Below are 69,679 nucleotides of genomic sequence, written 5' to 3' on the forward strand. Positions count from 1 at the left end.
TTTAAAAAAAAAATCTCCTTGGAGAGTGGCTGATTAAAGGTAAGAGATGAGGAATATATAAAGAACCTGGAAAGGCTTCTTGTATCAGGAAATAGGGCAGTTACCAAAAATCACTGGAGTCATGTCAAAAAGACAGCTTTGGGGATTTTAAAGCCCAACTTTAAAAGGCTCTCACTAACTTTAGTAGGCTGTATAATGGCCTCCAGTGATATCAAATATTAAACATTGGAATATGTGTTTCCTTATACAGAGAAGATTTCACAAATGTGATTAAGGATTTTGAGATGGGGAGAATATAGGATAGAGTATGTCCTAAATGCAATACTATATACTCTTCTAAGAGAAATGTCTAAGATTTGACAGAAGAGAAAGCCATGTGACCATGGAGGTTGAGATTCGTGTGATGTGGCTATAAGCCGAGGACTGCTGGCAGCTACCAGAATGTAGAAGAGGCAAGGGACAGGCTCTCCCCTATGGCCTTCAAAGGGAGCATAGCCTTCCCAACCCCTTGATTTTTAGCCCAGCGAAACTGATTTTGGGTTTCTGGCCTCCAGGACTGTGAAACAATAAATTTTCTGTTGTTTTAAGCTACCAAATTTGTGATATTTTGGTACAGTAACCATATTAAAATAATGGCCAAAGATGGAACATTTTGAGCATCATCAAAATAATTGCAGTAAATCACAGTATATAAGTTACATTTTTAAGCCATGAATTCAAAATAATACCAATACCCTCTGGGGTACTGGGGTGGTTCAGTCAGTTAAGCATCTGACTCTTGATTTCAGCTCAAGTCATGATCTCGGGATCATGAGGCAGAGCCCCCTTCATCAGGCTCCCCATTCAGCGGGGAAGTCTACTTGAGGTTCTCCCTCTCCTTCTGCCCCTACCCACCCCTGCAGTGTGCTCTATCTCTCATAAATAAATAAATAAATAAATAAATAAATAAATAAATAAATAAATATTTTTTTTAAAGTGATACCAATACCCTCTCTATGTACACAAATTTGTCACTAGGTAAATTACTCAGTGTCCTAAAAGCTGATAATGGGTAATAACTCTACTGAAGTGGAATGATAGGAAAAGTTTTGCTTTACAGAAAAATGTAAGAAGGATTTGTGGAATTAAAAGGTCTCCAAAAAATAAAAATAAAATAAAATAAAAGGTCTCAAAAAAAAAATAAAAATAAAAAATAAAAAAAATAAATAAAAAAAAGGTCTCCATTTTGCAACCTGTTATGAAATAATAGCAGTGATCTTCAGTGGCTACTGAAATGATTAGGTGAGGGAAGGTAATGGGCAATTCATAATCAGGCTGACAATTTTCAAAACCCACAGGTCAATCCCATCATTTAAAAAAAGGGGGTGTAAGTGTCTTGATGGGATGCAACAGGAAATACAAAGTACCAACTATGACTTTTTTTTTGACAAAATTTCAATCCTGAATCTGCTGAAGCCTTCTAGATCTAAGTACCAGTTTACAAGAAATATTTGGGACAAGAATATGTTCAATGACAAAAACTGATGGAATCCTATCAGCAGAATCCAAAATATAGGGAACTATAGAGGAAAAGACCTAACTTGTTCAACAAATTGCCAAAAATACAAAAAAAAAAAAAAGTGGAAGAAGAAATCTCTAAAGATTTAAGAGTTCAAGTCACCATTTCTGTAGACCTTAAGAGACTCCTTGAAGTAGAATCCATCACACTTCAAAGTGGTCCCAACACATGAAGAACATGACATTCCACTATACCCCTTAAATCATTCCAGCACTGTCCCTTCCCCTCCCACCTTATTCAGATAAATTTCATGGTCCATTATTATAATCACTCCCTTGCACATAACATCAACTCCTTTGGCCCTCTCTCATACTTGCTTGGGTAAGTCGCAAACCTGGGTAAATCCTGCTCTATATGCCTGTACTCTTGCAGCTGAATGTGGATGAATGGCCGATTTCTTTTTAGACTTGCTCACCTTAATGTCATTGGATGACATTAATCCTTAATGCTCCCAGCATCATTTATTCCCCCATGGTCTAGCTTCTTTTCCAGTTTCCAATTTGATACAATTGGACCTTCTCCTCTTCCCAACACTTTGATTATCTCCTCCATCTTCATTTGATAAAATCATTTTGCTTTTTATTTCACTGAACAAAGATAATAATTAGAAGAAAACTTATAAGACTACCAAATGGCTAATAAACATATGAAAGGCTACTTAACATCATTAGTCATCAAATGCAAATTAAAACCACAATCTGATACCACTACCACTCACCAGAATGGTTAAAATGACAAAGCCAGATAATAATATAGTGACTCCTCAGAGATACTGTGGGTTGGGTTCCAGACCACTGCCATGTAGCAAATATCACAATAAAGCAAGTCAAATTAATTTTTTGGTTTCCCTGTGCATATAAAAGTTACCATTATGCTACACTGTGGTCTCTTGAGTGTGCATTATGTCAAAAAAAAAAAAAAAAAAGTTTGTACCTTAATTTGAAAATACCTTATTGCTTAAAAAAAAAAAAAAAGTGCCAATCATCTTCTGAGCTTTCAGGAAATTGTGATTAATTTGCCGGCAAAGGGTCTTTGTTTTGATGATGGCTGCTGACTGATCAGGGTGGTGGTTGCTGAGGTTGGGGTGTCTGTGGCAGTTTCTTAAAACTAAGACAATGATGAAGTTACCTCATCAATTGATTCTGTCACAAACAATCTCTCTGTAGCATGCGATGCAGTTTGACAGCACTTTACTCACAGAACCTCTTTCAAAATTGAAGTCAGTCCTCTGCTGCTTTATCAACTAAGTTTATGTAATATTCTAAACCCTTTGTTGTCATTTCAACAATCTTAGCAGCATCCTCACCAGTAGATTCCATCTCAAGAAACCACTGATCAGCAAAACAAATATAATAATGAAAATTTTGAAGTACTGCAAGAATTACCAAAATGTGACACAGACATAAAGTAAGCAAATGCTGTTGGAAAAATGGCACCAAAAGATTCCCTCAACATAGGATTGCCACAAACCTTCAATTTGCGGGGGAAAAAAAAAAGACGTGCAATTCAGCAAAATGCAATAAAGCAATGTATGCCTATAATAATGAGGAAGCACGTGGAACTTTCACAGCTTGCTAGTGGAATTCAAATTGGTAGGCCATGTTGTAAAATTACATGACATTATTCACTAAACTCAAACATGTATACTTGAGTACATACAACAAACTTAAAGACAGACCAAATCATCTGTGGTGTCAGGGCTGTAGTTATTTTTGCAGCAGCAGGGGTAGTAACTGGAAAGGGATACAGGGGCACTCTGGGTTGCTGGTAATGTTCTGTTTCTGACCTAGGTTCTAGTTACACAGGTGTGTTCACTTTGTAAAAATTATTGGGCTATAGATTTGGGATTTTTGTACTTTCTTGTGTATTATACCTCAGATAAAATGTTAATGAAAGAGAAAGACATTCCACAAACTCACAGTACCACATGGACCCATCCATGTGCATCTGACAACCTGTCAGCAAATCCTCAAACAACCTTCAAAGCATTTCTAGAATTTGACCACTCTCACCATATCTACTTCTGTAACCCTGGTCTAACTCACTTTCACTAGTGCCAGGATTATTTCCATAACCTCCTAACTGGCCTCCTGCTCCCTACCACCCCGCCCCCATCCCTCTCCCAACCAGTCTGTTCTCAGTGGAGCACTAAAATGTTAACCAGATCAGGCCAGTCCTCTATTCAAAAACCTTCCAGTCGCCTGTCTCACACAAAGACAAATTCCATGTAACAGGTTACAAGGGCCTTCACGGTATACCCTTCTCCCCTGTCCTGGTACCTCTGCTCCATTTACGCTAGCCTCCTTGCTGTCCTCAAATGTGGCAGATGAGCTCCTGCTTTGGGACCTTGCAAGTCTCCTCTTGGCCTAGAATGCTCTTTCCTCATTTATCCTCATGGATCATGCCCTTTAGTTTCTTCAGATCTTGACTCAAATGTTGCTTTTTCATCAAGGGCCTCCCTGCCCACAGTATTTACAATGTTAATCACTCTCCCTCTCTACCCCACTCTCTTAAGGTCTCTATCACTTACTTCAATTTCTCTCTAGCACCATCTCCTTCCAATATACATATATTTTACTTATCTGTTTACAGTAGTTTCCTGCTAGTATGTGAACAACAGGAGCATGAGGATTTCTGTTGACTGCTATATCCCCAGTGTCAAGAACAATGCCTAGTAAATAGTAAGAGCTTAGTTAATGTTTGTGGAATAAACACAGGAGTTATGTCAGTCCTCGTCATACACTCAAGCTTCATAGAGACGGGAACGATATCTTAATCATCTTTGTAATAAATGACTGAATGGAAGAAAGAACAGATCTTTGGTCCAATTAAGGTACTTAATTAAGGCAGTGTGTATAATTGTTCTATTTTTAATGCAAATACTTGACCTCTCCAAATAAGTCAGGCCATCTGTTCCAAACAGTATTATCAACTGCCTTTTCTTCCTTAATGAAATTTTCACTCAATCAAGAGCAAAGATACGATAGGCAGGGCATACAACAGAAATATAGTTGTTAAAGCAACGCTTACCAAATCAAAAAGAGGAAACACTCAAACCTTGAGAGGTAATACAAACATCATTGCTCAACTCACAATTTTTCTTGATCAGAGGAAGGTTAAAGAAACAGGTATGACTCAGAGGAAAGGAAAAATCAACAGATATGATGGTTTAATTGTATGAATTCTAAAATACACTAAACAAATGGGGGAATAATTTGACCCTTCTGATATGAAGACCTCGTGTTATTAAATAGAGAGCACCTCCTATTCACCTGACTATACTTCTAGAGAAAATTTCAGTGCTTGGAAAATTCCAACAACTTATCCCCCCAAAATGACAAGTCCACATTTTTATCTTTAAGAATTATAATTTATTTCACATGATAACTTACAGAGGAAGTTGACCATGAGACCAAAGACCCGAGTTCTTTTTCATATGCACTAAGGGGGGCTTTTCTGCCCACATCCCACAGCCCCCTCAGAGGAGGAACAAGGACAGTCACAAAGGCTAATAGAGAGGTACATGATCAGCACTGCTGGGAACAGACCTCACAGGGCTCATCTGCTGGGCACATGGCTACTCATCGGTCATCTCTGGTGGGGCTGGGAGTAAGGTGAAGAGGACTCAATATTGCAATGTAGGTAAGGTGGGGTGGTCAAGGCCCATTACCAAAGGAGTACAACCCTACAAAAAGTAACTTATAATTAGAAAATTCACTGTGTCAGTGAGTTGCAGGAAAAGTTGATTGTGAGAGAGAACTTAAATGAATCAGAGATGGACACATTAGTGACATCATGACATCACAGGATCATTCAAGTTACATCAACTTGTGTATAAATCCCTTTTCCACAGCATACCATACGCAGAAGAATAGCTGCACTATGTATAAGATATGCCTCTCTTTTTATATAACATCCCTTGCCCATCACAGAGGAGTACGACGAATAGCCGACTGCCTTCCAATTGTTTAACATTCATCTCTGGATCTTCAGAAAGAAATCTTTCACTGGGCAACATCTATTGGGGTGGGAGGGAATACACACACACAATTGTCTCCCCACAAGGAAATGTATAAATCACAGAACTACAAATAGCGACCCTTCCATTCATATACTTAAATAAGAGTTTTGACTAACAAGGTCTAACCTGGAATACCCAGACTTCCTGATTTTGCTAGGCAGTCCTAGTTCATGCTTGTTTCCCAACATAATTATTAATAGTGTGGTACCCCTCCTCCCCATTAAAATGTGTTCCAGTTTGGACAATAAATTCTATGATGGCCTTGCCTAAATTGCTATTATCTTTCTAATGTGACATTAATCTTTGGCTGTGAAGATGGCAAAATTAATGCCGTAACTGACCCATGAGGATATGGGTGGTCAAATTGGTTAAATTGTCCTGCTTTTTCCCTTATGGGGAAGTCATGAATCTGTCAGTGTAAACAAATGAGGAGGGCTTTTAATAATGAAAGATTCAATTCTGTTCCTCTATATTTTGAATATGCTATTTGCATACCCTGCCCTGATCACTTTGGAATAATGGAGATTCTCTTGCCAGCCACCAGGGATTTTAAATGTCACAAATATTTACTTTTATCTTATTTCTGGCTTGCTAGACAAAAAATAGAAGTAAGGGCTTTGAATCAAGAGCTATTTATTTTTAAGTTAATAGTACAAAAAGGCCCTCTTTCCACTAAAGTCCCACCCCATCCCCACTACCAAAGCCTAGAATTATTAGAACCAGCGTTCACACAGAGTAGAAAAGCAGACACCAAGCATTCAACTTAAATCCAGGGTGCCCTGCCACACTACCCTCCCCTTACTCTCCCAAATCGCTGTTTTGATTCTGACTCTCACTCTGTGAGAACATCAGTGGGAGAGCTATTAGGAGTGAGGTGAGTGCACACCCAGTGTTCACCCAGGACAGCAAGTAATAAGGCAGGAGGTCTGCTTACCCGCACTCCCATAGCAGCCCCCTGACTTGGGGATCCCAAAGATTTTAGAGCCCCACCCCACCCTACTGTCCCAGCACCCCCTGGGCATGTCTGCATATGTTCCTGCCCCACAGGTAGCAATATTATGATGGGATATCTCAGAGTTCAGTCCCATAGATGGCCTTATAACGTAAGTACTCTTCTAAGCACTGAAGAACATTGTCATCCACCTTTGGGTCAAACTTGTTGGCCAACAGGTGATGGTTTTGAAGAATCCAGTGCAGGTCCCCAATCCCATAAATACAGATAGACCGCTGGTGGATTCCAGAGCAAGGGGCATAAGGTGCCCCCATACTGATGTCTCCCTCATGGCCTTGCCACTTGACCAGCCTGGCAATGGCTATCATGTCTGAGATATGAAACTTGGGATGGTAAGGAATGGAACCGGGCATCCATGGTGCACGCTGAAGGGTGGCCCATAGATGCTCATCGGGGCTATAGGTGTCCTTTACCCATTCAATCAGTCTTCGAGACTTGGGGTTCTCTAAGACATGTCGGACGAAGTCTCGAGAAGCCACAATATAGGCATTCCCTGTGAATATAGGTATATTCTCAGGAGGAGGATCCTTCATCTTGCTGGTTATGTACAATGTGTCTGTCACCTCATAGTGATATTTCCAGCGAGACTTTTTGTACTCAGTAGGTTTTTCTGACTCCATACTATTCTTCCCATTCAACATCTTGAGGGCCAGGACTATCTCCGCATTGGTCTTTATAGGAAAGTCTGTCCCACATGTATTTAGTAAGTATTTCCATGGCACTGAGCTCCGGAGCAAGTCTTCCATACAGTTCAGGTCAGCCTGCACCCTGGACCAGGAGGCATAAACCACCCGAACCAACTTACTGGCTATGAAGACATTTGGGAAGCATGAAATAATCGCCTTGACTGCCTCTTTGAAAGTTTCTGGGGATTTCTCATCCACATGGACACAGTATATGTTCTGAGGAGCATACAAAGCTCGCAGCAGTCTTTCAAAGTTTTCTATCTTCTCATGGACCACCATAGAGTATGCAATTGGGAAGTCTAACTCTTCTTTGCTCAGAGGGAACCGTATGAACTTCCTTTTGGCCTTAAAGTGCTCACAGTCTCGGGTCATGTTAAGGTAGTCCATGTCTGTTAAAGGCTTCCGCTTCTTCTTGACCTCCAGGTTGTCCAGGAGAGCCTCCGACACTGCTTGCCAGTCCCCTCGGATGATCCTAGAACAGTTGATGGATCTCTTTGCTGGCAGCTTCAGCGACTGGTACAAGATGTCCCTACAGTGCTGGCTTCGAAAATCTCTGGACTCCAGATCCAGGGAGTCAAAGTCACATTTCAATCTAAGAGAAAATCTCAGAGCAACAACAGCCAGCAGCACATAGCAGCCCAGGGCCCACAGGTAATGCTGCCGGCAGGGCTTCTTCCACCAAATCATCTTCATGGAATGAGAAACCAGTGGAGTTTGGGCACAGGAAAGCAAGTAGAGGATGGAAGCCTTGGACAGAACAAAATGCCTTCAATTACAAACTAACCCTGAATGTATTCACAGGAACAGCAAGTTCAACTCCAAAGTGATAGCAAAGAGGTATTTCTTCTCTAGACAGGTATCCTTGGTCAAGACCTGCCTAGGAACCTCTTCCTCCCAGCTTGTCCATGGAGGTCTATAACTTGACCCTACAAACTAGTTGTTCATGCTGGGCTCCAGATCTGGCTCCACCTCCACCCCAAGAGAAAAAGACAGGGAAGCAGAACTGAGTACCGCTGACGTTGAGTAAGAGGAAGTCCCTGCCCACCTTTCATTCCTCCGTCTTCACCTCCACCCTTTACCACTCGGTTTCTAACACAGCTCTTATCTGAGGCCTGGAATTTTTAATCATTGTAGGGAGACAATCCAGGAAATTCAGACTCTCAGCATCCATTCTAGAAATGCAAAGATTTAAATCCTTTTAAAAGAAAAAGTACAGGGGCTCTTGGCTGGCTCAGTTGGGAGAGCATGCAACTTTTGATTTCAAGGTTGTAAGTTCGAGTCCCACATTGGGCGTGGAGATTATTTACAAATAAAGACACTTGAAAAAAATAAGTAAAATCAAAAGTACATTGCTAGCTCTTGTTTGGCAATTTGTTATTAGGCTGCTTTCACCACATGTAATTCATTGGTTAGGTGTGGTATCTAGCCACCCTTAAAAAAAATGTTCTTAGGGATGCCTGGGTGGCTCAGCGGTTGGGTGCCTCCCTTCAGCCCAGGGCATGGTCCTGGAGTCCTGGGATCGAGTCCCACATCGGGCTTCCTGCATGGAGCCTGTGTCTCACTCTGCCTGTCTCTCTGTCTCCCTCTCTCTGTGTGTCTCTCATGAATAAATAAATAAAATCTTTTTTTTTTCTTTTTTTTTTTTTTTAATTTTTATTTATTTATGATAGTCACACAGAGAGAGAGAGAGAGAGATGCAGAGACACAGGCAGAGGGAGAAGCAGGCTCCATGCACCGGGAGCCCGATGTGGGATTCGATCCCGGGTCTCCAGGATCGCGCCCTGGGCCAAAGGCAGGCGCCAAACCGCTGCGCCACCCAGGGATCCCAATAAAATCTTTTTTAAAAAAAAAAAAGTTCTTGAAGTACAAAAAAATTGGATATAATCAAAAAATGCATGGTAATCATTCATATAATTAACTCAGTCTATCCAAATTTAAAATATATCTATACTCAGAGACATACAGAGCTATGCATACACAACATTTAATGAGTGCTTTTTATGGGCCAGAAATATTTCTTTACATTGTCCAATTTAATTTTCACAACACACCTGAAGTGCAGTGTTATTAGGCCTCTTTCACAGATAGGAAAACAAAAGCTAAATAACTTGCCAAATACCGTGTATATTTTAAGAAGGAAATATGGGACTCATCCCCACACCCCTTATCCCCAGGTTTTTTTTGTCCACAAGCCTAATATTTCTTCCTCCAAACCACAGCCACCTTTTAAATAATACAAAACAGGGTACTGGGTACCATCAAAGAAAACCACATGATATGGGGGGGGGGGGGGGATCCCTAACAGGAGCAAAACAAAATGTGACAAATCTTCCCAACAAAGACTATTTTCCTTTGTTGTATTCTCTTTCTAAGCATAAGATGATGCCCTTCTTGGTCATAACTTTTATGGGAATCTAAAAGGAAGAAAAAAATGAATCATTAAGAAAATTCTCACCTTTTTAACACCTTTGTTCTTGCTTAGGAAAGGTCACTTGCCAGGGTATGATTGTTTCCAAGAGAAGATGGACTAGAATCCATGGAAGCACACATGTGAATGCCACATCCCCTTCTTCTAACCCCTCCAAAATGTTTCCTGATATTCACAAGATGTCCACCAACAGTCTCAGGCTCCTCCTCAGTCTCTGCAAAGTAGAGAGCAGCAGGTGGCTCTATCACCTTCCAGTTTCCTGCTCCTAGATAAGAGCACAAGCTCACATAATGTCATTCAAGAGCATATGCTCAAGTATGCGTCATTCGGGGAGGTGAATACGGCAGGAAGAAAATGCTGGCAGTATCTGAGAACACAAGCAGGTATTTTGGCCAGAACAGCCGTCTGTAACCATGCTCTCCTGCCACAAAATCATTCATAAAAACCTGTCAATGCTCACACAAGAACCTGAAAGCTTTCCCACCTCCCTTAGCAAGGAACCATAGAAACACAGATACACCCATGCCTCAAACCTTTCTTATTTTTCTTTTTACTTTAGAAAAAGTCCGTACAACCAGAGTTTGTTCTCCAAATGGCAACTGCTAAAAAAAAAAAAAAAAAAATCCATTTACCTGTCATTCATTGTTGTTAATAATCTGTGAGTTGTAGAAAATACCCACAGGGTTCCGAATTGTAGACCTCACTCACTAATGTCTGGGAGTCTAGGGTCTTGGTGGTGGAGGGAATGGATTAATGTTTTGGGCTGTTGAGACTTCAGCAAGAGCCCCAGGGGTGGCTTGGGCAATACAGGGGGGGCGGAAATGGCTTCTTCAAAACTGCTTATACCGTTTGCCACTATTTCTCTCCTGAACCCAACCCTCCCCACCCCCACCACCTGCCCCGAACAAAGCAGCCTTCCTGGCTAAATATTTGAGAGGGCAAATTTAATATAAAGAACTTAAATAGATATAAAGTTAAACAGATAACTGCAGGAGAGAGGGAGGGGTGTTAGGACACCCTAAATTAGGGAAGTAGCAATTGCTGTCACTAGCCGGAGGAGGAATGAAGACAAGTTTTGGGAATTTTTTAATTTAAATTTTAGGAAGAAGGATGCCAAACAAGCTGAAACTCAAGACCTCTGAGATAGGGACACCAGCAGCTCCTCCTGGGGTCTGGGGTCTCTGACCTCGGAGGAGGGCCTCCGGGCTGAGATCCCACCCTGACGTCTGCCCACGGTTACTGTTACTGGATTCAGCGCAGTTACACAAAGACGCCGCCCCTGCGAGGTAAACAGGCGTTGACATGGTGATGCTCACAGAAGCAGGAAGTAGACTGGAAGTAAACAGGAAGTAGGCAGGAGGTAAACAGGAAGTAGGCAGGAGGTAAACAGGAAGTAGGCAGGAGGTAGACAGGAAGTAGGAAGTAGACAGAAAATAAGAAGTAGACAGGAAATAGGAAGTAGACAGGAAGCAAGAAATCCCGCCTCCAGTCCCTCCAGCGCCCCATTGGCCGAGCCCAACTGGGGGCGGAGCCGACAAAGCAGAAATCCCAGCTGATTCCAAAATGTGGGCTTCATCTGAAGACAATGGCACAGTAATGGAGGTGGGTCGCAGTTACCTCCTCCCTGCAAGAACTGGTTATGCAGCCACAGTATAGTCTAGGGAACTTGGGTCTTTTCTTTTTTGGGGCCTCTTCTGCCTGTTTCTGACTGTGGAGATGGAGACAGGCCAATGGCCAGGGAGCCATATAGGGTCATCTGTTCTCCCACTTTTATGGACCCCACTCCACTGGCCCCGTCTTCTGTCGGCTTCCATCATTCAGAGTCTGTGTGGCTCTCTCCTCTGAGCTGTGACATTTCTGAGGCAAACACAAGGAAATGGCAAACGCCCATTCAAGTATCTGAATCTGCAAAAATCTCTCCAATTTCTTTATGTATGACTTTTCTTTGATGGCCTCCTCCAAGTCCCACCTTCTTACCCCTAAAAATCATACCACAGAATCTCTCGATTAAAGGAAAATTATAAACATTTGATTTTTAAGGTAACCGAAATAGGTATCCACTCTTATTTGCTAAATATATGCTAACATAACTTCAATGGGTTGTAAAATAAGATGAAATCAGAGAGGGAGACAAACCATAAGAGACTCTTAACTCTAGGAGACAAACAGGGTTGCTGGGGGGAACGCGGGTTGGGGGATGGGGTACCTGGATGATGGGCGTTAAGGAGGGCACTTGATGTAGTGAGCAATGGGTATTACACAAGACTGATGAGCCACTAAACTACTTCTGAAACTAATAATACATTATGTTAATTGAATTTAAATTTTAAAAAATCAACTAATTGTAGATATAGTTGGTTGAGATAATCTACATAGTAGGAACACCAAGTAGGTAGTACTTAAAGGCACACCTGGGTTTGGGTAAGACAGTGAGGGCTGAATCCCGGCTCTGTCACCTTCGAGCTGTGTGATGATGGGCAAATTCTATAATCCATCTATGCTTCAGTGACTTCCTTTGTATCATTGGGACTAATACCAATACCTATTTTATAGGATGGCTGTGAGGGTTAAACATGATAACACATGTGAGAGACTTGGCCTAATACCTGCCATATGCAGGTCCTTGATGAAGCTCACATAGGCTCCAGTGCCAGCCCACAAAGGCCTGTTTTACAAACAGAACAGCTCAAGGAGGGTATAAGTAGCACTCTTGAACTCTGGATCAAGCAAAGGTGTTGATGCTGGTAACGTGGCCAGATGGGTAGACCTAGACCAACAAAAGGCCTGAAAATGTCCCCCTCTCTGTGCCCTGAAAGAGATTCAGTTTAAGTGGTCAGCGTGAGCCCTGCAGGGATGAAGGGCTGAGCTGCAGCTGAGTCCAGGGAAGTGCAGGAGAAGGAATGGAATGGTTGGAGGTGCAGGAGAATCAGGAGCCAGGCAACCTGCAGAGGTCACTCAGACGGACATTCAGGATGGTCGCAGCTTCCACACTTGCAGTCCATGCTGGCCTTGAAGAAAAGATAGGGGTAGGCGAGAGGGAGGCAGCGGTCCCACGGTGCCTGGGAACCAGGCTGTTTCAAGGCAGGACACCAGACCCAGAGCCCAAGGCCCTTCATTAGAGTTTCTTCTACCCCTGCTGAACCTGGAGGCAAATGTGTCCTAGAGTTCAGGATGACAGGAAGTTATTTACGGTCCCGAGCACTGAAAATGATGAGGGCACTCACCTCCCTCGACGATCAAAAATAAAAGCAACACGAAACCAGATAATAAGTATAAGAACACAGCTATCTTTGCTCCCTCAGGGACCAGTAAGATTCATGAGTTCAGCCTCCCCACTGGGGAAATAGCTTTGCTCTCATCCCCAGAGTTTTGAATTATAAATCCTTATATGATTGTGGGAAGACCTAGGAGTTCTACCAAGAGGGAACCTGGACACTCAGCCGGGTTCCTCAGGGTACATCCAGAAGAATCCAGTGGAGTTCAGCATTCATTTGGATGAAGGTTTGGGAGACCCTACAGTCCTAACAATAGAGTCAGAGGAAGGCCCAGGGCACCAGAATCTAAGCATTTTAAGCTGAATTAACAGATTGGCAAATGCCCCCTTTCATCACCTTTTTTTTTTTTTTTTTTTTTTTTTTAATGATAGTCACACAGAGAGAGAGAGAGAGAGGGAGGCAGAGACACAGGCAGAGGGAGAAGCAGGCTCCATGCATCGGGAGCCCCACGTGGGATTCGATCCCGGGTCTCCAGGATCGCGCCCTGGGCCAAAGGCAGGTGCTAAACTGCTGCGCCACCCCGGGATCCCCTCATCACTTATTTTATATGGTGATGTTTACCTCTGGGAGGCATCAAGCTTCATCTCCTCATCAGGCCAGTAGCTCCTGGAAATCCTGTTCTTTCTGACTCAGCACCCGGCATTGTAGACATTAGAATTCTAAGGCTTCCGGGGAAAGAAATGCTACACTGTGATAGCAGACAGCAAGGGCAACCCCATGCACTGACAAAGAAGGGAATGTGACTCAGCGAGGCAGAAAGTAAGAATAGATAAGCAGGCACTAAGCCAGGTTAATGTGTTACTAGTGGAAGAGCGGGAGCTGGGATTTGAAAGGAACCATAGGTACTAAGGATATGCTCTAGGTCGGTGGGCTCTTGGGGAAAAGGGGGCTTTGACATCTGGCCATACAGCAGTGGTTAAAAGACCCAATATGATCAACTCTGTCTCGAATCAGGGCTGGACGACGAAGCCCACGCTCAGCCGCGGGGTGCTGGCTGGCCAGGTGCTCACCAGGCCCTACCCCTCCACACCCCACAACCTGGAGTATAAAAGGAAAAGAGATTCAAGAAAGAAAAAAAGACACCTCCCCCCCACCCCCCGAATTCAGTATGTACTTATTTGCTAGATGCAGGAAAGACTTCCCAAACTAGGAGAGAAAGCCTTCATCTCTTCAGGTGGATACAATCCCACCTGCTCCCTCCTACTCACCATCCCAAGGCAGATCATCCACTCTGTGAAGGAGGCCTTATGTGCTCCCTTCATCCCCCCAGATCCCCAGCTTTGGGTGGCACCCCTTTTCTACCAAAGCCAGGCTCGGGACCACAGACCCAGAGGGCAGCCACAGCCATGTTCTCCATCTGCTGGCCTCATAAACCTGTCAAAATGCACTGGATCTCACTGTGGCATGGTGGGGTCAGCGTGAGGACCCACAGGCGGTAGGTTCCCCAGAAAGGTTCCCCAGAATGAACAGAAGCCTCAGTGTCCCTGGGAGGGTCTATCTAAGTACTAGAGTCTTAGAACTATGACTTAACGGGTATAGGGGACCCTTGAACAAGACAGTTTTAAACTATGCTGGTCCACTTAAATATGGATTTTTTTTTCACAGTGCAAGACTGTATATGTGCTTTCTCTTCCTTATGATTTTCTTAGTAACATTTTCTTCTCTCTAGCTTACTTTACTGTAAGAATACAGTATATAATACATATAATATACAAAATATGTGTTAATCGACTGTTGATGTTATCCGTAAGGCTTCTGGTCAACAGTAGACTATTAAGTTTTTGGGGAGTCAGTACTTAGACATGGATTTTTGACTGTGCAGTAGTAGGGAGAGCAACTCTCAACTCCATATTGTTCGAGGGTCAACTGTAGCTACTGGAATTAATGGGTAGAGACTCCTGGAAGTAAGCTATGCACCGAGCTGAAGCTAACTGAAATCCAAACAGGGATTAATTAAAATTAAAAGGATTAATTTTGCTTAGGAAACTTTCTCAAAAATAACCTGCCATAAAAGAGATTTGGAAGCATGGTAATAATGAGATTAAGGTGGCTCCCATTGTGTCATTTAAAAAAAATTTATTTATTTATCATGAGAGACACACAGAAAGAGGCAGAGACATAGGCAGAGGGAGAAGCAGGCTTCCTGCGGGTAGCCCGACGTGGGACTGGATCCCAGGACCCTGGGATGATGACCTGAGCCAAAGGTAGACACTCAACCACTGAGCCACCCAGGTGCCTCCATTGTGTCATTGAGAAGTAACCTAAATGGAACAATAAATGTCATGCGACATGGCAGTGCTTCATTCATTCACCCCAGTTAACGACTGTTGATTGAGGATATTGCTAAATTTTAATGCTGGAGATAGAGTTGATTGAGATGGTCTCTACGTTCAAGGTGCTGATAGTCTGAAAATAGATCACAGTGCCATGTGTGAGTGCAAACAGAGATGTGCACTGGATATAACAGAAGCTCAGAGGTTAAAACTAAAAAGGGAATGGTTAGAAATACAAGTGCAAACAAATAAGTACGAGTGATAATGAAATCTAGGGGGAAAAAAGAATGTATGTTGCTGCCTCCTGCATTGTCTAGGGAAAGGTCTTGGCTAGTGGCTATAGTATAAACAAATATATGGGTTAAAGAAAATGTTCCCTGAGAGAAGTCATTTGGGAAAAGAAAGTTAGATCCCTACCCTATACTGTAAACATAAATTTCAGATTTAAATCTAAAAAAGAAAAAAACAGTTCTAAAATTTCAAGATAGTGTATAGAATATCTTTATGATACTCAAGAAATTCTTTTTAGTATTACACCAAGACCAGAATATCATAAACAAAAACAAGATAGATTTGACTATATGGAAACCATAAACTAAAATATCATTGGAACTGAGAAATGGGACTTCTGGGAAAGTTCTCCTTTAAAAAGGAGAAGCTAAGTCCTTCTCTACCTTCTTTGGGAATTCATGAATGCAGATGTAATGGCTGGAGCTTCAGCAGCTATATAGGACCTTGAGGCAACATTGAAAATGGAAGCCATGAGTTGAAAGTCCATTTTTGGACGCCTACTTCATTTATAGAAAAGAGCAATAAACTTATTTAGCCACTACTTTTTCAGGTCTCTGATAGCAGTCATTCACATATTCCTAACTCATAGTGAAGCGGTTTCTTAATTCAGGAACATTTAGAATCCTAGGTATGAAAAAGGCACATGTTTCAGGGGACTAAGGAGAAGGTAGACAGAACAGGAGCTCTAATTCCCATTCTCTCTACCACCAGCATCATCTCTTGTTTCTTATGAAAAACACAGAGCAGGGGGTGCCTGGGTGCCTCAGTTGGTAAGCATCTGATTCTTGATTTAGACTCAGGTCAGGTCATGATCTCGTGGGTCATAGGATTGAGCCCCTCATTGGGCTCCCTGCTCAGCAGGGGTTCTGCTTCTCACCCTGCCCCTCCTCCCACTCATGCATAATCTCCCTCTCTCTCAAATAAATAAAATCTTTAAAAAATAAAAACGATATGGGTATCCTCTGCTTTCCTCATCCTACATTGACTTCACTTTACAAAAGACCTATATTAGTATGTGTTAAATCTGAAGAGGATTTTCACTTTTACCAAGAAAAAAAAAGAAAGAAAGAAAAGAAAAAAATGTTATCATAATAATATAAGTCTTTCAAAAAAGCAAAGTGGCTTAACAGAAACGTTCAGAAAGCAGGATGCTCTTCCTTTTACACCTGTGCCTTATGAAAGTTTTCCCAGGCACACTCTACTTTCAGACAGTGGGGGAAACCCGGGCTTTAGTCAAGTTCCCATTCACGATGCCACGCATCCCATCCTCTGTGCAATCTTGCAGAGATAAAGGGCATCTCACACCAAGCTGACCCAATTACACTTGTGGGAATATTTTTTTAAGTTAAGGGACTAACTCACTTATTGGTTCTGTGAAAGCCAAAAACCAGGAGAGGTTAGAAGATGGTGCTTGTGAAGGGAGACAGAAGTGCCACTGGGCAGCCCGAGGGCAGGCAGAAAGCAGAAACACACAGTGAGGAGCAAACAGAAGTAATTGGGGGAGAATCAGGAAAAACCTGTTATGTCACCAAATGAGTAGCAGAATAAGGAAGCCAGGCCTTGGTGGGGTTAAAGCAGGCAGGATCCTAACGCCGAGGGAAAGACACACATACAAATAGGACACCACTCTGGAAGGTGTTGGCTGAGGCCAGAAAAGCTCGGATGAACTGGCACCCCATTCTCCAAACCCATGGACGGAAAGTTTTCTGCTCTGTCCTTTGCAACAGAAGCAAATGGGGAACAGGATGATATCTGGGATTTAGGCACAAAATCAATTTCCAGGGACTGCCCAGGGCACAAACTGATCACCAACCTGTGTAAAAATCTTCCTCTCCCTTGCCATGTGACTTCAATTAGCTCCTGGCTTCTCCAGGTCTCAGTTTACTCCCTGTGTTGAAACTCTAGCCCTAAGCCTTGGCCCTAAAGCCCTAACCTCTGAATTGGAAAAACCAGCTCTTTCAATTCAGAAATTCTCTGATCCTGCTGCCTGGCATCTTTGTCCTGGGAGCAGCATGTCTGAGCCAAGGTTCAAGAATCCTTATTTGGCAGCAGAGCTCACCAAGGAAGGAAGGAAGGAAGGAAGGAAGGAAGGAAGGAAGGAAGACAGAAGTGAGGGGCTAGCTAGGAAGATTCTGGAAATGGAAGTCCATGTGGAAATGAGGAGGGCCCAGCCAGGTCAGTGACAATGGGGATAAGAAGATCAAATAGAGAGAGACAGGAAGAATTTATTTTTTTAAAGGATTTTATTTATTTGAGAGAGAGAGAGAGAGAAAACACAAGCAGGGAGGAGAGGGAGAAGCAGACTTCCCGCTGAGCAGGGAGCCCGATGCAGGGCTTGATCCCAGGACCCTGCGATCAGGACCTGAGCGGAAGGCAAGTGCCCTGAGACAGGAAGAATTTAAAAGCACCCCAAAGATAGATCTGCAGAGACTTGAAAACCAAATCTGAAAGCTCAGAGCCTTCTGACCCAAAGTTCACGATGGTGACCACAGGTCAACAGGTCACACGAGCTTGGAAAGGAAAAGTCAGTCATGCTAAAGTATGATTTTCACAAAAGTTAAAACTATGAGTCTCCACACATATGCACCAGAAGCTCATTCAATTCACTCATTAAAGGGAGAGGAGAAGGAAGGAGGTACATCTGGCCCAAAGAACATCCTAAGAAACCGGCTATTTGTACACATTTATAAGGGAATGTTAAAATAAAGTTCTTAGTTTAGATACAAAACTGGTCAATACCCTCCGAGATGATACAACATCATCACATCCGGGATCTTCTACTGAGCACAAATTATTTGCATCTCTACAGAACAAGACCTGAAATTACCAGGTAAGTTCACTGAGTCTGAGACGTTAACTAATAGGAAAGCCAAACAAATGCTTGTTCTTCCAAATTAGTGGTTCTCAAGCAGGAGAGGTTTTGTCTCCCAGGGGACACTTGATATTATGGAGAGACATTTTGGATCACAACTCAACAACTCTGGGAGCTGGGGCGGTAGAGAGGGATTGGCATCTAGTGGGCGGAGGCCAGGGGTGCTGGGGAACGCCCTACAGTGCACAGGATAGCCCCCATGACAAGGGATTATCCTGCCCCAAATGTCAACAGTGTCAAGGGTGAGAAGCCCTGCCCTAGATAATTACCCCTGGAAGGGCTTAGGAAAGAATGCCCCAGAGCACAGCATCATTGAGAAAATATGCTGCCCATCTTTTTTCTTATTTATATGTTAGAAATAATTTTTAGTGATAGTAACCATCAACCATCTGCCTTAAAAGGAAAATCAGGTTTTTAAATTTTTTTTTTTTTTTAAAGAGAGAGTGTACAAGCTGTGGGGAAGGAGCAGAGGTAGAGAATCCCCAAGCAGACTCCCCACTGAGCACAGAGCCCACATGGGGCTCAATCCCACACCCCCCAGATCATGACTGGAGCTGAAACCAAGAGCCAGAGGCTCAATCAACTGAGCCTCCCAGGCTCAAAAGAGAAAAGTAGACTTCTTTTTACAAACATTTCACCCGAGTCTTTTTTTTTTTTTTTTAAGTTTTTCTACTTAACCTTAAGGACAAGAGAAAAATTCACTTAAAACAGAATGTCCCTCCCTGTTTACTGGGCATATGGTCTGATTAAGCTCTCATAGCAGGTGCTGTCCAAATTTTTGGATTTTTCTAGGGATTTTTCTAGGGAGCATTAAAGTACCTGTAGATTTCTCAAAAACAAGAATATTTAACTGAAAAGAAAGCAAGAACAAAAAGATGCCCTGATGTAATTGGAGGAAGCTGAGAGAAGTGACAGAGGTATAGGTCACAGGAAGGACAGACACAGGAGGAGACAGGCGCTGATGACCACGCCAGCTGATCCAGTCTGGACACGTCATCTTCCCTCTTGTCCCTGCTTCTGCCCTGTTATTTCCAAATCTCTGCCATCAGCACCAAGGTCATGCTTTTCAATCACATCTTAGGCTCTTCTTTCCCTCCCATCTACGTGCACGCACTCAGTAAAGCATGTGTGGAGCAATCATTGCTAGGCTCTGAGCAGAGAAAGAGCAATAAGCAGAACAGTGTTTCTGCAGACTGCCAAGGTCCTTGGATGCCTTCTTGATTAGCTCTCCACTCCCGTTCCTCTCCTTTCTCTCCCTGGTTCAGGCTCTGCAGCCATAGCCTTTTATTCCCTTCCTCCCAGGGTAGCTTCTCCTGCCTTCAGATCATCACCCTAAAGCATAGCTCTGCCCGTGAAACTCCCTGCTAATAACAAATCCCAGGAACTTCCCTTTGCTGGGGCTCAGAGAATAAAATCCAGTCACCTACACTCAGCAATCAGACTCCTTCACACTTAACTCCCAGGCTTCCTTGCTCACCCATACTGCCTCATAAATCACCATTCCTGGCTCGCAGGACAAATGGCAGCTCATTTTTGGCAGCTCCCTCATCTGCAGGTATCATAAGGCACCAACCGATACTCTGTCATGCTAGAGTAATGTTTTTTGGCTCCAAAATAAATATTCCTAGTGTGAGAAAACAAATTATGATAATCTACAGCATGTCTTCAGGAGACACTTTTAATATATTTTTCATTTTAAAAATAAATTCTGATACTTCTAAACATTTAAAGGTATAGTTTTAAAAACATAAATTTTAAATAATAAGTTATTTGGGGGAAAAAGATATTCTTCAAGGGAGCAAGTGCTAAATTTTTAAAAAATGATATCTTCACAAAGAATATTTATCATTCTTTCGACCTGTGCTGGATACAAGGATATTCATGGTGGACCAAATATAGGCCCTTACCTCAAGAACTTTAACGGATAACTGGAGAACCAAGGCAGGCATTAGATATGTGTAAGGTGTTTTGGTAGTAAATATGTGGCTCAGAAAAGACCCCTGAAAGTAGTTACATCTAGGCTGAGACCTGATATTTTTATCTATTTATTTTTCTCATTTTGTTTGATAAGCAGAAAGCTTAAAACCTGAACAGACCAATTACTAGTAAGGAGATTGAATCAGTAATTAAAACCTTCCCAACAAATATAAGTCCAGGACCAGATGGCTTCCCTGATGAATTCTGCCAAACACAAAGAAGAATACTTACTCTCCTCATGCTATTCTAAAGTTAGAAGAGGAGGAAACACTTCCAAACTCATTTACAAGTCCAGCATTACCCTGACATCAAAATCAGACAAGGGCACTACCAGAAAAGAAAATTATAGGCCAATATCCTTGATGAACATAAATGCAAGAACCCTCAACAAAGTATTGGCAAACCAAATTCAACAATATTTTAAGAGGATCATATACCATGATCAAGTGGGATATATTCCAGTGATGCAAAAATGGTTCAATATCTGCAAGTCAATCACTGTGATACCCTAAATTAACAAATGAAGGATAAATATCATATGATCATAGAGACAGCAAAAGTATTTGATAAAATTCAGCAAACTTTTCGGATAAAAACTCTTAACAAAGTGGGTTTAGAGGGAACATACTGCAACATAATAAAGGCCTTTTATGACAAACGCACAGTTAACATTTTGCTCAATAGTGAAAAGCTGAGAGCTTTTCTTCTGAGATCAGGAACAAGACAAGAATTTACACTCTTGCCACTTTTATTCAACATAGAATGGAAAATCCTGCCCAGAGCAATTAAGCAAGAAAACAAAAAAGGTATCCAAATCGGTAGGGAAGCAAAACTCCCTCTATTTGCAGATGACATGATACTATATACAGAAATTCCTAAAGATTCCACCAAAAAACTCTTAAAACTAATAAATGAATTCAGTAAAGTTTCAGGATTTATATAGAGAAATCTGTTGCATTTCCATACACTAATAAAGTAGCAGAGAGATTTAAAAAATAATCCCATTTATAATTGCATCAAAAAGAATACCTAGGGATAAATTTAATGAAGGAGGTGAAAGAACTGTATTCTAAAAATTATAAGACTTTGGGGATCCCTGGATGGCTCAGTGGTTTAGCGTCTGCCTTTGGCCCAGGGCGCGATCCTAGAATCCTGGGATCGAGTCCCGTGTCGGGCTCCTGGCATGGAGTCTGCTTCTCCCTCTGCCTGTGTCTCTGCCTCTCTCTCTCTCTCTCTCATGAATAAAAAATAAATCTTTTAAAAAAATAAATAAAAAATAAAAATTATAAGACTTTGATGAAAGAACTTGAAAATAACACAAATAAATGGGAATATATACCATGCTCATGGATTGGAAAGATATTGTTAAAATGTACACACTACCCAAAGAAATCTACGTATTTAATGCTATCCCTATTGAAATACCAATAGTATTTTTAACAGAACTAGACCAAATAGTCCTGAAATTTGTATGGAACCATGATAGTTTGATGGAACCCAAATAGCCAAAGTAATCTTGAGAAATAAGAACAAAGTACCATAATTCCAGATTTTGAGTCATACTACAAAGCCATAGTAATCAAAATAGTATGGTAACAGCACAAAAATAGACACATAGGTCAATGGAACTGAAAGAGAGCACCCAGTAATAAACCCACAGTCAGTTAATCTATGACAAGGCAGATAAGAATATATAGTCTCTTCAAAAATATGATGCTGAGCAAATTGGACAGTTACATGCAAAAGAATGAAACTGGACCATTTTGTCACAGTATCCACAAAAAAAAAAAAAAAAAAAGAAGAAAATGGATTAAAGACCTAAATGTGCGACCTGAAATCACATAACTCTTAGGAAAAAAACATATGCAGGGTTTGATTCTAGATTTTAGTTCAGATCAATAGATCTCTATTGAGACTACACCAAAATAAAAGCTTTTGCACAGTGAAAGAAACCAACAAAACAAAAAGGCAACCTAACTGAATGGGAAAAGATATTTGCAAATGATGTATCTCATAAGGGGTTCATATCCAGAATATATAAAGAAGTCATACAATTCCACACCGAAAAACAATCTGATTTTTAAAAATAGACAAGGGTGCCTGGGTGGCTCAATCAGTTGGGCATCCAACTCTTGATTTCAGCTCAGGTCATGGGATCAAGCCTGGCAATGGGCTCCATGCTCAGCAGTCTGCTTGATATTCTCTTTCTCCCTCTCCTTTTGTCCCTCCTTCTACTCATGCTCTCTAAAATAAATAAAATATTTTCTTAAAAATGGCCAGAGGATCTGAATAGGCATTTTTAAGAAAAGATTTTAGAAAGACAGGGAGTGACTGAGAAAGGGATGGGCAGAGGGAGAGAATTTTCAAGCAGACTCCTCACTGAGCACAGAAAACACAGAGCTTGATCTTGTTACCCATGAGATCATGATCTGAGTCAAAACCCAGAATGGGATACTTAACAGACTGAGCCACCCAGGTGCCCTCTTAATAGACATTTTTGTATAGAAGACATATAGATGGCCAACAGACACATGAAAAGATTCTCAAATCACTAATCATCAGGGAATGCTAATCAAAGCCACAGTGAGATATCATCTGACACTTGGTCAGAATGGCTAACATCAAAAAGACGAGAAATTACAAGTGCTGACAAGGATGCGGTAAAAAAGGAAACCTTCATGCACTGTTGGTAGGAATGTAAATCGCTGTAGCCACTCTGGAAAACAGTATGGAGGTTCCTCAAAAAATCAAAACAGAAATGTTATATGATCCAGCAATTCCACTGCTGGGTATTTACCCAAAGAAAACACAAACATTAACTCAAAAAGATACATGTAACCCTATGTTTATTGCAGCATTATTTACAATAGCCAAGATATGGTAGCCACTTAAATGTCCATTGATAGATGAACGAGTGAGGAGGATGTGGTGTATATACACACAATGGAATATAACTCAGCCATAAAAAGAATGAGCTCTTGCCACTTGTGACAACATGGATGGACTAGTGGGTATTATACTAAGTGAAATAAGTCAGACAGAAAAAGACAAATGATTTCATTTATAAACCCAACACACACACACTCTCCCTCTTATTTTCTCTCCCTCTCTCCCAAAATAGGCCTAAGTACAGAGAACAAACTGGTGGTTTCCAGAGGGGAGGGAGATATGGGGATGGGCAAATTAGGTGAGGGGGATTAAGAGGTACAAGCCTCCAGTAATAAAATAAGTCAGTCATGGGACGTAAAGTACAGCACGGGGAATACAGTTAATAATATTGTAATAACTTTGTATATTGACAGGTGGTAGCTACAGTTATCATGGTGAACACTATGTAGTATATAGAATTATCAAATCACCATGTCATACACCTGAAATTAACATTGGATGTCAACTGTACTTCAATTTCAAATAGAAAAAGAAAAATGTGGTATAGATCTACAATGTAAGATCATTCAGCCATAAAAAAAGAAGAAAATCTTGTCATTTGTAAAAACATGGATGAAACCTGAAGGCGTTATGTTTAGTGAAATAACTCAGAGAAAGACAAATACTGTATGATCTCCGTTATATATGGAATTTAAACAAAACAGAACTGAACTCATGAATACAAAGAATAGATTGGTGGTTGCCAGGGGCAAGATTTATGGGGTAGGAGACATGGGTGAAGGTGATCAACAGCTAAAACTTCCAGTTGTAAGTCCTGGGGATAAAACATAGAGCATGAGAACTATAGTTAATAATATTGTATATTTGAAAGTTGCCAAGAGAGGAGTTCTTAAAGGTTCTTACCACAGGGTGGGGAAAAATTGTTAACTATGTAAGGGGACAGTTTACTAGGACAGTTATTGTAGTGAAAATTTCACAATGTATGCAAATTTCAATCATCATGTTGTATACCTGATACTAATGTCATGTCAGTTGTATGACAATAAAACCATCACCGCCGCCACCCAATCCCCACTTGACAGCTGTGAGATCCTGAGTAAGTTCCTTAACTCCTCCAAGGCCCAGTTTCCTGTCTCCAGAGTGGTGTTGTCAGGGAGAAGTGGGTGGACAGAGGCAAAATAGAACCACTTCATAGAGTTTTGAATATTAATGAGGCCCAATGAGTCATAGAGGCTCAATCAATAAAATGCAAGGTTGATTATTTTCAAAGTTTACTATTTGATAAGTTCAATTAATAATACCTTTTCCTTCCCTGAACTGCTCTGACCAAGACAATCTTTCTATAGATAATTGGCTACTTAACACTCCCTGCAGCACAGCTGCCACAGAATGGAGAAGGGTTAAATGCAGTTATATATCTACCTTCCTACTCAAGCTCTATGTGTAAAACCCAGCAATGAACAGGGAGGCAGTAAATATTTATTGGAGTGTGAGAGACTGAGCTCTCTAACGCAGTAGTTGAAAGGCATGAAGGGCTAGGTGTTTAACCTTGCTCCTCTCACTTCAGGGAAAACCACAAAACATTCCAAAGCCATTTCTCCAACAATGTTGATTTGTATTTGTGCAAAATAAACACAGAAGTCTCTGCCACAAACGCCCTCATCATTTCTGGTGAACCACCATTTTTTTCTGCCTAGATGAGGCAGGCAAGAAAGTCCCATGAAAGGGAAGGGATTAAGACAAAGGGAAATTTAAGTAAAGCCTGAGGTGATCATTTAAATGTATTCAAACAGATCAGCTTGGACTGGTAGCAATATGTAAATAGGGCTGTCTAGGTGTGGCTGACCAGTTGGATCTTCTGACCAGGTCCAGGTCCGATGCCATCATCCTGTGTTGGCTGTGGTCTCCTGAGATCCAGAGTGAAGGAGACAAATGCCTCTCAAGAAGATGACAATCAGAAACGTCTCAGAAGCTTGAGACTACTTTTCATGTTCTTTTCCTAATTACCACATTTCTTTGAATCAAAGATGCTATTGATCATAGGATATATCATTATTTGATGAGCCATTGAGGAAGAACAAAGGCCACCACTAAATCCAGAAACAGAGCTTTCCGGTCATTTAGAATGTTTACTTTGTGCTTAAAGAGCTCCTTCAGACTCATTTAGGCTCAAATAACCTCAAATAACCTACCACCTGTGCTCAGAATCTTGCTCTCTCTGGAATGGTGAACATTGACAGTAGAATTTTGAGGCTGTTGAAGAACCTTGGAGTTTACTTGGCTGCATTTGTAGTTTTGTTTTGGGCTCAACTGAATCACTAGTCTCTGGAAATTGAGCAGCTTCTATTCAAACTCAATAGAAATCTCCTAACAGATGACTGACCAACTCCTTAATGATAGTTCTGTCACATTGGTCACTTTTTTTTTTCTTTTTAAAGATTTTATTTATTTATTCATAGAGACACGGAGAGAGAGAGAGGCAGAGACACAGGCAGAGGGAGAAGCAGGCTCCATGCAGGGAGCCCAACGTGGGACTCGATCCAGGGTCTCCAGGATCACGCCCGGGGCTGCAGGCGGCGCTAAACTCCTGCGCCACCAGGGCTGCCCTTCGTCACTGCTTTGAAATCTGTTCTGAAGAACCTGGGAATTCTTTCTTTGTGCAGTGGTAGGCCTGGGAAACTAGCAGTAAAAAAGGTTGTGTTTTTGTTGTTTTTTGATTCATGAGGGACATAGGCAGAGGGAGAAGCAGGCTCCCTTCGGAGAGTCTGATACAGGACTCGATCCCAGGACCCAAGGATTATGACCTAAACCAAAGGCAGACACTCAGTCACCAAGTCACCCAAGCATCCCAGTTTTTATGGCCTTATAGCTAACCCTCTTTATAATCTCTCATAAAATACTCTGTTGGTTCCTTGTAAGAAAACGTAAGATTTTGGTTACTCCTCCAAAAATGAACATTTGCTTTTCTAATATGTAAATCTATGATTTTGTTCTTTTTTTGTAATGTTATATAATGGTGATGGCTTCATGGGTGTGTGTGTGTGTGTGTGTGTGTGTGTGTAGAAGAGGAGAAAGAATTGAATATGTTTAGTTCAACTAATCACCTGAAATATATTTAGCTTACTGTATATCTATTCTATCTCAGTCAAGCTGCTTTTTAAAAAAGCATTGTAAATCACTGATGGATGGATAAACAAAACATGGTATTTACATACAACGAAGTCTTATTCAGCCTGTAGAAGGGGGGATCTGATACATGCTACAATATTGATGAATCTTGAGGACATTATGCTAAGTGAAATCAGTCACAAAAGGACAAATAGTGTATGAATCCACTTATATGAGTTACCTAGATTAGTCAAAATTCAGAGAGCAAGTAGACAGAGGTAACCAGGGCTGGAGGGAGGGGTGAATGGGGACTCAGTGCTGCATGGATAGAATTTCAGTTTGGGATGATAACAAAGTTCTGGAGGTGGACAATGGTGAGGGTTATACAACATTGCGAATGTACCTAATGCCGCTCACCTGTACATTGAAAAGTGATTAAAATGGGGGGGGGGAGTGATTAAAAATGGTAAATTTATTAAACTCAACATATATCATTCCAACAATTGCACTATCTCTGTTAAAGAGACAATTTGAATAGCGATGACCATGTTTTCCTGCACATAATTTCCATGACAACTACACCAGGACTGTGGCAGGCCAACAGCACTCAGATACTGTTGATGGTGAGAGATCTTAAACTGGGAACGAATGTCTCTGAGAATCAACAAGGTATGATTTTTAAAGGTACAACAGTTACATCTTCTGTGAAAGAGCTGTTGACCCCGTCTGTTCCAAATACTCCTGCGAGACCTGGCCCGGCCCCTTGCAACCAGGGTGCATTTATTTCGTGTTGATCAAATAAAAAACAAAAATTTGTTAACACTGCCACAAGAAAATCTTCCACTACCAGCTTCTTTCTACTTAAAATTTTGATCAGTTTCCCAATTCGGTACCACAGATATAGACAGCTTCCAGATGTGCACAGAAGGCAACATGTTCCTGCCTTTAATCTGCTGCTTCATACTAGATGATGTACATTCTATTATCTTTTCATAAACATCCTCAAATTAATAAATACGATTCCTCACAGTGTCCCTGCTACCTGTACTTAGGCTTGTCTAGGAGCTATAGAAAGAGCTTGCTCCTTGAGAGGAAGAAATCAGCCGCCCCCTCTAAAATAACACAGAAGTCTGAACAGATAAGAGTAATGAGTGGTTAGAGAAAGCGAGATAAACTGTTAAAAACATAATTGATCCTTAGTGACTTACTAACGGTGGAATATTTTTCAAATGCATGTTAACTGCTTTTTCAAAGAGCCCCTTTAAGTTTGCTAACTTAGAATTACAGGGACTACCTTCTCCCTATGGTGTAGCACCCAGTCTGTTTGCCTTACCTCGATGTTACTCCTCTGCTGATCCAAGGTGACACTTCGAAGGGATCTCAGATCATAATCAACGAGAAAGTTCTATCATTCTGATATGGTAGGAGACTGGTCTGTGGGAGCCACTCAACTGGCCAATCACCCCTCTCCATCCTTTCCACGGGGCAGTTCTCTTAGGTAATCCTACAGTCCTATAACATTCTGGGTCTGAGAACTTTTAATCCCCCAGCAAAAGACAGCATAGGCAGACCTACTCTTTGTCATATGAAAATCGTGCAGAGTAGTATAGTCAATGTTTCCGTTCTTTTGCCCACAAGGGCTCACCCCGTGGAGACCATTCCTGATGGTCTCCAGACTGGGTTCTCTTGTTCCCTGGTAAATACCAGGAAGTCAGAGCTTCTATCTGGTCTCTCTCATGACCCGTCCCCCTGTGAATAGTTCTTCAGCCCTGCTCTCAGCTGTGCTGGGGCATCCCTCCTTACCCACGGGCCACTGCCTCCTAGGAGAAGAGGGTATGCCTTCTCCTCAGGCACCAAGGGTAGTTTGGCCTTGTCCACCAAGAAACTACCCTACGATATTGTCCAGGTAGGTCAGACTATACTGAATATTTGGAAGAAACTCAAGGAAATATTCATTGTAGAAGGGGTATAATTAAAACTATGTGTCCAGGAAATTAAACTCCTCACAAAGCCCCAACCCCAACTCCTAATTTAGATTCCCAGCTCACTTCATATCCCCTCTGCCTTTCATCTGAAATACCAAGGCCCTCTACTCATAGGAATTGATCTTACTCCAGGATCCCCTGCCCTCTACTTGCTGTACATTTCCCACGGTCTGGATCTGGAATCATATCTCAGAGTGTGTGAGGTGAGAATGCTGGGGTTTGTGGCTGGGCAGGATATTCAGAGATTCTGCCTTTCACCCCCAACCCTTCAGGGAAGACCCCGCAGCTCTAATATTCATATGCTCCACTCTCTTCCCTCAACAGTCCAGCACAGAACATGCAGAGAAATAATAGTTCTGAGACAATATAGTATAAATCTCAAGGGAGGGAGAGAATGTGTCTCCCAATTGTCTCAAGCATTGCAAGGCACCTCCCTCTCACAATACAGCCAATAGCCCTATTACACAAGGCAGCTCCAATTCTTTCTCTTTGTTCTCTGCTCTCCAAAGGGGGCATAATTTGATTACGATAATGCCCTAAGTCTGGCAAATTTGAAAGTCAAAGCTTTTAGGATGCCTGGGTGGTTCAGCGGTTGAGCTTCTGCCTTTGATTCAGGTCAGGTCATGATCCCGATCCCGTAGTCCCAGGACCCATCCCCCCCACCCCCACCCCCATCCTGCCATGGACTCCCTGCGTGAAGCCTGCTTCTCCTTCAGCCTGTGTCTCTGCCTCTGTGTGTCTCTCATGAATAAATAAAATCTAAAAAAAAAAAAGAAAGTCAAAGCTTTCAGATTTATAATGCAAAAAATGTGACTACATTTTCAGTCCAACATTTTCTCTATATTTCCTGAGAGTGTGTTTGGGAGGAGTGTTGAAAGCAGATGACTGTACCCTTCTAGTTACAGGTTGAGTAGTGAGACCATGTCATTGGCCTATTAAAAGTTTCTGATACTATTCTGTTAGGATTCGAAGAGAACAGAAGAAAGGGGATGTTTGTAAAATTTCTATAAAGATGTCATTCATGGGGCACCTGGATGGCTCAGTGGTTGAGCATCTGCCTTCAGCTCATGATCCCGGGGTCCTGGGATCGAGTCCCAAATCAGGCTCCTCATGGGAAGCCTGCTTCTCCCTCTGCCTGTGTCTCTCTCTACTCCTCTCTGTGTGTCTCTCATGAATAAATAAAACCTTTTCCAAAAATGTCGTTCTATATTGTATATGGAGTATTTTCTATACAATTCTGTAAATTATACACATGAATTACGTGTATAACAATTACATATACATTTGTGTGTACATATCAGTAGAAGTGTTTGTATAAGTATACATGTGTATAGTATTATATAGCTGTTCAAGAACATAAGCCCTTTGTAATTCAAAGTATACCAGCCTGGGGGCAGATCCCTAATTTGGCCTAACTGCACTGATTCCTGAATCATGTAGGAACCCTAATTTCTAGGAAACAGCAGATTCTCTGAACTTTTCTGCAAATTCTGTAAGAGGGTAGCATCCTTCCATTCAGTAACTGAGCTCTCTAAGCAAAGGGTTCCATGAATGGTGCAACGTGGCCTCTTCATTTGGGGACTCTATGAGCTTGCATTGTGTTTAGTCTGGCGTGCTGACCCATCTGGACTTGTCTGGAGGATGGAGTGGAGGGCTTGGGGGTGGTGAGATTAGTCAGGAGTCTGTTTGAATCACTGAAGAGCCTGGGGAAGGAAGATAATTATCCTCATGGCAGTTGGAGAGAGGGACAAGAGGGAAAGAAAGTCAGAGTGAAAAGACATTGCCTCCAGGCCCTACCGCACAGGCAATATTAAATACAGAAAAGAATCAGGGGGCAGCCTGGGTGGCTCAGTGGTTTAGCACCACCTTCAGCACAGGATGTGGTCCTGGAGACCCGGGATTGAGTCCCATGTCGGGCTCCCTGCTTCTCCCTCTGCCTGTGTCTGTGCCTCTCTATGTCTCTATGTCTCTGATGAATAAATAAATAAAATCTCTCTTAAAAAAAAAAAAAAAGAATCAGGTACTGGATTCCAGTAACCTCAGAGGCTGTATGTAGCTGCAGACACTAAAACAGGTTGGGGCATGCAAGGCAATTACTGAGGGACGTGCCTGTAAAGGATAAAGGCAGAGTGACCAGAAGTAGAGCAGTGCTTCCAGATGGCAATTTAGGTCCATCATTTTTTGTTTGATTTGTTTGTTTTGTCTTGTTTTTAAAGATTTATTTATTCATAAGAGACACACAGAGAGAGGCAGAGACACAGGAAGAGAAAGAAGCAGGCTCCCTGCGGGGATCCTGATGTGGGACTCGATCCCAGGACCCCGGGGTCATGACCTGAGCCAAAGGCAGACACTCAACCACTGAGCACCCAGGTGCCCTACACCCATGACTTGTCAATGGGTCATGTAGGAGGAGCACCGGACCTCAGCGCAGTTCCCAGGACCTTCTGGCTGGGATGGTAACAAGGGGCCAAGTCGCAGTTGCCTAGCGGAGGAGTCCCACGCTGGGCAGGAACGGGCAGGCGGTCAGATGAGCTCACGTTGACTGGGAGCAGCCATGGGCAAGGGTAGCCTCACCGTTCACGAGGTTGTCAGTCAAACCTGTGCCCTGCAGCTTCACTTAAAAAGGTGACATGACTGGGGCACTCCACAGCTAGTACATAACCCTTCCTGAACTTGTTCATGGAGCAGCCTTGCATGTTTCCTATGGGCCTTTCTTGCTGTGGGGAAACTTAAAAAAGGAAGATTGGCCGGAGGAATTACTGTTTGGTCCCAGGATGGACCTGGCACTCATGGTGTCCTTCATTTGCTGTCTACTCTACATTGCCTTCACCGTCCTCGTCCTCTCTCACCTCATAGGCTTGGGTTGGCTTATTGGTGGTTTGATCCAAACCTTCGATTTGGAGGATCTATGCCCTTGGTAATCAGACCCTTCGGATTGCTGCACATGTTGGTTCGGTTACAATGAGGCAAAAGTGTACCAAGAGGATCCACATATATTCCCCTGCCCCTATTTTGTGAAAGCAGCTCTAAGACTTTCTGACAATAGGGTCAATACTGCTGAGATGAGGACTCCTCACCTACTGTCCTTGGATGTGAGCAATTCAGAGGGTCCCCGTGACAGATATAGATTATAGGCTTGTTGCCCTGGCAAGAGTACATCCCCGTTGAGAATAGGACTTCCAGCTCTGCAGAACCTAGAGTTGAGAGGATAGAAGTGAGAAGTCCCACCACGGGACACTGGCCCACCTCTGTTTCCACACTCTACTTTGTTACCACCTGTGTCAGTTTGAGTCCTCCAAAAAAACAGAAACAAAATTAGACATTCAAGAATTTTACCATGGGAAATGCTTGTAAAGCGGAAAGGGTAGCTGTAGGTAGGGAGAGACTTTAGATCACAAAACAAGTCTGCTATTTTTGAAAGAAGAGAGGGTGATCAACTGTTCTGTGCCTTGATATGCATTCATCAAAGCCGATAGAATGACACACTTCAGAATGGAGCAGTTTGCTGTATATAAATTATACCTCATTAAAAATATTTTTTAAATATGAGATCTATTTGGAATGAAACTATACAATAGTAGAAGACAACATGGGTGAATTCCTATATAATTTGGTGATATCTAAGAAAACTACATATACATTTATCCTTTGATCCAGCAACTCTTGTAGGAATTTGCACTGAAATTCTATATTCAACAATTCCAAAAAGTGTACAGTTTATTCAGTGCAGTATTATTTATAACTGCAACATACTTTTTAAAATGGCCAACAGGGCAGCCCAGGGGGCTCTGCGGTTTAGCGCTGCCTTCAGCCCAGGGCGTGATCCTAGAGTCCCAGGATTGGGTCGCGCATCGGGCTCCCTGCATGGAGTCTGCTTCTCCCTCTTTCTGTCTCTCTCTCTCTCTGTCTCTCATGAATAAATAAATAAAATCTTTAAAAAAAAATGGCCAAACAGGAGAGGCTTGAACTATGGTACAGCAACAAAGCAGATACCCTGCAGCTGTCACAAGGAATGAGGAAGACCTCCCTAAGCTGAGATGGAATGAATCCCAGGATATGTAGTCAAGTGAAAAAAAAGCACACTACCTCTTCTTCATAAGAAAGGAAAAAGAACTGAGGGATAGAGAAAAGAGGGCAGAGTAGGAGGATCCTGAGTACACCACTTCCCACACAGTATCTTTATTTCCATTATTTTGAGGCAACACCTACATGTGTTACAACTCACTCTGAAAATGACCTGAAGGTAGGCAGAGCAAGTTTTCCACAGCTAAAGTCATACAGAGAAGGCCACGTCCCAAAAGGTAGGAGGGAAACCAAACCACAGGTATGGCTACTAACAAGGGGCAACCAAAGGAGAGCAAGAGGACCAAGCGGCACACTGAGCATCCCATATACACTCTGTGCCTGATGATTAGAAGCAGGGGAGCTGAAGGTCAGGAGGGCAGAGGCCCATGGGAAACTGAGTCCCTGCTTTTAAAGAGCCAGCACACTCTCACATGGTGGGAGGCGCAGCACAGAAGTAGCAGTTTGAAAAGCACCAGAGTTATAGGTGAAGGAGATTTATTGGCCATTTCAGAATGTGTGACAGAGGGGAAAGGATCTACAGAAGATTTCCCCAGGAATGGAAGTGCTGGCAGGTGCCATTTTTCTTGGCCTCCTTCAGCCTAGATAGCCAGGTGCTTAGAAGCCACTTCCAACGCTCTCCATCTACCTTGCTAGCACTACTTTTCCCATCCCAGCATTCCCCTGCAAGCCCACCCCAGACAATCTCCCCACCTCAGCAAGTTCCTGTCCTGCCATAACTGGCGGGCAACCTCAGTTGGGACTGGCATCCCCTCAAAGTGACTATCGCCCCCACAAGACCCAGTGGGCAGCCCTGGCCAGGACTGGTACCCCTCCAAAGCAACTCCTGCCCTAAGGAGGTGGGAAGCTAACCTCACCACCAATGTTCCCACAGTAGCTACAGCCAGGCCTCTCAACTAGCCATGGCTGGAGCACACCCTTCCTACCAGTACATCTGCAGTAATTGTGACCAATCATTGCATATAGCCAGGTTGAGGGCTGGCCCCATCCACCAGGGGAGCTGCAGTGGCTGCAGTAGGGCTTCTCAGCCAGCCATGCAGGAGATAAGCCCTGTCCACAAGAGTGCCAGCCACAGTTGTGGCTCACGCATAACAGGAAGGCACAACAGAAATGCAGCCAACACAGGGGACATGCCTAGAGTGCCTGGTTCTAGTGACCAGGGAAGATTTCACTACAAACCACCACAGGGTGCCTTCTACATAAGGCTACTACTTTTAAGACCTAGAGATATAAATGACAAACCTAATACACAGAGATAAAGAGAATCAGACAAAATGAGGAGACAGGGGGATATTTTCTAAGTGAAATAAGAATAAAAACTACTAAAAGAACTAAACAAAATAGAAGAAATCTACCTGATAAAGAGTTCAAAGTAAAGGAAATATATTCATTGGACTTGAGTGAATGAACTCAGTAAGAATTTCAACAAAGATAGGAAATATAAGAAGTTACCAGTCAGAACTGAAGAACACATAACAGAAATGAAAGATACAATAGAGGGAGTCCATAGAGGATTACAGGATGCAGAAGAATGAATCACTAAGCTGGAAGATAGAGTAAAGCTGAACAGCAAAAAGGAAAAAGAACTTTAAAAAATGAGGATAGGGTAAGTGACCTCTGTGACAACATCAAGTGTACTAACATTTGCAAAATAGGAGTCACAGAAGGAGAGAGAGAAGGGGGCAAAAAACTGTATTTGAAGAAATAATAGCTGGGCGGCCCTGGTGGCACAGCGGTTTAGCGCTGCCTACAGCCTGGGGTGTGATCCTGGAGACTCAGGATTGAGTCCCGCGTGGGGCTTCTGCATGGAGCCCACTTCTCCCTCTGCCTGTGTCTCTGCCTCTATCTCTCTATGAATAAATAAATAAATAAATAAATAAATCTTTTTAAAAAATGAAGAAATAATAGCTAAAACCTTTCCTAATTTGGGAAAGGAAAGAGACCTCAAAGTCCAGGAAGCATATGGAGTGCCAAGCAAGATGAATTCCAAAGAAGTCCACAACAAGATTTAGATAATTAAAAAGGCAAAAATAAATAAAAATAAAATCTTAAAATGCAGCAAGATAAATCAAACAGTTATGTATAAGGAAAACCTCATAAGATTATAGAATGATTTTTCACTAGAAATTCACAGGCCAGAAAGGTATGTTATATTTATATATATATATATATATATATATATATATATATATATATATATATATATATATATATATATATATATATATATTATTCACAGGCCAGAAAGGTATGTTATATTTATATATATATATATATATATATATATATTTTCATATATATTGAGTATGATATATTCAAAGTGTTGAAAGAAAAAAACCTAAAGTAAGAGTACTCTATCCAGCAAGATTATCATTCAGGATTGAAGAAGAAATCAAGAGTTTCCCCACCCCCACACACACACACACAAAGAGTTTCCCACACAAAAATTAAAGGAGTTTATCACCACTAAACCAGCCTTATAAGAAATGTTAAAGGGAATTCAAGTGGAAAGAAAAAGCCATGACTAGAAGAAAATCATAAAAGGAAAAAATACATCAGTAAAAGCAGACACTAAGTTAAAGAAGTAGATTACTTAGAAAACTAATATGGAGGCTAAACATAAAAGTAATATAATCAGTTACAACTAGTAATCCTTAGTCAAAGGATGTACAAAATAAGAAAATATAAAATACGACATCATATACATAAAATGTGGGAGAGTTTAAAAAGTAGTTCTTTTAGAATGTGTTTGAACTTAACTGATCACCAACTTAGCATCAACTACAGCATATAATGGATGTTATGTATGAACACCATGGCAACCACAAACCAAAGACTTATAATAGATGCACAAAAAATAAAGAGAAAGAAAGCCAAGCAAAACACTAAAGAAAGGAAATCATAAGGTAAGAGAACAAGAAGAAAGGAACAGAGAAGAACTACAAGAACAGCTAGAAAACAATGAACAAAATGGCAGGAAGTCTAATACCTATCAATAATTACTTTAAATATAAATAGTCTAATTGCACAAATCAAAAGATATAGGGTATAAGAATGAATTTTTTAAAAACCTATCTATATGCTGTATACAAGAGACTCATATCAGACCTAAAGACACATACAAATGGAAATCGAAGGAATGGAAAAAGATACTCCACACAGATGGAAGGGGGAAAAATAAAGCTTAGGTAACAATACTTCTATCAGGTAAAATAGACATTAAAACAAAAACTGGGGACACCTCGTGGCTCAGCAGTTTCAGCATCTGCCTTCGGCTCAGGGCATGATCCCGGAGTCCTGGGGTCGAGTTCTGCATTGGGCTTCCTGCAGGAGCCTGCTTTTCCCTCTGCCTAGGTCTCTGCCTCTATCTGTGTGTGTGTCATGAATAAATAAACAAAATCTTAAAAAAAAAAAAAACCTGTATAAGTAACAAAGAAGGGCATTACATAATGATAAAGGGATTAATTCAACAAGAGTACATAACAATTATAAATATCTATGCACTCCACAAAAGAGCGCCTAAAAATATAAAGCAAATACTAAGACACAAATGGAGAAGTTGACAGTAATGCAATAATTGTAGGGGACTTGAATATCCCATTTGCATCAATGGATAGATCATCCAGACAGAAAAATTTATAAACAGTGTCTTTGAATGGCATAGATCAGATGGACTTAGCAGATATATTTAGAAAACTCCATCCCCAAACAGCAAAATACAAATTCTTTTCAAGTGGAAAGAATGGAAGATTCTTCAAGATAGATCACATTAGGCCACAAAACAAATTTAAATAAATTTAAGAAAACTGACATCCTATCAAGCATCTTTTCTGACCACAATGGTTTGAAACTAGGAACTCATTCCTAGAAAAGAACTGGTGCTACTAAACAGTGAATGGGTCAACAAAGAAATGAAAGATGAAACTACAAAATACCTGGAGACAAATGAAAATGGAAACACTACATCTCAAAATATTTGGGATGCAGCAAAAGCAGTTCTAAGGGGAAAATTTATAGATCCAGGCATACCTCAAGAAACAGTAAAAATCTCAAATAGTCTAGCCTTACACTTAAAGGAATAAGAAAAAGAAAAACAAATATATCCCAAAATTCATAGAAGAAAGGAAATAATAAAGATTACACGCAACAGAGACTTTAAACAATTAGGAAAGATCAGAGAAGCCAAGAACTGGTTCTTTGAATGGATACACAAAAATTGGTAAACCTTTAGCCAGACTAATCAAGAAAAAAAAAAAAAGAGGACGCAAATAAATAAAATCAGTAATGAAAGAGGTTGGGTGGTTGAGCGTCTGCCTTTGCCTCAGGGCATGATCCAGGAATCCCCAGGATCAAGTCCCACATCAGGCTTCCTGCATGGAGCCTGCTTCTCCCTCTGCCTATGTCTCTGCCTCTCTCTGTGTCTCTCATGAATAAATAAATTAAAAATCTTTTTAAAAAAGAAGGAATATTCCTCAATATAATAAAGGCCATATATAACACACAGCTAACATTATACTCAGTGGTGAAAACTTGAAAGCTTTTCCTCTAGGATCAGGAACAAGACAATCTTACCACTGTTATGCAACATAGTACTGGAAGTTCTAGCCACAGTAATCAGACAAGAAAAATAAGTAAAAGTCCTCTGAATTGGTAAGAAATAAAACTGTCAATGTTTGTAGATGACATGATGTTATCTATAGAAAACCCTAAAGACTCTACCAAAAAACTATTAGAATAAGTGAATTCAGTAAAGTTGCAGAATACAAATATATAGAAATCTGTTGCATTTCTGTACACTAATAGCAAAATAGCAGAAAGAGAAATGTAGAAAGTTATTCTATTTACAACTGCAAGAAAATGAGCAAAATACCTAGGAATAAATTTAATTAAGGAGATGAAAACCTATACTCTAAAAACTAAGACAGTGATGAAAAAATTGAAGAAAACACAAATTAAAGGATATTCTATGCTCATGGTTTGGAAGAATATTGTTAAAATGTCCATACACCCAAAGCCATCTACAGATTTAGTGTAATCCCTATTAAAATACTATTTTTCACAGACCTAGAACAAATAATCCTAAAACTTGTAAGGAATCACAAAAGACCCTGAATAGCCAAAGCAATCATGAAAAAGAACAAAGCTAGAAGTATCACAATCCCAGATTTTAAACTATAACACAAAGTTATAGTAATCAAAACATTAGAGTATGGGCACAAAAATAGATACATAGATTAATGCCACAGAAGAGTCCAGAAATAAACACATGCTTATATGGCCAATTAACGTATAACAAAGGAGGCAAGAATATACAGTGAGGAAAAAGACAGTCTCTTCAATATATGGTGCTGGGGAAACTGGATAGTTACATGAAAAAGAATGAAACTGGACCACTGTCTTACACTATACATATACTAAAAGTCAATTAAAGACCAAATGTAAGACTTCAAATCATAAAACTCCTTAAAAAATCATAGATAGGAAACCCATGGACATTGGCCTTGGTGCAGTAACAATCTGCACCAAGAGAAAAAAAAGCAAAAACAAGGACTACAGCAAACTAAAAACTTTTACACAGCAAAGGAAAACATACAAAAGGAACAGGCAACCTACTGAATCAGAGAAGACAATTGCAAATGATAAATCTCATTAGGGGTTAATACAGCTCAATGTCAAACAACAAACAATCCAAGTAAAATATGGACAGAGGAATTGAATAGACATTTTGCCAAAGACAACATACAGTTGGCCAACAGACACAGGAAAACATGCTCTATATTACTAATTATCAGGGAATATAAATCAAAAACACATCTTTCAGAATGGCTAAGATCTAAAGGACAAGAAATAACAAGTGTTTGTGAGAATGTGAAGGAAAAGGAACCCTTGGGCACAGGTGGTGGGAATATTAATTGGTGTAGTCACTCTAAAAAACAATAGGGAATTTCTTAAAAAAAAAAAACAAACTAAGAATAGAAGTACCATAGAATCCAAAAATTCTACTTGTGGGTATTTACAAAGAAAACAAAACCACTAATTCAAAAAGGTTTATGCAGTACTATGTTTATTGCAGCACTATTTATAATTTATAAAGTATCCAAGATATGGAAGCAACTTAAGTGTCGATCAATAGATGAATAAAGAAGTTGTGATATGCACAATGGAACATTACTCAGTCATAGAAAAGAATGAAATCTTATGATTCATAACACAGATGGACCTAGAGGGTATCATACTAAGTGAAATAAGTCAGACTAAGAGGTATAAATATCATGTGATTTCATTTATATGTACAATCTAAAAAAATAAACAGACTCATAATTATAGAGAAAAGAGTGGTAGGTGCCATATGGGTAAAGCATTAGGGGATGGATGGAATAAGGGCATTACAAGGTGCAAACTTCCAGTTACAAAATAAATAAGTCAGGGATTAAAAGTACAAAATAGAGAATATAGTCATTAATATTGTAATAACTTTGTATTGTGACCAACAGTGACTACACTTATGGTGAGCATTTCATGTTAGTAACTATTGAATCACTATACTTTACACTTGAAACTAATATGTCAGGTAGACTTCAGTTCAAAAAAGCAAAGGAAAATAAGAAAATATACATGTATATGATTTTCTTTTTTGCTGAGAAATACAGAAAAGACAAACCATAAAAATAAAGTGGTTAACTTAGAAAGGAATGGAGAGGAGGAAAACAATGAAAATTATATGGAAGGCACACAACTCTGAGTATATCTTTGTGGAATGGTTTTGATTATTAGAAATATTGGGCAGCCCAGGTGGCTCAGTGGTTTAGCACCTGCCTTCAGCCCAAGGCGTGATCCTGGAGACCCAGGATCGAGTCCCAGCTTGGGCTCCCTGCATGGAGCCTGCTTCTCCCTCTGCCTGTGTTTCTGCCTCTCTCTCTCTCTCTCTCTCTCTCTCTCTCTCTGTGTGTGTGTGTGTGTGTCTCATGAATAAAATCTTTAAAAAAAATAAAAAATATGGTAATACACCCATGTCAAAAAAATAAAATTAAATAGCAAGGGATAGGGGAATAAAACTAAACACAAATAGGAATAGGTGGATTTACTTTAATAGACTAACATTGCCACACTGAAGGTGGTAGTTGGAAGATCTAACCCAAGTGACTGAATGCAGCACTTGGACTAGGTACATGTAGGCTAAAGACAATAGAACTACAAACAAATCTTGAATTGTTTTTAGTAAGTTTGCTTTTTTGCAGTGGCTAAGCATGCAAATGAAAATTCTTTTATGCAAAATTATAGGTCTTAGGAAATGAAAAAAATATAAAAAACATGTTTATGTTCTTAGGAACTGGGTTGGGTTTCTCACTGTGGTTCTAGGAAATATAAATGTAGGATGAGAAAAGCCAAAGAACTCTGTAGGGTAGGGGCATCTGGGTGGCTCAGTCAGATAAGTGTCCAGCTCTCGATTTCAGCTCAGGGCGTCATCTTGGGATCTTGAGATTGAGCCCCATGTCAGGCTCTGTGCTCAGCAGGGAGTGTGCCTCTCTCTCTGTCTCTCTCTCTCCTCTACTCCCTCTCCCCTTGCTCACAATTCCTCTAAAATAAATTAAATAACTCTTAAAAAAAAAAAAAAAAAGAACCCTGGGGTAAAATTGGAATTGAAATCATTAAAGTGAAATCATGGCTTCTAAAAAATCATATAGATAGCATATATATTATATAATAGTAAATATATGTATAAAATAGTATATATATAATAGTAAATATATATATAAATTTTAGAAACCATTGTCAAACATTATATACATACATTTCCTCTAGATCAATCCACTGAAAGAGCCTAGAAATAACAATACCCCAAGAACTATTAGCACACCTAGTCCCTACATTTTGCTTTCTAAATATCATTCTTCCCTAAAAAGAATCGTGGCAACTTGGAGCCGTGGATGATTCCAGGGCTGGGTTAAGAAAGGTATAAGATGAGACTGAAATATCCTGCTGTGCCGGAAAGTAAGAAAAATGCTCCAGAAAATGATGAAAGTGTGTTAAAAACACAAGAGCCAGCTAGAAGGGACTGATCTGAAACAACTGGAGTGTTAAAATATATTAGGACAGTAATAGATTATAATAAGTGTTTTTAAGATTGTATTTATTTATTCATGACACAGGCAGAGGCTCCATGCAGGGAACCTGATGTGGGACTTGATTCCTGGACACAGAATCACGACCTGAGCCAAAAGTAAACGTTCAACCACTGAGCCACCCAGGTGTCCCAGGTTATAACAGATTGACTAAATTAGGAATTCATGGGTTCATACTAATAAATAGATATGATAGTTTGAGAGATGATGGATGGATGAATGGATGGACGGACAGATGGGCAGATGGAAGGACGGACAAGCAAATGAGAGGACAGAGACCCTTTCTTTACAGTTGAAGACTAATTGATAAATATGAAGGGGATGATAGAATCAGAAAATCATCATTTTGCAACCACCCCAGTAAAAGATTGGTTCGTGCACGGATCATCAATGGATTCTAAACATAGAGTGGAAGTTTAAAAAAAAAACAAGGTATCTGCCTGACCTTACGGTGCCCGCCCCAGATTATTTATTAACAGCAAAGGTTAAAATATTAATAATACAGTGGAAAAACTAGACAACACCTTGACTTGGATGATTAACACCAGTAAGGAACAGATATTGTATGCCTCCAGATGCCCCACCTTGAGAAGGACACATACTTTCTTATACAATGTCCCAGCCAGACTTGAACCCAATATGAGGAAACATCAGGCTGCTTCAGGTTGAGACAACATTCTATAAAATAAATATCCTGTGTTCTTTAAAAATCTCTTCAAAGCTGGGGTGCCTGGCTGGCTTAGTTGGTAAAGTGTAGGACTTTTTTTTTTTTTAGTTGTGTGACTCTTGATCTCAGGGTCATGAGTTCAAGCCCCAAAATGGGCATAGAGCCCACTTTTAATTAATTAATAATTATAAAATTAAAAAATAAAAAAATCTCTCCAAAGCCCAAGGCTGAACAAGTGCTCCAGGTAAAGCAGGGTAAAGAGATTTGACAACTAAATGCAACACATGATCTTGCACCAGGACAAGAAAGGTACTAGGTAGAAAATGTTCTACAAATTAAAAATATTCTATAAAGAAACACTATATAATATATATAAAATGGGACAATTGACAAAATTAAAATATGGACTATGTTAGATGAAAGTATAGTATCAAGGTAAAATTTCCTTCATTTGGTACAAAATACACACTGAAGTCTTAAGGGGTAGGGAGAAAGAGGTAGGAGTATGAAACCTACTTTCAAATGATACAGCGAAAATATTTGTGTACAGCAGGGTGGAGAGAGAGAAGGAGAGAGAGAAAATGAGAAAGCATAAATGGCAAAATGTTAACATTTAGGGAATCTGAATGAAATGTATGTGGGATTTTTTGCATTAATTTTGCAGCTTTTCTGTTAGTGTGAACATACCTTTTTATTAAAAGATAAAAGCAGTCTGAATGTATTTTTTGTTAAAAATAAAAAGGCTTTAAAATCTAGTAAGGGGCAGCCTGGGTGGCTCAGTGGTTTAGTGCCGCCTTCAGCCCAGGGCCTGATCCTGGAGACCCCGGATTGAGTCCCACATCAGGCTCCCTGTATGGAACCTGCCTCTCCCTCTATGTGTCTCTGCCTCTCTCTCTCTCTCTGTATATCTCATGAATAAATAAAATCTTTTAAAAAAAAATCTAGTAAGTATTGGTGCACCTGGGTGGCTCAGTCAGTTAAGCGTCCGACTCTTGGTTTCAGCTCAGTTTGTGATCTTGAGGTCATGAGATCAAGGCCCACATTGGGTTCCATGCTCAGTGTGGAATCTGCTTAAGCCTCTTTCTTCTTCTCGCTCTGCCCCTCCCCCCTGTGCTCTTTCTCAAGTAATAAAATATTTTTAAAAGAATCTAGTAAGTATTATACAAAGAGAAGAGAGAAACAGGAGGAGGGAAATGACACAGAATATGGAGAGAGCCCCTCTACTCTGTTCTACCCACCTTCCCATGCCTCATTCACTGAGGCACAGGGGGATGTAGTGTGCAGTAGTCGGCCAGGGAATAAATGAAGCAAATGTTAGTGTGATTTGATGAGACCAGGGTTACATTATACAGAAAGAGAAAACAAATTATGGAGTTCAAAGGAACTATGCATGAATTTTTATAAAAACCCTTCACTTCTTAAACAAATATAGTACTCAGTGAGGGTTTCCTTTGCCTGGGCTTTAGATACCCTAATATGAGAATATATGAAGAATGTGGCCAAGGCCAATACATAGAACAGAGGACTAGAATCAAAGATTTTGGAACAGATATTTGCCAAATATAGAGTTTATGTCAAAGGCAATTTTGTACATGGAGCTAGACTACCAGGTCCTGGCCATCCTCAGGCAAAACTATAGAGCTTGGCTTCTAGAGATAAAGGGTCAGAGCAGCCAACTATTTGCCTTGCGGCTTCAATTCTAGATTCTTCCATGGGTTTCACAAGCTCTCTCTCCTCTCTCCTTCTACTTCTCCTGGGAATGGTAGAATTTTTCCTGAGCAAATTTATCAACCCCACCTCTGTGGCAGTTTAGGCAAACAGAACAACTCCTTCCACGTGGTTAGTGTTTGCTCTCCAAATTCCATAGTTCCACAAGACAAGCTGGGACCCATGGGCTCTGGCCAAGCCACCAAGGTGCAGAGTGCTAAATGCCACAATACTGATGAGCTGGGTGTCCATACTCAGAGCATTTTGGATTCCAGGTTCAGTGGCTTCAACATCTGTTCCTATTAAAGGAGCACCTACTTTTTGTTTAATTGGGGCAGTGTGGGGAGCTCACATGTTCTTTTACCACATTCCCCACCCTCAATCACTCCCCCTTCTTCCCTTTGGCTCCCTGACAACACTTCTGGAACTTCTCACTTTCTTTGGTCACTTCTACATAAGATGTAGCCTCTCTACAATAGCAAAACACTGGAAATAACCTAAATATCTGCACTAGAGGAAGAGGTGAATAAAGTAGCCTATTATGAAATATTAAACAATGTAAAATCAATGTGAGACTCATAGAGAAGTGAATATGAGAGCAATTAGAAGATAAAGACTAATTACAGGTAAAAAATACAAATTACAAAATTGCACACTATTATTATGAGAATGTAAATTGCATGCATCTGGGTAAGGTCTGAAAGAAAACCTGAAAAACAAAATCATTCCCTTTTGTTATTCATTAATATTTACTTGGTGCTTGCCATGTGCTGAGCCCTGTTTTAGGGGCTTTAGAAACGTTATTTACTACCTACCTTAAAGGCCTATTATAAGGATTAGCATTTTCCCGGTTTTCTGGATGAGGACAGAGAAGTTGAAGATTACACAGCTAGTTAACACTAGAACCACGACTTGACCCCATCCAAGTGGGACTCTACCAAAACAAAAACTTTTGCACAGTGAAGGAAACCATCAACAAAATGAAAAGGCAACCTACTGAATGGGAGAAGATATTTGCAAATGACATATCTGATAAGGGGCTAGTATCCAAAATATACATATTAAAAAAAAACTTGTACAATTTAACACACACACACACACACACACACACACACACACACACACAGAAACTCCCTCAAAATCTAATTGGGTGCCTGGGTGGCTCAGTCAGTTAAGCATTCAACTCTTGATTTCTGCTCAGGTCATGAGATCGAGCCCCACATTGGGCTCGTACTCAGCAGAGTCTGCTTGGGATTCTCTCTCTGCCCCTCCACCTACTTGTATGCCCACAATCTATCAATCAATCAATAAATAAAATCTTTTTAAAAAACAATCTGATTATAAATGGGCAGAGGACCTGAACACACCTTTTGCTAAAGAAGATCTACAGATGGCCAACAAACACATGGAAAGATGCTCAACATCACTCATAATCAGGGAAATACAAATCAAAACTACAATGAGTTATCACACTTGTTACTTCAGTCTTTTTTATTTTAGCCATCTGACAAGTGTCAGCAAGAATGTGGAGAAAAGGGAACCCTTGAACATAGTTGGTGGGACTGTAAATTGGTACAGCCGTTCTGGAAGACAGTACAGAGGTTCCTCAAAAATTAAAATAAAAATACCATATAATCCAATAGTTCCACTACTGGGTATTTGCCTGAAGGAAACAAAAGCACTAATTTGAAAAGATATATGCATCTCTATGTTTGCTACAGTATTATTTACAGTAGCCAAGATATAGAAGCAACCTAAGTGTCCATCAATAGATGAATGAAGAAGGAAGACATGGAATGTAGATATAATGAAATTTTAGCCATAAAAAAGAATGAGATCTTGGCTTTTGTGACAATACAGATGGACCTAGAGAGTATTATGCTAAGTAAAATAAGTCAGAGAAAGACAAATCCCGTATGATTTCACTTATATGTGGAACCTAAAAAAAATAATAATAATAAGCAGAAACGGACCCATAAATGCAGAGAACAAACTGATGATTGCCAGAGGGGAAGGACATAGAGGGATGAGTAAAGAGGAGAGGGAGATACAGACTTCCAGTTATTGAATGAATAAGTCATGAGAATACAAGGTACAGTGCAGGGAATATAGCCAATGGTATTATAATAGGGTAGTATGGTGATAGATTGTAGCTACATGGGTAGAGAGCATAGCATAATGTGTAGAGTTGTCAAATCACTATGTTGTACACCTGAAATGAATGTAACAGTGTATCAAGTATATTTCAATTTCAAATAATTTTTACTGAGATACCTGGGTGGCTCAGTTGGTTAACCATCTGACTCTTGATCTCAGCTCGGGTCTTGATCTCAAGGTTGTGAGTTCAAGCTCCATGTTGGGCTCCACACTGGGTGTATAGCCTACTTAAAAATAACTAAAAATAAATTTTAAATGAATTTTTAAAAATAAATGTTTACAAAAAGAACTTAGTGATTTGCTTATGTGTCTTAAGAACATATTTATAGATAAGATGATAGAATTTCTGGGAATACTTCAAATTAACAGTGAGTGGAGGTATGGGTAGAGCAGGACTGGCCAATGGATTGATAATTATTGAAGGTGTATAAGGGTTCATGGAGATTCATTTTACTGTTCTACTTTTGTATATACTCAAAATCCTTCATAATGAAGGTTTTTAAAAGTACATTTACTATGAAAAATGATACTCAAGGTTATTGATGCAATACAAATATGATTACAAGCCTTGAAGACTCTTTCTTGGGAATAATCATATATACCATAGAATATAATAGTAATGAACAGATTTGATTTTTATGGTACTTTTTTAACCCAAAACATACACTATTTCAAGTGAAATTTTAGTGATATTGGTTCAAACTATCAAACTATAAATTTCAAGAGTTTAAAATAGTTCTCATAAACTTATAGCAAGCATGTTTTAAAGATGTACTTAACATCACTAAGGAAATCAGCAGGATAGAGCTGGTTCCAAAGAGAATAGGCAAATACACAACCAATGGCAAGAGTAATACAGAAACAAACTTCCTGGCTCACATTTTACAAGATAAATAAATTGTTAAACTTTCAGACTATCTTTTCTAATAGAAGTTTAGAATCTGTTTGCATCTATTTTGCATCTATTCAGAACAAAAATCTACAGAAAGTTTGCATCTATTCAGAACAAAAATCTACAGAAAGTTTGCATCTATTCAGAACAAAAATCTACAAAGAGCATTAATTTTATGGTCTGGGCCCCAATCAATGGTAAATAATAAGCTAAGATTACGTGTCTTTGAATCAGATGACTTAGCAGATATTAGACAACGCTGTAAGTGTCTGATATGATTTTCAGAGGACATGTTGCTCTCTCATTGTCTCATTTGTAGTTGTGGATGATTTTCCTTAATAGGATCTTGCCCCCCAGCAACCATGAAGCATTACAGTTTTCTGTATTGTGAAGTCTCAACCCAAAAATAACATACTGGATTCTGCATGTTATCTCACTTTGGGTTTGGTGAAATTGGTAAGGATTTTAAATGCATTCTTTGTGGGGCACCTGGGTGGTGCAGTCAGTTAAGCATCTGACTTCAGCTCCAGTCATGATCTCAGGGTCCTGGGATCAAGCCCCACATCAGGCTCTCTGTCCCTCTGTCCCCTCCCGCTCAAGCTTGCTCTCTCTCCCTCTCTCTCTTAAATAAATAAATATTTAAAAAATAATAATAATAATAATAAAGAAAGCACTTCCATAACTGGTCTAGAGAGGCCAGAACACAAACCAACCTGCATTCTACCTGCAACATTCCAGAATACAGGTCAGCTGACAACTTCAGTTTGTTTTTTCATCTGTAAAGTGGAGATAATTCCCACCTGACCTATCTCATAGGTTAGCTCTCCTGCTCAATTAAGTCAAAATACGTGAAGTATTTTGAAGCAAGAATGGCAGGTTAACATAAACTGACATCATTATTGTCATTACTCATTACTAGTTTAGGCCCAGAGTCTAGACCTATGTTTACCCCTACTACAAATATAGGAACTAGGCCTTAGGGTTCTTTTTTTTTTTTTTTTTTTTTTTTTTTGCTTTACCTCAGTCAGAATCAGAATTTGGTGAACAGATCTGTATTGCATCTACACTGTTCTTGTACAACCCATGAACCCATGTTTCCTTGGGCTGCACCAGCTGAGATAAAAGTGAAAATTTCAGAAGTCTACCTCCAATACTTACAAACTTTGTGGACCAGGACCACCTCCCTGTCCTTTAAAGACATCACCAGAAGGGCGCCTGGCTGGCTTGGTCAGAAGAGCATGCGACTCTTGATCTCTGGTTGTGAGTTCGAGCCCCACATTGGGTGTAAAGATTGCTTAAAAATAAAATCTAAAAAAAAAATAATAATAATAAATCATCAGAATGTTCCTGTGCTTACTAGGATGCCATATTCCCCTTTCCTCAATTGCTCTTTTGAACCCTCCACTGGCTAGTCAAGAGCTTCCTGAAACAAACTCCAGCTGCCATTGTACCTGGTGTTTGCTGTTCATGGCCTTGTTGACCATATCAAAGACCCTGGCACCCACTTTCCCTAAAGTTACTTATGCTTATTAAAATCACCCATGCTTCAGTGGTGCTGAGCTAGACCATGCTGAACCAGCCCTGCTAGGGGACCCTGTGGTGACACCAGCAGCCAGAGCCTCCAATGTTCCACCAAGACAGCTCATTTTAGCTACTGCTGGCAAATGAAGTGGCAACGAGTACTGGCACCATCTCTTATGATCTCTTATCAATGCCCAGGTCTGCCTTAATAATTTGTAGGGTCTGGTGAAAATTAAAACACACAGCTCTTTGTCAAAAACTTAAGAATTTCGAGATGGTAATGGAGAGCATTAAACCAAGTGCAGGGCCCTGTGTGTCGGTGAAGGTCACAGGCCCACATAGCTGGTTCGCTGACAATGCTGAGACCACTTTGAAGATACTTCCCAGGGGGAAAAAAATGCTTTCTTTACTTTTTCGCCCCATGGTGTAACTAGGCTCAACACTACTAGTCCAACCTCTTTAAGACTGTGTGTCTAACTAAAATAATCAGCTCTTTTGGTTTGGTTGTTACTGTTTACTCCAGTTGCTGCTGCTCACTTCCATCACCTTCCCCCACTGGACACAGGCACAATGCAGCAGTGCCGTACTCTGCATCTCCACTTCCTATCTCCCCATGGGCCAACGGCCCTGGCACCTGAACATCTTGTTCCTTGGAAGGAGTTCAGCGAAATTCCTCAACCTCATGCAAGTGGACTTACAGTGATGCTTGCACCCCACTCCAGACAAATCAAGCCTCCGGGGCAGCCACCCAAAATGATTGATGCACCAATTCTGACTGCTTGGTTGCCAGAAGCCAGGGAAACCACTATGTCAAAACTGCCAGCAGTTTCATGTTTAAAGGAGAGGCAAAATTAAACATTGGTGAATTTTTATTCTGGAATACTTCAGGGCAATTTTGGAGATGCAAAGCAAACAGCCAGATCGTGCTCCAGGATAAGGTGGCTGAGTCTGAAGCAACGTCAGCCTGCAAGATGCAACTACATATTAGCAGGGATGAGAAGGGAAAAGGGGAGGATTCCTTACTTCTTGGGTGTGATACTGTGATTTATAATAAAAATTTATTTATTTGGCCTTCATCCCCATTTCTGCCACCAAGCTCCTAACACCTTTGGCATTTTCTAAGTGATAAAATTGACCCGGTGTCTTGTATTATGTGAATGAGGTGACTTTAGAAATGTGCCTGCCAACCAGGAGAACCTGCCTTCTGATTAGAGTCGGAGCTCTAAGTCCCATATGACTTTCAGGGAGAGGAGAAGAGAGGGGGAATTAATCACCCACAGCCAATGATTTAATCAATTGTTCCTATGTAATGAAGCCTCCATTAAAACTCAAGAGGAGGGGGCGCCTGGGTGGCTCAGTCGGTTCAGTGGCTGACTCTTGACTATGGCTGAGGTCACCACCTCAGATTCTTGGGATGGAGCCCCATATGTTGGGGCCACCACTCCAGTGAGGAGTCTGCTCAAGGATTGTCTCGCTCTTTCTCTCTCTTTCTGTCTCTGCTCCTCTCCCACATGCACATACTCTTTCTCTTTAAAAAAACAAAATCAAAACCAAAACAAACCCTCAAGATGATAGGTTCAGAGAGTTTACAAATTGGTGAACACGGGGATTGGGGGGACATGGCACACTTGGAGAAAGCATAGAAACTGTGTCCTTTCTCCATATGTTGCCCCATGCATCAATTCCAGCTGGCTGTTATACAGCCTTTTATATATAGGCTTTTGTAACAAATTGATCTAGTGATATAGCCTTTTATAACAAACTTATAATGTAGTAAATAAAATGTTTCTCTGAGTTCTGTGAGCTGCTCTAGCAAATGAATTGAGCCCAAGGAGGGGATCCTTGGAACCTCCAATCTATCGGTGGTAGGTCAGAAGCACAGATGACAAACTTGGACTTGCAGTTGGTTTCTGAAGTAAGTGGGGGATAGTCTTGTAGGACTAAGCCCTTAACCTATGGAATTTAATACAATCTCCAGATAGATAGTGTCAACATTGAATTCAACTGTAGGACGCCCATTTAGTGTCCAAGAATTGCTTGATGGTATGGGGAAAAAAAACCCACACATTGGGCATCAGTGTCAGAAACATTAGCGGGTAAAGACAAAGGCAAGGATTAAAGAAAGCAAGTTGGCCTCAATAGGAGGCAGGAGAGAATGTGAGCCTTGAAGTGACCCCTCCTGTCATCCCCAGGGTTTTATTAGGGAAAGAACTCATCTCCTTGTTTAAGGCAGGGATGGCAACTACTTGCAAAAGCTGTTGAGTGACCACTAAAGCAGCCTTCCAGAGACTGTCTGGAGCAAGAAGCATAGGTGAGGCAAGCACAACCCCCAGGTAGATAGGGAGACTGATTTACATCACACGGGTAGTCTCTGAAATACTTACAGAGGAAAACCCAGTGAAAGACTGTATCTCCCCTATGGAGAGGAGAACTGTGCATTCGGGGGGTAAAAATGGAAGGTGCCCACTGCCAGCTGACACAGTTGGGGACCTCTGGATCACATGCTTTTTATCCAGAACTCAGACACGCCTCTTTCAAACTGGTGCCTGCATCCTCTCCTAAGACTCTGGCTCTTGTGCTCTTGATTTTCTTATCATATTTGTCCAAGAAAATTAGGGGGGGGGGATCTCTCAGAGTTCGTGATGACTCTAGATTTGTTTTTCTTTCCCAAGACTTCTTGGGCTATGTGGGGTCTTTTGTGATTCCACATAAACTTTAGAATTCTTTGTTCTATGTCTGTGAAAAATACCATTTGGAATTTTGATGTAGAGTAGATTGAATCTGTGATTGCTTTAGGTAATTTGAACAATTCCAATTTTTCCAATCCATGAGCATGGAATATCTTTTATTTGTGCCTTCTTCAATTTTTTCATCAGTGCCTTAATATTTTTCAGTATATAGGTCTTTCACATCCTGGCTAAATTTATTCCTAGGTATTTAATTCTTTTGTATGCAGTGGTAAATGGGATTGTCTTTTTAATATTTCTTTCTGGATAGCTTGTTATTGTATAGAATTGCAACTGACTTTTGTATATTGATTTTGTATCCTGAAACTACTGAATTTGTTAATTCTGACAGTTTTTTGGTGGAGTCTTTAGGGTTTTATATAGAGTCATCACGAACTCTGATTTCTGTGTTACAAAACTACAGCAAGAAAGCAGTATGGTGTAGGCATGAAAAACAGGCACACAGATTACAATGGAAAAGAGTAGAGAACCCAAAAATAAGCCCATACATATACAGTTAATTAATTTATGACAAGGAGCCAAGAATATAAAATAGGGTAAGGACAGTCTCTTCAATAAATGATGTTGCTAAAGCTGGACAGCCACATGCAAAAAGAATGAAACTGGAACACTACTTTGCACCATACACACATTAACTCAAAATGCACTAAAGACTTGAATGTAGGGCACCTGGGTGGCTCAGTGGTTGAGCCTCTGCCTTTGGCTCAGGTCGTGATCACGGGGTCCTAGGATCGAGTCCTGTGTCAGGCTCTCCACAGGGACCCTGCTTCTCCCTAGGTCTCTGCCTCTCTCTGTGTGTCTCTCATGAATAAATAAATAAAATATTTTAAAAAATGACTTGAATTTAAAACCTGAGGCCATAAAACCCCTAGAGGAAAACATAGGCAGTAAGCTCCTTGCCCTAAGTCTGGGCAATGATTTTAATTTGAAACCAAAAGTAGAAATACCAAAAGCAAAAGCATGTAAGTGTGACTACATCAAAATAAAAAGATTCTGCACAGCAAAGGAAACCATCTACTAAGTGAGAAAGCAATGTACTGAATGGGATGAAATGTTTACAAGTTACATATTTGAGATATATTGTCCCTGATAAGGGACTAAGATCCCAAACATATTAAGAACTCATACAACTCAGGGCACCTTGGTAGCTCAATCAGTTAAGCATCTACCTTTGGCTCAGGTCACAATCCCAGGGTCCTGGGATCAAGCCCCAAGTTGGGCTCCCTGCTCAGCAACAGTCTGCTTCTGTCCCTCCCTCTGCTCCTCCCCTCCCTGCTCATGTGTTCTTTCTCTTCTCAAATAAATAAGTAAAATCTTAAAAAAAAAAATAAAAAAATAACTCATGCAACTCAATGGCAAAGACCAAATAATCTGATTTAAAAATGGGCAGAAAATATGAATAAATATTTTTTTCCAAAAAGACACACAGATGACCAATAGGTACATGAAAAAATGCTTGACATCACTGAGAATGAGGGAAATGGATATCAAACCATAATGAGATATCACCTCACACCTGTCAGAATAACTAAAATCAAAAAGAAAAGAAATGAGTATTGACAAGGATGTGGAGAAAAGGGAAACCTCATGCACTATTGGTGGGAATGTAAATTGGTTTTTACCACTGTGGAAAATATATGGAGATTCTTCAAAAAAAAAAAAATTAAAAATACAACTACTATATGATCCAGGAATTTCACTTCTGGGTATTTCCAAAGAAAACAAAAACAGCAATTTGAAAAGGTTTATGCACCCTCGTGTTCATTGCTGCATTATTTACAATAGCCCAGATGTGGAAACAACTTAAGTGTCCATCAATGGATGAATGGATAAAGAAAGTGTGATGTATATACATAAGGGAATATTGTTCAGCCATAAAAAAGAATGGAATCTTGCTATTTGTGACAGCTTGGATGGACTTCAAGGGTATTATGCTAAGTGAAATAAATCAGACAGAGAAAGGTGAATACTATAAGATCTCTATTATATGTGAGAACAAAACCAAACTCACAGATATAGATAACAGATTGGTCGTTGCCAGAAGCAACGAGTCCAGAGTGGGTAAAATGAGTAAAGGCAGTCAGAAGGTACAAACATCCAGTTATAAAATAAATCTTGGGAATGTAATGTTCAGTGACTATAGTCAATAATACAGTCTTGTATTTTTGAAAGTTGCTAAGAGAGTAAGTCTTAAAAATTCTCAATCAAGAGAAAAAAAATTTGTAGCTATGTGTGGTGATTGATGTCAACTAGATTGATTATAGTGATCATTTTCCAGTATTACATATACTGAATCAATATTGTATACCTGCAACTAACATGATGCTACAGGTCAGTTATCTCAATTTTTAAAAGATTTCTGTGTGTCATCAGATCTGGTAAGAGCATATAAAATGTTCAGCTCAATAGCACAAAATTAAGAAGTCTACCAATAGCTGACCTAAGTTTGGAAGGAGGAAAACAATATTAAAACTGTTTGCCCTCCCTCTTCTTCCTATTACAAAGAAAAGAGCATATTCAGAAATATTAATAACCAAGTAGTTCCCTGATAAATCAAGTAACTTACAGTCAAACTTTGAAATTGTAATACACTATATGGAAATATAATAAAAATGACACCATTCTACAAAGCAATTACATTTTTACCTAATTTAGCCACTTAAATAAAAATTTTTTAAAAGATTAATTTATTTTGGAAAGAGAGGGTATGTGCAGGCATGAGTGGGAGGTGCAGAAGACAGTATCTCAAGCAGACTCCACACTGAGCGCTGAGCTCAACACAGGGCTCAGTCCCATGACCCTGAGATCACTAATGTGAGTTGAAACCAAGAGTCAGACGATTAACCAACTGTGCCACCCAGGTGCCCCCTAATTTAGCCACTTAATGGAGGATGTGGATGGCAGTGAGAGGGACAGAGAGTAAGGCTGGGCCCTCATTTTAGTTTCTTTTCCTACCTAGAAAACACCCCTGAGACCCCTGAGTGCTTATACATCCAGTACAAAGCTAAGTAGGTGCTGGCCAATTTCAGGAGACATAGGCCAGGAGATGTACTTGCCCACCCTCTTTCTGCATCAACAGATTATGGGTTAGTCCTGTTTACTGCAATGATGATGAATAAAAGTGCCCATACTGACCTCAGAGTGCTGCCTTCAGAAATAAGCAGGGACATACCCAGTGCCTAACATCTGCCCTCTCAAATGGGTAAGTCAAGGACTGAGCACCAGATCTAGCCACGTGATCCTGGGGTACCCAGGGAGTGGCAAGGGCCCCATTACAGCTCTTGGGCTTGATATGCACAGCTCTTGGGCTTGATATGCACATTCCTCTCTCTGCCTGGCCTCCATCAACTGACCTAATGCCCACAAACTCTAATTTAGGAATAGGAGAAGAGAATCTACTTCAGATGGCCACATCTGCTCCCATACTGGGAAGGGCTAGAATAGAACAACTTGAGACCAAGCTGAGTTTTTTCTCAAGTAAGTGACAGAAAGAAGACCAAGAAATGTGCTTAGCCACTATGTTTCTATCTGGGAGGGAACCCTAAATAGCCTCCCATACATAAAAAAGAGGGTCTTCAAGGAGTATCCAGTTAGTTACAAAGAAATAATCTGGCCCTGTTGAGAGGTCCTACAAGAAAAGAACAAAGAAGGAACAATAAGGTTAAAACCATCCCTAAATTAGCTTTCCAGGGCATACCTGTTCAATTGTCACCCTCTCAGGTACAACATGGGTAGGGTTGGGAGGGGAGCGTTCCCCTGGACAGACAAGGAGCCTTTGTTCCCTGCACAAGTTTTATAGGCTCACTGGCTTTTGCTTGGAAGAAAGAGGAGGCCTGGCAAGACTTCCCAGAGGAAATGACTGAAGCTGAGACCTGAAGCACTGATTAGAGAAAGGAGGAAATGGGGAGAGTTTTCTAGATAGAGGGATAGCACATAAAAAGCTCTAAAGGCAAGAAGAGAGAGGGGATTTTTCAATAGGGCAGATCACAGGAGATCGAAGATCTCAAATTGGAACAGCAACAGCTGAGGCTGAATAGGTGGCTAGTTTATGAAAAACCTTTCTAAGCCAAGACAAGGAGTTCAAAATTTGTCCCCACTGCCGAGTGCAGTTATGAGCAGAGCAAGGCAATATAAGCTTTGCAGTGCCCACCCTTTGGCTGGTATAGATGGAGGTAAGACTAGAAGCAGAGAGAAAGTCTTAGACGAACTCACAGTGAAAAAAATAACCCGGAGAGCAACATGATCACACTTGCCTAACAGCCAGCCATGGTTCCAAGTATTTTACACATACTGACCATTTACCCTGATTAGGCACAGGGACAGACTGCCTCAAAGTATGCCACTTTGGCATATTGATTTTTAAAAAGTTAACGGAAGAAACTGGTGAAAAAAGAACACACTGACCCTTCTTGCCTTGGTCTCCAGAAAGTAGGAAATAAATCTCCCATGTGACAGGTGACCTCCTTGTACCAGGAAATTACGGAGAAATTCTTATTACTGGGGATAGAGAATTCAGAGCCAAGAAGGCTGTTGCTTTTTACTGATTACTATTCCTACCCAAATTCTGTTTAGAATTCCTTATTAACTGAAGTTCATGAATAAGTGTTCTTTATCCTGTCAATTCCTGAGATTTATTGCTTCTTTGTCCAAAAGTATAGAAACTGTTTGCCTTGGTCATTTCTTTGAGTCTCGGTTTCATTATTGGGCCTCCGTACAAACATAATAAAACTTTGGTGTTGGGGGTACCTGGGTGGCTCAGTCAGTTAAGCATCTGTCTTTGGCTTAGGTCATGATCTTGGGGTCCTAGGATCGAGCCCCAGGTTGGACTCCCTGCTCAGCAAGGAATCTTTTTCTCCCTTTCTTATGTCCCTACTCCCTACTTGTTCTCTTTCTCCTAAACAAATAAAATCTTTAAAAACAAAAAACACCAAAACATTGTGAGTTTTCTTCTCCTATTAAACTTTCTTGTGTTGATTTAATTCTTAGACCTGGAAGTGTCTTGACGGGTAAAGGAAAATTTTTCCTCCCCAACAGCTGGCCTAGTTTGCAGGATAAACTTCCACTGGATACTTGTTCTGAAAATTCTGCAGTTTTGAGATCCTGGGAGTCTGGTAGACGTGGGCAGAGGTAAGATTTTTTACCATAATAGGCTCCTGGGATCTCTGTCTGTGGAATCCAATGGAGCAAGAATGGTGAGAATCTTTTTCTCTGTTTAGATTAGCAGCACAATATATTGTGGAAGTAGTTGTTTAGTGACTCTTGGTAAATTTGGTAGAGTACTCTTGATTTTACTGACTTATTTCCTCCTAGAGATTGTCTTTGTCTCTTGTGTCATTTGTCATACAAAGAAATTGCCATAGAGCAGGACACAGGCATAGGCCCTAGGAGGTTGCTGCTCAAACCAGCTCACAGATGGATGAGTTAATTTTTCTCATCAGACTGGCTCTCCTTTTAGACAAACTTTGCCATGGATCTCCTGTGTAAAAAACAAATAAGGTTGTTCCTTTTGTCTTGTTGTATGTTCTAAGAGTTTGGCTTTGTGGCCAGTGACGATATTCTCTCTAGCCTCTGCCTCCCAGAGGGTACACTTACCAGGGTGCATCTTGACAGCTAGTTGAATAGACTGGGGTTCCAAGACATGCAGTTACAAGCATCACTCGATTTGTGCAGCTGCACCGGCTATCAGGGGGAGTTTATCCTAGGAGGTGTCAGCGCATGAGGGACCTTTTGTTGTCCTGGCCCTCGTTGCTTGTTAGTGATGAAAAATCCCATTTCAGCAGTACCTGCCCAGTGTCATAGATTAGTATTCGTATAGATGACTACAGGCATCTCACATTTCTGGAGAACCAGAGACACCATATATACCTGTGCAATAAAGGTCTTTGCTTTCATAGGCTATTTTGGGAAGTGAATTTTGGATCATGGAGGCTACATCATTTATGCCTTCTCCAGGGATGCCTCCTGCATCTATATTCTAAACCTGGAAAGTCACTGACCCTCAGGTATTTCCACAAAAAGGCTTACTGGTTTGAGTCACTATTAAAATTAATCAAACCCTACTCATCAACAACCAGACAATGGACCCTTTAGGGTGGCTATAATTAAAAGAAAAAATTATAGAAAGCTCTCAAATGTCTTAATGGTATAATAGCTAGCCTTTGGGTGTCCCTTGACAATAAAAAAGACAGAGATAAGGCTTAGGACAAAAATTAACATCTACATCCAACAAAAATTCCCCATCTTTAAAATGCAACCATCTTCCTGTTTTAAATTACCTTTTCCTACAAGATTTTCAGAAAGCACTTGGGCCAAATCTGTAGGTTCATAATGTACAAAGCTGCTCATCTAAATGCTGAAAGCTGAGGAATTAGTTGAGCAGCTCCTGGGCGGGCCATAGGTCTTGCTCTGCTGTAATCAGCTTCTGCCAGCTTTAGGCATTCCTATGCAATGTCCTTCGCAGGGGTAGCCTAGACCATCTCCAAAACTGCAAAGAATTCATGTTCTTGGACAGCATATATTTTAAGTTCTAAAGCTCTACTTTCCAAAGATCCTACCAAGTTTAGAGAAATAAGGAAGATTAATGGCTATTTACAATCCCATTCACAGAGACCTTGACTGGATGCTAAAGTGAGTTCTTTCAGCCCATGGTTATACTGTGTGGCTACTTAGCAAGATCACCCCTCCCCTGCAAGAATCCCCCCTTCTCTCTCTCTCTCTCTCTCTCTCTCACACACACACACACACACACACACACACACAACCTAGGCCTTTCTACAAACGATCTATAAAAAGCCAAAATTCAGGGGCTAACAGAAGCCAAGGTTGAATTAAGTACTCAGGGAAAAAAAAAAAAAAACTTTTGTTAAAATGTTTTATACAGGGATCCCTGGGTGGCGCAGTGGTTTGGCGCTTGCCTTTGGCCCAGGGCGCGATCCTGGAGACCCGGGATCGAATCCCACATCAGGCTCCCGGTGCATGGAGCCTGCTTCTCCCTCTGCCTATGTCTCTGCCTCTCTCTCTCTCTCTGTGACTATCATAAATAAATAAAAATTAAAAAATAAATAAATAAAATAAAATGTTTTATACAGACTTTACAAAGGCATAAATCTTTTTATTCCCACCTTAGAAATCTCCCTGATATAAAGAAGCAAGTTTAGTTTAAAAGGTGAGTCAGTCCCTTGATATTCAGGGTATAGTCCAGTTCTTCTGGGAAAATTAAAAACAACAGTCTTCCTTTTATAAATCTCTACAAAACCAGAAATGCAACTCTAAAACAAGTCAAAGCTTACCTATCTTTATCAATCCCCAAACCAGACTCTCGGTTTCAGCTCAGATCTTGGTCTCAGGGTCAGGAGATTGAGCCCTGGGTTGGGCTCTGGACTCAGGGTGGAGTCTGCGTAAGACTCTCACAGCCTCTCCCTCTGTCCCTCCCCACTCATTCCCTGCATTCTCTAAAATAAATAAATAAATCTTGAAAAAAAGAAAAAAATTCAAACTTTAGGCAGAAGTTTCTTCTTAAAAGGAAACAAAAGTTGCTGGTGGGGGCTGGGGGTGACAAGGAAGGAGGCACTTAGGAATCAGGCCTATAATGTCCTCTCCACAAATATAAGATCTTTATTTTCAACGGTCTGTATGGGATATTTCTATGTGTGTCTATATAGACAGATTGATGGATCGATATATATATATAGTAAATATATATAATTTATATAAATATAAATATATATATATATATACATATATATATATATATATGTATATATATATATAGTAAATGTGAGGTACTCTTCTACCTCTGGATGGTATTGCTAACATGCGCACAAGAGCTCTATTTAGTTGGTTTGAAGGCAAGTACTTGTAAAGACTGGGCATTCTAAAACTTTAAGACAGAAACTAGCCCAAATATATTTCAAGTTTGTGTGACGTGGGGAAAATATTTGGTATTAAAGCTGATTTAAGGTTCTTGGCTTAATTAAAATAGATGTGTCCTTAGACTTATCAGTATTAAATTAAAGCTTTTATTCTTCCTGGGTTTATTTAAATCCAAGTAAGTTGATGCTATTACAATTATAAAATGTTAAAACACACACACACATACACACACACCTTCAGAGAATGATTGATTTTGAGGTCTCAAGAACTTTTCTGGGTAACCTAAGCATAAATGTTATAAACAAGCAAACTGAATAAATATAAATAAGAGAGAGGTTGTAGGTAAACTTAGTTTTCCTAAATCTTTTTGGCAACCTAAAATTTTTAAAGTTTTAGGAAGTTAGGTTAAATGAGAAAAATTCATTGAATAGCTAGATAATTTCAAAACAAGATAAAATATTATTAAACATAGGTTTATTTGCTTTTGTTTCCCTTTCAGAAAAACTAAAGATAAATTGGGGTCTGCTAGTAAACATTATCTGCGCCTTACTAAAAGATTGCACTACAAAGAGGCATGTTTCTAGAAATTCTGAAATGTATTCATAAATTTCCCAATCTAAAGAATATTGGTGGAACAGACAGTTCACAGTTGTTTACTTTTGGTTTTCACTGAAAATTAAAGTTCCTAAGGGCTAAAATATACATGTGGTTAAAGCTACTTAAAATAAGGAAAACTTCTCCATATGCCAAAAAAAAAAAAGGTAGAACATGTGCTTTCAGTAAACGAAAGGATGAATAAACTTACACTTTTATTGGGAAAAAAAAAAGCAATTTTGTCCTCAAGTGAGGCTGATTACTTAAAAAAGGAAAACAAAGGGCAAAATCTGAATGCAAAAAGAGAAGCTGTTGGTTTATGAACAAGGAATTGGGAAAAGAAATTTTAGGTGTGGTCAAACCAGATAAGACTCAATAAATTTATTACAAGCATTTTTAAAATAAGCTCTTTTATATAATTGTTTCCCAAGCAAACTAAAGGCTCCATATCTCTCTGGCCTGTGTCCTCTAGTTTATACCTTAACCAAATATAATTTCTTTGGGATTTCAACAGAACAGGGACCCTGGGGAAACAAGGAACCGGATGTCCCTAGAGGATTGAGCTTCACCATGATAGAGACTAGCCTGGCCTACCAGCAAGTCGGCTTGAGATCACATTAAGAATGCTTCCCCTGCCATGATCCCGGGGTCCCAAAGGGTCCCAGGATGGAGTCCCACATCGGGCTTCCTGCAGGGAGCCTGCTTCTCCCTCTGCTTCTGTCTCTGCCTCTTTCTGTCTCTCATGAATAAATAAATAAAATCTTAAAATAAAAAAACCTCCCTGCTGGGCTCAGGGTTTGGGAGATGGTTTTCGAACATTTGTCCTCTATCTTCCCAGCTTGAGGCTTTCTGAATAAGGCAAATTTCCTTTCCAACTAACACTTGTCTCTCAAGTGTTGACTTTAGAGCGTAGAGCAGCTAAACTTGGGTTTTGGTAACAATATTAATAGCATACTTACATAAAATTAGAACTTAAATTCCCTTCATCTATTAAAAAGAAAGTTTTTTAAACTACTAGCCTACTCTTTTTTCTTTTTTTAGCCTATTCTTGAAAAGAGATTGTAAAAGGTTTTTTCCTCCGTCTTTCTTTTAAATTTTCTACCTAGAAAGTAAGGATTTTATGTTTTATCAAAATAATTTCCTGGGCTTCATGATATCTTTATCATCAGGTCTTTGATCGCTTAAAAAAATAAAGTCTCCTAATGTTAAAATAACTATGGTTTTGGGGTTTTTTAAAAAAGATTTTATTTATTTATTCTTGAGACATAGAGAGGCAGAGACACAGGCAGAGGGAGAAGCAGCTCCTTGTGGGGAACCCCATGTGGGACTTGATCTTGGGACCCCAGGATCATGACCTGAGCCAAAGGCAGAGACTCAACCACTGAGCCACCCAGGCGTTCCTAAAAGAGCTAAGGTTTTGCTCAGAACTATGTAACTTTCTATATTTGCCTGGGAAGTCTTTAATGGTCACTTTGGTTAAACAGATAGCTGTTTCACAGTGAACTGTGATCCTTTTTTTTTTTTTTTTTTTTTTTTTTATTTATTTATGATAGCCACAGAGAGAGACAGAGAGAGAGAGAGAGGCAGAGACACAGGCAGAGGGAGAAGCAGGCTCCATGCACCGGGAGCCCGACGTGGGATTCGATCCTGGGTCTTCAGGATCGCGCCCTGGGCCAAAGGCAGGCGCCAAACCGCTGCGCCACCCAGGGATCCCGTGAACTGTGATCCTATTGGATTAAGTGTTTACAAAAACTTTTTTTTTTTTTTTACATAATTCCCAAAATCAAATTCTAAAATGAAGGCTTCGACCACAATATAATTAAAGTTTTCCAGAGGCTCCCTAGAATATTTCAAAGGATACTTTCTCATGGTAAAAGAAAGATACTAAATCAATTAGGCTTATGTGGTATGTTAAATTATATGTGAGGCATTGTCAGATAAGTGATGCTAAACTTTCTTAAATTATATTTGTATAGATATGTTATTAAAATAAGTGTTCTACATATTGTATAAAACTCCTAAAAATCTGGTATGCTCTGGCATGTGATTATCTTGAAGTGCTATGGGTCACAGAAGTGACTGAACTTCCTTGTTAACTATATTATAAAGAATTCTCATCAGCTCTTTAACCACAGCCATTTTTAAGTCTTTTGTCTTCTACAGTCCTTTTTATACTCAGATGCTTTTGCAAATGTGTTTCGCCTTCAGAGAGATTCTCAGAAAGGACTCTTGACAAATACAGGTTTCTGATAACCTTAAGATCATAAAACTCAACACTGGTAAGAATTTCCAGAATGAATCAAAAAATTATTTCAAGCATAACAAGAACTAATAACATGGGACTGAATAAATATCATTTTTAGTACTTTTTTTGTTTAAAACATTGATTTTTTTTTTTTTAGAAGGCTTTGTGGATTTTTTTTTTTTCAGATTTAAGAAAACTTTATGTTAGGCTAACTATGACCTACAGCAGTGTGACAAACTATACCTTTGTAAGCAGAATTGAAACACTTAATCCTTTTCTTCCTACCTGATCCCTCCGAAATATGGAAACTCTCAGTGAGTATTCTTATATTTTCATGGCAATACATTTACTTGCCTACATTCAGTAAGAATCTGTTTTTTCTTGTAACAGGACACAGTTGGAAACAATTGATTGGCTTATACCACCAAGACTGACTGGAATGTCATTATTTGAGAATGTACATAGATATGACCAGACGACTTTAAGAAACTAAGGTCGACTTTATAGAGCCAATAAATCACCCAGAAAACACAACCTGATACCTTGGTTACAGGGTTTCTAGCAGCCTTACTGGGTGAGTAATCTTCCTGGCAGATGTAGGAGCCTCAGGACATTTGGGGGATTTTGAGAAAAGAGGAATTAACCCAAATCTATAGGTATTGCAGCAAAGTCTGATGGCAAGTGTTTGGCTTAGCCCTGCAGGGCTGTGAAAATTTCAATCTGGAAATTTCTTATGAAAAGTTCTGACAAATCTATTTAAAAGAGCCTATATTATCAATAGATATTCTTACTGCGCTTACGTAAATAATCAGGCCAAACTTACTGAAATTGGTCTTCATTTGGCTCTCTTTGGAGGAAATGCAGGTGATTTTAGAGAAAGTATGTAACACAAGTTTGTGGATATCAGATTCTAGTTCTGATGGTCATTGAAGGTTTGTGGTCTGCCTATAAACTGAACTGGATTTTGAATTCATCAGGGTTCCTCAAATATTTGGCTACGGCTTCCCAAACTAACATTTCCAATTTTCTCTCATCCTTTTGGCTTGGGGTCATTGAGAACTAGGCTGCCCCTTTCCCTGAAGCCCTACAAACTGAATATGAGTGACTTTAGGTAAACTTTAGAGAAACCATCACAACAGTTCACATATAACCAATCTCCATGCCTGCTGCTCTGTGAGCCACTCAAAAAGATCACCAGAGACATTCGAACTACAAACCAGGGAAATCTGTCAGATTGCCTCTTGCTTGCCCTCACTCTCTCTGAAGATGCCTCCACCCTGGCATCTAGAAGTCTTTAAGGGCTGCCCTCAGAACTCAGAAACTGATTTATAATTTGCTCCAATCATTAGCCATCGCTTTTCTTGTGTTTCCATAGAAGCTCCTCAACAGACCAGAGGTTTAGTTGGCTCAGAGGTTTAGTGCCATCTTCAGCCCAGGGTGTGATCCTGGAGACCCACGTCAGGCTCCCTGCATGGAGCCTGCTACTCCCTCTGCCTGTGTCTCTGCCCTTCCCTCTCTCTCTCTCTCTCATAAATAAAATATTAAAAAAGAAAAGAAAAGAAAAGAAATGCCTCTCATTTAATACCTGATTAGTTAAGAAGGTAAGTTAACTTCGAACATACCTGCACCACCACCTCCTAAAATAAATTTAATTGAACGGACATATTGTCAGGACTAAGACCAGATCAGCAAGACAAAATAGTCTCCTAGCTCAACTCTTAAAGTGTGACACTTCCAGGGATGTTTCAGAAGAGGGGCCAAGGGCAGGCTGCTCCAAAATGTGCCACTTTGGCATATTATTTTAAACAAAAGTTACTTAAGAAACCAATGCAAAAAAGAGCATGCTGACAGCCCCACCCCACTCTGCCTCTAGAAAGCAGGAAATAAATCTCCCATGTGAAAGGGGCCCTTCTGTACCAGGAGATGAGGAGACATCTTTATCACCAGGGATAGGAAATTAAGAGCCAAGAAGCCTATATAAACAATCTTGCTGCTTTTTACTAATTTACTACCCCAGGCCAAATTCTGCTTGGAATTCCTAACTGAAGCTCATTAACATAAGCGTTCTTTATCCTGTCAATGTCTCAGAGACTTATTGCCTCTGTCTAAAAGGCATAAAAACTGCTTGCCTTGGTTATTATTGGGCCTCCATCCACACGTAACTCTTTTTTTTTTTTTTTCTGCTAGTAGTCTGGCTTATATCATTTTAATTCTTGGGCCACCTGGAAGAACCTTGATGGATAGAGAAAACTGTTTCCTCTCCACCACCCAGAGCATGAGAAAAGCCTTACTACTATTTTCATTTACTTTTGAGGCAGAGGGCCACGTATCAGTGACAACAGAGCCGGGTTTTACCCATGTGCTCTTCACCATCCATGTTTCCTCTCCTGAAGGTGGGGGGAAAATGGACAACAAATTCTAGAGATAGAGGCAGAATTGACAGGACCTTGTCATCAACTGTGTATGAGGAAGGGAAGAGTCAAAAATGACTCCCACGTTTCTAGTTTGGGTAACTGGATGGATGGCAATGCCTTTCACTGAGAAAGTTGCATGGAAAATGGTCAACATCTGTTGGAGAGATGGTGAGCACAGTTTTGGACATACGGAGTCTGAGATGACTGTGGAAAATCCAGTGGAGATGTTCAGTAAGTGGCTGAACATACAGTTTTGGAGTTCAGGAGACAGACCTGGAAAGGAATTCTAGACACAAGAGTCACTGAGTAAGAATGCCCAGGGAGAATATGAGTGAGAGGAAATGGCATTAGAACCTTGAGGAGCTAACATTTGAAGAAGGGCCAGGAACAAAAACTCCAAGGCGACCTTTGGAAGAAACCTCTGAGAAAATAAGTCAACAGAATGTGATGTGCTGGAAACCCAGAGAAGGCATTCAAGGAGGAGGGGATGGTCAACACTGGCAAGTACTGCTGGAAAGTTACAAAAGAAAAAGTCTGAAAGGTTTATAGGTGACCTTAAGAGCAGATGTGGTGGGTTAATTGAGAATAGGTTAAGGGGCCGAAGCAAGGTAGAGAAGTAGAGGATGTGTGCAAGCAACTCCAAAGAAAGTTCAGTTGTGAAGTGGGGAAGGAGAGGGGATGTCCTATCAGGAAGTGCTTTGGTTTTGTTTTTTGTTTTTTTTTTTAATTTTATTTATTTATGATAGGCACACAGTGAGAGAGAGAGAGAGGCAGAGACATAGGCAGAGGGAGAAGCAGGCTCCATGCACCGGAGCCCGACGTGGGATTCGATCCCGGGTCTCCAGGATCGTGCCCTGGGCCAAAGGCAGGCGCCAAACCGCTGCGCTACCCAGGGATCCCCTGGTTTTGGTTTTATATGAATATGGCAGAGTCCTGAGCAGCTCCTGGGTCATGCAAGAGTGAATATGAAGAGTGAAGACTTAGGGGGATTCCCTGGGTGACTCAGCGCTTTAGCACCTGCCTTTGGCCCAGGGCGCAATCCTGGAGTCCCGGGATAGAGTCCCCCGTCGGGCTCCTGGCATGGAGCCTGTTTCTCCCTCTGCCTGTGTCTCTGCCTCTCTCTCTCAATATCATGAAAAAATAAAATCTTTAAAAAAAAAAAAAAGATTGAAGACTTGTCTATGAGTAACTCAGGTGGAGTACAGTACAGAATTAAAGTATTTGCTATCTGGTGGTTCCAGATTTTATGAATGGGGTGACTCACAAATTTGTTAGATGGCCCACCTAAGCTTTTACAGGCTTTTGTTGACTGAGTCAGGTCTAGGATCCAGATCACCCAGCTTCTACTTCTGGATTCCTTCTGTTACACAACTTAAAATTTTCTTTTGCTTTTACTCAAGCAAATAGTTTTGGAATGTCACTTTTCTTAAAAGTGAAATTATATTTAGCATTTAAGTAATCTTGTTTAATAAACTGCTTTGTCTTTCAAGAGAAGACTTTACTTGATATAGATTTGTGGAGAAAGGAGGATGTACTACATAATATTTGAAATTAATTTTATATTCTTGAGGTCTGGAAGCTCACTTATTGAGAGGGAGAAGAAATCATGAATTTCAGAGTGCAATATAGCCTTTAGAATTTCACTTATAAGCTATATACCCAAAAACTCTAGAAAAATGAGTGGTTTTCTCCATTTTGTTTTGTAATAAAAAGAGAAAAAACTCTAAGGAGTCAAATTTAAGATCATGGATGATGTTTTTAACCTTTTATAGTAAGATTGGAGAGAAACTCAATGTCCAAGAACTACAGTCTGGGTGGCAATATATCTAAATACAGATAGGTGAGAGGGAGAGAGAGGAAAAGAGAGGCTTGTAAAAACTTAGGACAATTAAGGACAAATTTCATTCATCTTCTCATAAAGCATAATCTTGTTGGTCTACTTCCAGTCTTTTTTTTAGTAAATAAAACTTCTCAGTAATGCTCTTTTCACTTTGTAAACATCACGTGAACGGCAGCATGAGATCCCAGGCCAAAGATGTCCTATAGTCCATATTCCTCATTCATAGACTTGCTCTTCAGCAGTATTTTTTTTCTCACCTGCTTGTTTGCATAGTCAGGTGGGGACCAGGGGTGTGGAGCTAATAGAAATGGAGACCTTGTCCTCTGGATAATTTCTTTGATTGGTTGGTCTTAAATTTTACTGTTTTAGAGCAGTAAAATCCACCACCAGGAAAATGCTTATGTTTGATCATTCAGGGATTACAATTTCCCCATTCATTCTATTTTCCAGGTTTCTGAGACAATATTTATTTAAAGCTCCCATGGGAACTGGGCCCTGGCTGAGAGTTTTGGACAAACTAGGATGTTGCAGTTCACAGCCTTGAGCAAATAAGTTAATATGTTTAATGTGCTTTTGTTGTCCAAGAGGAAAGAGTCTGACAGATGGGAATCTCCAGGTCAAATAATAAATTATAACACCTACTCATTGCCACTTGCCACAATGCTTCAGGAACCTTTCCCCATCCGTATCCCCAAAGCATAAACTATGACCTTCCTAAAGTATTCCAGCTAATGATCCAGGCACTGGTCCTTGAGCGTACTGGGCTTCCTCTCCATGTCGCAGCCTTCCCGTCAGTCTAGTCCTAGCCCTGCCAGTGCAATTTCTCCAGGCCAAAATGTCATCTGATTTAATCAATTGCTGGAGAATAACTGATTTAAACTCCAGCTTCTTAATCTATAAAAGGGATAAAATATTACTTACATGGTTCTAGAAACTTCTGAAATATTTCTGCCAAAAGGAGAAGTAAAGGTCATGAGAAAGTAGTCAATGTTCCAACACAGAGGTGACCCTGATACTTTGAGGTGAAGAAAGTTGGTATTACTTGTCATACATTAATTTCAGTAAATGCTACCTCATAAAGCTGATTTAAATGCACTGGGCCACTAAGAAGCCATTCTGCATCATCTAAAGGGTTAGTACTGGGTGTGATTAAATTTAGTGAGGAAGGAGCCACCACTTCTGATGGAGCCACTACAGGAGTTTCAGAGCCCTAGCCTCAGAGGGGCCACCTCAGTGCATGCCCTCCTTGCTCAGCACAATGCAGTGGTACAGGCACCAGGGCAGGAGCAGAATGCCGGTTCAAATCCCAACTCTGCTACTTCTGAGCAGTAGGTCTTAACTGGATGAGCTATTTAACCTCTGTGTGCCTTAGTTTCTCATCAAGGAGTTCATATGTCATAGAGTTATAATAAAAGATAGAAGTGAAGCCATTAGAGCAGTTCAAGTACCTGGACAAAAATAAATTCAGGATGCAAAATTAATATAGGGAAATCTGTTACATTTCTATATATTAATAACAAAGTAGCAGAAAGACAAATCAAGAACAATTTGATTTACAATTGCAACATAAAGAATAAAATACCTAGGAATAAACTTAATGAAGGAGGTGAAAGATCTGTACTCTGAAAACTATAAAACACTGATGAAAAACATTGAAGAGGACACAAACAAATGGAAAGATATACCATGCTCATGAATTGGAAGAATATGGTCAAAATGACCATACTGAAAAAAAAAATGACTATACTACCCAAAGCAATCTACAGACTCAATGCAATCTTTATCAATATACTGATAACATTTTCCACAAAACTAGAACGACAAAAGACCCCAAATAGCCAAGGGAATCTTGCAAAAGAAAAACAAAGCTTGAGGTATCACAATCCCAGATTTCAAGCTATACTGCAAAGCTATAATAACCAAAACATTATGGTCCTGGCACAAAAGTAGACATATAGATCAACAGAGCAGAATAGAGACCCTAGAAATAAACCCATGCTAATATGGTCAATTGATCTATGACAAAGGAGGCAAGAATATACAATGGGAAAGAGATAATCTCTTCAATATATGGTGTGGGAAAAACTGGACAGTTACACACACACAAAAAAAGAAACTAGACCATTATTTTACACCACATATGAAAATAAACTCAAAATTATTAAAGACCTAAACCATAAAACTCCTAGAAGAAAACCTAAACAGTAAGTTCATATATATATATATATATATATATATATATATATATATATATATATATATATATATCTGACACCGTAAGTAAAAGCAACAAAAAACAAAAATAGGGATGCCTGGGTAGCTCAGGAGTTGACCATCTGCCTTTGGCTCAGGGCACAATCCCAGGTCTGAGGATTGAGTCCCACATGGGGCTCCCTGTGAGGAGCCTGCTTCTCCCTCTGCCTACATCCTTAGTGCCTGGAGCTGTGCCCTGCCCATACTAGGAACTCAAATAAAATTATATTGAATCATATTATTACTGAAGTTGATTTTTCATCATGAAGAGATCTGTTTATCCAGGATATTTACATTTCTTGATTTGAACACAATGCCTGCCTGTTGTATTTTTTTTAACGTTCCTCCATTCGGCTCAACACATTTGCCTCCCTCACACATTTAAAAGTTCATTTATTCTAAACATGCTGTGAATTATCCCCACTACAGAGATTCCTCTAAGCAACTATTGCCATAGGACTCATTCTCGCTTCTTCTGATTGATGATGAAAAGCAGTCAGTATAGAAACTTGAGCAATTTGACAACTGCTACCAAGTCGCAGCTGTTCCCCCACCCCTCACCCCCACCCCACAGCATTCCTGTCCTGTGAGGGTTCTAGGTTGAAGGACACTTGGTTTCCTTTCCCTGCGGTAATTTGCACCAAGATGTGATGCTGTCCTGTCACCATCCCCACGTTCACCGGTGGTCTCAAGACCAACCTCAGTAGGTTCCAGCAGGGCACAGCAATTCATGATTCACAGAGAAAGATAAATACTGCTTCCACCATCTAGTCTGGGGGGGGGGGCAATAAACAAAATATACAAAACTGATCCAAAATCTCTGTACTTGAAAGGTTAAAAGAGGAGATTCAAGCCACAAGAACAGATTCTAACAAGTCAGAATGAAATAAATGCTTAATGGAAGCACCAGCAATGTTCTGTGAACAGGCATGCTGAGGGGCAGAGGAAAGAACCAGAGGTTTGATTTGTGTTTGGGGACGGGGATAGGGATGCTTGGGTTAGACTGTGGCAGATTTGAGGGGATTGGGAAGAATTTAAGACACAAGAGAGAACAGAGGTCACAGGCCTCTTGGCAAAGAGGACCACAAGTACTTGAGTGGACAGGGGACATCACGGTCTTCTCCAGGGAAGTGGAAGGCACAGTCACCAAGGGAGCACAGGATGAAGTTGCAAGGGCCAATTCCTAATGCTGGGGAGACCGTGAGAGCAACTAGGGGCAAAGAAAAGCAGGAGACATGCAGGGTCTGGCCACAGATGGATCATATAAGCTTGTGATGAAGTCGAGCAACACGGCTCCAGGTTTTGTTGGGCCATGTCTATTTCAACAGCTCATGTGCCCACATGCAGGACATTACAGGTGCCTTAACCTGTGCTGGGAAATCGACAAGGCCCCTGACAGGAAAATCAAGGGGGAGAAGAAAGGAGGGTGATCATGAGAGCAGAGAAATGGTGGAACAGGATGCCCACGCTGGGTAGGCCAGCAAGACAGGCTCTGGGCAGATAAGGAATTGAGGAACAAGAAGTTGCAATGCTATCGTAGAGCAGGTGGAGAGGGGGAGAGGAGACACAGAGAAGGTAAAAGGTCACCCTTGCAGCAAGGAACTTCCGTGTAATTTCGTGTTCTGTGAGGGGACCTGCCCAAGAGGACTGCTAATAAGGTGGAAAGGAAGATGACACAGGGAGGCCAGGTATCAGATTAGTCACTTCTCTGGATTCTGGGGATGCCCCAGATGACAATCAGGAAATGAATGCCAGGCTAGTCTGATAGCCAAGGGTCAAGGGGATCAAGGCACCTGGAAGAGACTTGGAGGTACAGGCAGTAAGCAACATGGCCGGCTGGAAGTGCTTCCAAGGGGGTCATCAAGTCCCGGTCTGAAAGCCATCCTTCCAGCTCCAGCATGCAAGGACTGTGAGGCTGTGGTGGGGAGGGCTGTGGGGGGGTGGGGGCGGGGAAGCACCCTGCATGCACAGGGAAGAATGAGCAATGCCAATAGCAGGGCTTCCCAGGGCAAGGGTGGGAGGGGCAGGCTGGGCCAGGGAGCCAGCGCATTTCACCAAGGCCCTTGCCTAGAATTCCTCTGTGCTCCCAGGGCTTCCCTCCTGCCAGCACTCCTTTAACCAGCTCACTGTAACTTCTTTTGCACCATGGGATTTCTTCAAGCTTTCCTCAGGTTAGGGAATCTGAGTTA

General features: G+C 40.6%; 1 protein-coding gene across 4 annotated transcripts; it reads right to left on the minus strand.

Moving 5' to 3' along the window:
* Positions 1–4,906: 4,906 nt before the first annotated feature.
* GCNT3 (glucosaminyl (N-acetyl) transferase 3, mucin type) lies at positions 4,907–57,681 on the minus strand. 4 transcript variants are annotated; one of them, XM_041743975.1, is made up of 4 exons: positions 57,562–57,681; positions 47,163–47,312; positions 9,733–9,919; positions 4,907–8,024 (listed from the first exon to the last, which is right to left on the minus strand). In XM_041743975.1, exon 4 carries the CDS (start codon positions 7,968–7,970, stop codon positions 6,651–6,653), a length of 1,320 nt encoding a protein of 439 aa, XP_041599909.1. In that variant the 5' UTR covers positions 7,971–8,024; positions 9,733–9,919; positions 47,163–47,312; positions 57,562–57,681; the 3' UTR covers positions 4,907–6,650. The 4 variants fall into 4 exon arrangements, with proteins under 4 accessions (XP_041599909.1, XP_041599910.1, XP_041599911.1 ...); XM_041743976.1 differs by lacking the exon at positions 57,562–57,681 and adding an exon at positions 55,865–56,055; XM_041743977.1 differs by lacking the exons at positions 47,163–47,312; positions 57,562–57,681 and adding exons at positions 11,323–12,713; positions 13,542–14,633.
* Between the last annotated feature and the right edge of the window lie 11,998 nt (positions 57,682–69,679).

This window comes from Vulpes lagopus, chromosome 2 (genome assembly GCF_018345385.1).
Source record: "Vulpes lagopus strain Blue_001 chromosome 2, ASM1834538v1, whole genome shotgun sequence".
Classification (NCBI taxonomy): domain Eukaryota; kingdom Metazoa; phylum Chordata; class Mammalia; order Carnivora; family Canidae; genus Vulpes; species Vulpes lagopus.

Coding starts and splice junctions, on each gene's coding strand:
- GCNT3 (XM_041743975.1), bottom strand. CDS start 7,970: ATGAAGATGATTTGGTGGAAGAAGCCCTGCCGGCAGCATTACCTGTGG.